The sequence below is a fragment of the Dermacentor silvarum genome, chromosome 1, assembly GCF_013339745.2.
Source record: "Dermacentor silvarum isolate Dsil-2018 chromosome 1, BIME_Dsil_1.4, whole genome shotgun sequence".
In the NCBI taxonomy this organism is placed as follows: Eukaryota; Metazoa; Arthropoda; class Arachnida; order Ixodida; family Ixodidae; genus Dermacentor; species Dermacentor silvarum.
The window spans coordinates 144,678,525-144,750,329 of record NC_051154.1 but is presented as its reverse complement, the minus strand read 5'-3'; the positions used below and the strand labels follow the sequence as shown (position 1 = coordinate 144,750,329).

At 45.9% G+C, this 71,805-nt stretch overlaps 1 protein-coding gene, 1 long non-coding RNA gene and 2 other non-coding genes across 5 annotated transcripts; all 4 read right to left on the bottom strand.

Moving 5' to 3' along the window:
- Positions 1 to 11,331: 11,331 nt before the first annotated feature.
- LOC119436194 (uncharacterized) lies at positions 11,332 to 31,498 on the bottom strand. Its single transcript, XM_037702970.2, has 5 exons — positions 31,379 to 31,498; positions 21,937 to 22,083; positions 20,910 to 21,071; positions 14,758 to 14,916; positions 11,332 to 14,185 (listed from the first exon to the last, which is right to left on the bottom strand). Exons 2-5 carry the CDS (start codon positions 22,072 to 22,074, stop codon positions 14,114 to 14,116), a joined length of 531 nt encoding a protein of 176 aa, XP_037558898.1. The 5' UTR covers positions 22,075 to 22,083; positions 31,379 to 31,498; the 3' UTR covers positions 11,332 to 14,113.
- Positions 31,499 to 35,464: 3,966 nt separating this feature from the next.
- On the bottom strand, positions 35,465 to 35,536 carry Trnat-cgu (transfer RNA threonine (anticodon CGU)). Its single transcript has one exon. It is a non-coding gene; the product is annotated as a tRNA-Thr (tRNA).
- Positions 35,537 to 52,609: 17,073 nt separating this feature from the next.
- Positions 52,610 to 52,681, bottom strand: Trnat-cgu (transfer RNA threonine (anticodon CGU)). The gene has a single exon. It is a non-coding gene; the product is annotated as a tRNA-Thr (tRNA).
- Positions 52,682 to 64,003: 11,322 nt separating this feature from the next.
- Positions 64,004 to 69,271, bottom strand: LOC119436193 (uncharacterized). Of its 2 annotated transcripts, none has more exons than XR_007465309.1 (3): positions 68,633 to 69,271; positions 68,135 to 68,323; positions 64,004 to 66,886 (listed from the first exon to the last, which is right to left on the bottom strand). It is a non-coding gene; the product is annotated as an uncharacterized LOC119436193 (long non-coding RNA). The 2 variants fall into 2 exon arrangements; XR_007465310.1 differs by having other exon boundaries at positions 64,004 to 66,883.
- Between the last annotated feature and the right edge of the window lie 2,534 nt (positions 69,272 to 71,805).

The window sequence follows — 71,805 nt, the reverse complement described above, 5'->3', positions numbered from 1 at the left end:
TTACTGTATTACTAAACACCGTATCAAAATCAATCAATCAAGTTGTTTATTTGTTGTTTATTGTTTATTTTTTGCAGTACATGGTGCATAGTGTATATACAGAAGGAGGCCCAAAAGTCTAAACTGCAATTAGGGCCTCCTACAGCAACATGAACAGAGTATATCAAAGAAGGGCATACACAGCAATCCGAGCTGCAAAAATAAAAAAGTTGAAAAAAAAGAAACAAAGAAAACAAGAAATATAAAAAATAAAAAGCAACAGAAAAGACAAATATACAGCGATAGGTTCTATACAGAATGGCTAAGGATTCAAGGATTCAAACACATGCTGCTTTAACATTTTTTTTTTTAATTTGTACAACGACATCGGTGATTTAAGCGGTGGAGATAGGTTATTCCTAATGGATATGGCAAGGAAAGTAGTCGTTTGCTTGCCGTAATTGGTCCGTGCATTTGGTAACAATATATTGTTTGACAGAGCAAAACGCGTCATATTATTGTTAGTAATTATGTCTTCAGGAAGGAAATTAACATATCCATATCTATTAATGGTGTGGCGGCCTCACGGTCGCACAGCAACACCCAGACACCCTTTCCCATCTTCGACTCGGTGAAATCTTATCGCGTTGTGTTCTGGAAAGGGAAGTGGTGCGAGGGTGCGCAACCGAGCCGTAGAGGCTGTACGATTACAAAATAAAGTTAGTTTTTGCTTGTTCTTCAGGGACGCACTACTCCGCTTCAATCTGCTGATTTCCAGCCACGCTCGCGTCCCACACAACAATGGCTTTAAAGAGGAAAACCAGGATTTTAAACTTATATAGTCTCAAAGGGCAGGATATACAGTGACTGGAACAATGGCGCAAATGGTTGGGTAAAAGTAACGGTACTGAGCATATACTAACTAGAAAAGATGCTAGCCGTAACTAGTATGGTTCAGTTGCCAACTTCGAAACGTATTAACCGATACTAGTGCAGCTGCAATGCTATGATCAACAATTAGTGTAGCCTATGTCCGATATACATAAGCGCCGCTTCCATCTCCAGGATTAGGTCGCTTTTATTCTATAAGAGAAAGCAAATAATGACAAGCAATAATTACAGTTTGTTTGTCATATTCATTAGACTATAATATTCATGGCGGGCCATGGTCATAGCAAGCATAATTAAACATCGGGTGCCTACTCTGCACCGATAGGAACATACGATAAAGGTTAACAAAGCATCGCACAATACAATGAACAACCTATGCATAGGCTTGTATTGTATGTATACAACTATTAACCTGAGCGGAGCGCAGGTGGTACTGCAGTCAGCACCTAAGTATCTTGATAAATATCGCTAAAAAGTGAAATGTAAAGAAAATGAAAAAAAGTTTTCGGAAATAAATTGAAACATCAAATTTACAACGCCACAAACAGATTTGATATAAAAACATTAAGTAAATATGTATCTTAGACTGTGAATATAACACGAAAACTTTACGCAGGGTGCCACGATAGAACAACAAGGGAAGTGTCGGAGCATCCGAGGTGACACGTCGCGACACCAAATGCGTCAACGTATACCTTCGATTGCTTTATGTGAAAAGCAATTGAAGTATTTAAACTTGTAACATGGAAGCTCCATAGCATGACATGTGTATGATGTTCGCATTGCCTTTTAGTGCCTTTCGTGTAGATTTCATTCACATCGCTTTTTTTGTTCGTTTTTTCTTTTATAGCTGTCCGTGAATCGAACAAAAGCGTCTGTTTCGAAAAAATAAACCAGTTTGCTGTGAGCGCCGTAGTTTCGTCCATTCTCTTCTCTTGTGTCCAAATTGTGTACTCTCGCGCTCTTAGTTTATAAATATAACTTTATTCACTTTAAACGCTCTATCCGGCCGTAACCTCCGCGGACGGTTGCGCAGGCCACGATCAGGCTAACTTAACAAAATTGCGATTAGTGTTCTTGTAGCGGGATTGCGGAGTTGTAAACTTGATGCTTTTTTTTATTGCGATAGCAATGATATGGACACTTCAACCGGATTTCTGCCGTCGGCGTCGCCGTCGCCGTTGCCGTGAGGTTCCCTATAGATAAAATCTTCGCCGCGCGCCGTATGCCCGAGCGGAAGCGTGCGGGGACGCGCGCTATCACGGAGAGCGAACGCACTCTATCTCCCACGCGCAAGCAAGGAAGCGGGAAGCCAGCGCCGGAGGAAGCGGGGGGGGAGGCGCACTTCTACTCTGCCAACAACCGCGCTCGTCGCTCGCCCGCACCGTCTCTTATCTCCCCACGGCTCTGACCTTTGTGCGCCGTGCATTCGCCGCTCAATTTCCGTTGAAGCGATAGACCGCACGTACCTTCGCCCGCTGCGGCGTATGGGCTCGCTGCCAGCGTTTTCACAGTCGTTGTCTGCAGTCATTCAGTGTGATCTATTCATGTTTGTTTGTGCGCGCTCACACCACGCTTGTTCATTTAGTTAGTAATAGTCGGGCCACATTTTCCAATGCACGCTACACATGCAATGCTGCCCGGATCGCCAGTGCAGAGCTACAGGTGTGTCCCTTCGCACGCGCTGCCCACGGGAAGCGCTTCTCATCAACACCACCGTTTCACACGCGCCTTCTCTTCGTCATCGAGTCTCTCTTCATGTCGGTCTACTTACGCCGCAGCACACCTGCTTACTTAATCAGCTCATGTTTACTACAATTCATATTGCTACCAAAGCCGCTCACCTTGCTTCGTATGACATTGTTGTGTTGCTATCGCATTCATTGCTTCGCCCTTAGGGCGAAACTGTGAAATTTTTTTTCTGAATATATTCAATTTCACGCCATAATTGAAAAGCAATTATTGCTTTAATAAAAAAATACTGCTCCGAACCGCCACCAGAGTGTTTCTTGGTAATATTAATGTTAAAAATGAAACGGTAAAATAAAGTAACTGGTGAAGATTGGCTCCCCCAAGAAAAGACGTGGTAAGACGGAAAGAACGACACAACAGGAGCGTCCGTGTTGTATCCGCATCCTTCCGCACTGTTTCCACCTTTCTTCAACGATGTAGCCCTGACTAGAGCACTGCATGGGCGTGGGCTGGCCTGAAAGCCCCCAGGTCGGGCCCGGCATGGGAGCGTCAGGCTCGCGTCGGCCCTCAGTCCGTCCCGTAATAGTCCCGGGGATGTTATTTGCAACTCGACAAAATTAAACTATCTATAAAAAATGACCAACCCTTCCCCTACAGGAAAATGGGGGTAAGCGAAGCTTGTCGTGCGTTTCTTCGTTGTTCCTCGGAACGAATTGCACTGACGAGTACCACGTTGTGCTCCCACCACAACCGGTCACATTTATTCAGCGGAAACACGTAGGAATATATAGACAAATATGACATGCGCAGAACGCAGCACCAAGTCCACTCGTTAGCCTAGCGGGGCAACCACTTATCAAAAAGCCTGTCTCTGATTCAAATAGCCTATAATGGAGGTATCGCTAACAGCAGTCTTCGGCTTTTCTTCCTTATATGATATTGTCACGGGTATATAAACTATATTTACAAAATGTATTTATAGGAGATAGTTAGACAGCAGATGAGAACACATAGAGGCTGTTGCCACTTCGTTCTCTTCTCCGTCGTCGACATTGTCTGCTTTCCTCACCGTAACACCACCCCCGGCGGAAAAAGCACTGTCCCGGTGCTTCAGACGGGTCCATCGGGAAGGTCATAATAGGGCTTAAGCCGAGAGGCGTGTACGACGTCGGGTGATGTGGAACCGGTTGGCACGACGGATGTCACTGGGATGATCTCATAGGTGGCATTGGTCACTTGACGTAGAACGCAGTAAGGACCTTTGTAGCACGGAAGGAGTGTTTCGGAGAGCCCCACACGTCGGCAAGGGGACCAAAGGAGTACGAGAGAGCCTGGTGCAAACTATGTCTCACGATGGCGGCAACTGTAAGTGTGATTTTGAGTCTCCTGCGATGCCAACAAACGAGTACGGGCAAGCTGGCGCGCATGGTCAGCGTGGGCGATGGCGTCGCGGGCATACTCGGTCCGTGAATTCCGTACCAAGGGGAGCGAAGCGTCCAATGGTAATACAGGGTCACGACCGAAGAGCAAGTAAAAGGGGGAATACCCAGCAGTATCGTGGCGTGACGAATTATAGGCGAACGTGACATAGGGTAGCGCAATATCCCAGTCCTTGTGGTCGGGTGAAACGTATTTCGATAGCATGTCAGTGATGGTCCGATTAAGTCGCTCAGTAAGGCCGTTGGTCCATGGGGATGATAGGAGGTAGCGAGTTTGTGCTTGGTAGAACAGGAGCGTAGGATATCGGCGATGACTTTGGAGAGGAAAGTGCGACCACGGTCGGTAAGGAACTGTCGCGGGGCGCCATGGACTAAAATGATATCCCGGAGTAGGAAATCGGCGACGTCAGTCGCACAGCTGGTGGGAAGCGCTCGAGTGATGGCGTAGTGCGGCGCGTAATCAGTAGCCACAGCGATCCACCTGTTGCCGGAGCTGGACTCAGGAAAAGGGCCAAGGAGATCCAAACCCACGCGGAAGAATGGCTCAGTTGGAATCTCGATCGGCTGTAAGTACCCGGCAGGAAGCATTGCTGGCTTTTTCCGTTGTTGGCAGGACTTGCAAGCAGCTACGTATCGCCTTACGGAGCGCGGGAGGCCGGGCCAGTAGAAGCGGCGGCGCACGCGGTCGTAAGTCCGAGCAACCCCAAGGTGTCCGGCAGTAGGTGCATCATGAAGCTCCTGAAGCACGGTTAGGCGGAGGTGTAGGGGAATGACAAATAGAAGGGGAGGATCGCCGGGGTGAAAATTGCAGCGGTACAATATCCCGTCGTTGATAACGAACCACTGTAACGATGGATCAGTGGGAGCAGATTCCAATCGGTCAATGAGGGTCCTCAAGGTAGCGTCATGGCGTTGCTCATGGGCCATGTCCAAAAGCTGGCAAATGGAAAGAACACTTGCGGAAGCATTCGTGTCGGCGTTGGCGGCCGTGGGTACAGGGTAACGGGACAAGCAGTCAGCGTCATTGTGTAGGCGACCAGACTTATACACCATAGAATAGGAATACTCCTGTAGCCGCAAAGCCCATCGTCCAAGCCTCCCTGTGGGATCCTTTAAGGAGGAAAGCCAACAGAAGGCGTGGTGGTCCGTTACAATAGAAAAGGGCCTGCCGTATAAATAGGGGCGGAATTTTGCTACTGGCCACACAAGTGCCAAATATTCGCGCTCGGTAATAGAGTAATTCCGCTCCGCAGGTGACAAAAGACGGCTAGCATACGCGATAACACGTTCACGGCCGTGCTGAACTTGTCCCAAGACGGCACCGATGCCGTGGCCACTGGCATCGGTGCGTACCTCTGTAGGGGCTGACGTATTGAAGTGTCCTAGAATCGGCGGGGTGGTGAGTATGGTGGTAAGGCGACACAAGGCGGCGGCCTGAGAGTCTCCCCATGAAAACGGCACACTTTTCTTCAGAAGATCTGTCAGACGGCGTGCCATGATGGCAAAATCTTTAACAAAGCGACGGAAGTAAGAGCAAAGGCCCACGAAACTGCGGACATCTTTCTCGGACTGTGGGACAGGAAAATCTTTCACGGCGCGAATTTTCTCCGGGTCCGGTCGGATGCCAGACGCATTGACGACATGCCCAAGGACTGTAATTTCACGGTGGCCGAAGTTACATTTCTTCGAGTTGAGCTGCAAACCGGCCTTGCGAAAAACAGCAAGTACAGCTGAAAGGCGCTCAAGGTGTGTGCTGAATGTGGGCGACAACACAATAACATCATCTAGGTAGCAGAGGCAAGTCGACCACTTGAATCCTTGGAGTAATGAGTCCATCATACGCTCAAAGGTAGCTGGAGCGTTGCAGAGCCCACAAGGCATAACTTTGAAGTGGTAAGACCCTCAGGCGTTATAAAGGCGGTCTTTTCATGATCGAGATCATCCACAGCGATTTGCCAATATCCGGACCATAGGTCGATGGATGAAAAATACTGTGCCCCGTATAGGCAATCAAGGGCGTCATCTATACGAGGTAGTGTGTAGACGTCTTTCTTCGTGATGCGGTTGAGGTGCCGGTAGTCGACGCAGAATCTCCATGTGCCGTCCTTCTTCTTTACTAGCACAACAGGTGACGCCCAGGGACTTGACAATGGCTCAATGGCGTCTTTCGCGAGCATCTTGTCCACTTCCGTTTTGATGACTTGGCGCTCCGAAGCTGAAACTCGGTAGGGTCGCCGATGGATGGGAGGATTATCGCCTGTATGTATACGGTGTTTGACAAGAGACGTCTGGCCTAAGGGACGGTTGTTCAGGTCGAATATGTCCTTGAACGAAAGCAATAAACTGCAGAGCTGTTCAGCCTCCACAGGTGTGAGACTCGGGACGATCATTTTCTTAATGTCGTGGTCAGTACAATTGGTAAACCGGAAAGGTTCACAGGACGTGTCGACGGCAAGTTTCAACGCAGTGGACATCTAAAGCAGTGATCGTAGCCAGGGTAATATTTTTAGGCGGAATTTGCTTTGTGAGCCCGAAATTCACCACAGGGAGATACGTGCGATTGTCTATAATCCTCAGTATTGTATGCGGGACAGTAACGTTGTGGCTGAGAACGATGGCAGTTATAGGAGCGGAGATGTAATCACCATCGGTAACTGGCATAGATGGCGCCATTTCGATGTATTTCAAGGCCTGAGGTGGAACAGGAACAAAATCAGTCGGTCTCAGGCGAATTTCGTGAGGTGTTGTAGGATCGTCCAGCAGAGGCAGGTCAAGACGCACAGTACTTGAGGAACAATCGATGAGCGCTGAATGGGCAGAGAGGAAGTCGAGGCCTAGTATGAGGTCATGGGGGCATTGGTCAAGCAAAGTGAAAAGGACGACAGTATGGCGGCCGGAAATGCTCACACGTGCAGTACACAATCCGACCACGGCCACCATGCTGCCGTCGGCGATTCGTACGACCCGAGTAACGGCAGGCGTAACAATTTTCCTTAAATGGCGGCGAAGGCGGCTGGTCATAATCGATATGTGCGCTCCGGTATCTATGAGTGCTGTGACGGGTGTGCCATCAACGTGGACGTCGAGAAGGTTACGTTTCGTAAACAGCGTCAAAGGAGGATTTTGCGGCGAATTCGACATTGCAGCACTACCCCGAGGTGCCGCATTGCCTATAGTTTTCCGGCTGGGATGGTCCTGGGTAGGTCGGCGAGGGCGAGCGGTGAAGCTGGGGCGGACGTGGCTGGGGACGTTGAGGCGAGGGCGAGCGAGTATAGCGGCGAGGAGAGGTAGCGGCGTCGGAAGCGTCGTAGAAGCGACGGAGTGAAGAACTGCGGGGCGAATTTGAATTCCAGAAAGTGTTTCGAGGCGGGGACGATCAACGGCTACGGCAGTGACGGGAAACGTGACCAATTCGGCCGCAGCAGAAACAGATCGGCCTGTCATCAGGTGTACGCAAGTCCGATGGATTCCGGGCACTGTAGGGATAACGGTCACTGTACGGTGGACTGCGATAGGACCGAGGCATAGGAGCAGGGCCGGTGTTAGGACCACTCAAGGAGCAGGCGCTGGGGAGACCCATATTAGCGATTTCCTGGTGAACCACGGACTGGATCAACGACATCGTCTCAGCAGTGTTGGTCCAAGACGTCTGTTGAGGCGAGACAGGAAACGCTGCTTCGAGTTCGCGGCGCAAAATGCGGGTCACGTTTTCACTAGGTGGTGGCAAGCTAGATTGGTCGGTTGGTCGGTGCAAGAAGAGGTCGCTGCAGTATTTGGAAGCCATGTAAACTGATTATGTATAAGGCGGCTCTTCGCCTGCTCGAAACGGCGTCATTCCTTCATGATGGCGTCGACAGTCGATAGGTTTCTAAAGACCAGAAGGTTGAATGCGTCGTCCGCGATACCTTTGATAATGTGCCCAACCTTGTCCGCCTCTGGCATGGACGTGTCGGTTTTATTACAGAGGGCGAGGACGTCCTGAATGTAGGAAACATACGACTCGGTAGCAGTTTGCGCACGCATGGCGAGTTGTTGCTTGGCGGCTAGCTGTGGACCGGTCGGATTGCCGAAAACGTCGGACAGCTTCTCTTTAAACAATTCTCAGCTGGTGAGCTCTTCCTCGTGTGTATAATACCACGTTCGCGGTGTTCCGTCGAGATAGAACACGACATTGGCCAGCATTATGGTCGGATCCCACCTGCTCACCTTGCTGACGCGCTCGTACATCTTCAACCATTCTTCTACGTCAACACCATTGAGGCCGTTGAACTTTCCGGGGTCTTGCGGCTGAGCTGAGCAACGTACTGGGTCTGCGTAGTCGGCGATGCAGCTGCCGACGCGGTGCCTGCCGCACGATGCATGTTCCCAGGCTGGGCGAGACGTCCGCTACGGAGCTCCGTGGCGAACACGCGTACCCCGCACCTCTCACCAAAATGTCACGGGTATAAACTATTTACAAAATGTATTTACAGGAGATAGACAGCAGCTGAGAACACAGAGATGATGATGATGATGATGATGATGATGATGATGATGATGATGATGATGATGATGATGATGATGATCCTATCTATTGGCGCATACCCACTCACGGGGATCGGCCAAGAGTTGGGCAGATTTTATATACGTGCTGAGTGAATAAATTTAGCAAATGTCTAATTTTGGTAAATGTAATAAAGCGAATAAATTGTAATACGATTCAGTGGACAATAAATATATAAAAAGTAGGCATACTAGTACAAGAGGCAATGAGGTAATTATAAATGGCTTAATATGATTAACAATGGAACCAGTTTGATTCAACAATGAATTTCTCTATGGCGATGCATACATTCCTGTGTGAGTGTCCAAGCACAGAAGCTCCGAAAGACAGCAGTTCCGGAGAGTTCAATGGCAGGCCGAGCTGTCGCATTGCAATTTGCAATGTTCTTTTTCTTAGGGAGGAAAAACGCCGGCAGTCCAGTAAGTAATGGTCGATCGTTTCGAATTCGTTACAGAACTGGCACAAAGGGGAGATCGCCAGACCAGATCGGTGCATGTAGAAATTTAGGCGGGGGACTCGACATCGCAGTCTTGTTAATGCCACTTCTGTTTGTCTGGATTTGCAAAAGTTCCTGCTCCAAGGGAATTGTAAGTGGTGCAGTTCGGTGGATGATGTTAGATCTGATTTTGATGCCATAAGGGTGTATCTTCTAAACCTGGCAGACGTTATGAAACCCGTCGTTGGAAGAAGGGAACACACAGGGCCTGTAATAGAAGCCTTTGCCAGGCTATCTGCCGCTTCATTCATAAATATGCCTTTGTGACCAGGTACCCATACTAATCGCAAGTTCCGCAAATGACTTGGAACCAATGAGTGCAAATTTTTTACTATATGCGACTCGCCAGGAGCAGTAAGTGAGGTGCACAAGGATAGAGAGTCTGTTAATACTACCGCGGTTGTTGTGGGAGGCTGTAGCTTACGCAAAGCTAGGACAACAGCTAGGAATTCCGCTAGGAATATTGGAGTATAGTCGGGGAGTCGAACAGGAAAAGACCAATCTAATTCAGATGAAAAAATTCCAACCCCGGCCTTTTCCTCACTCTGCGAAGCATCTGTAGTTATAATTACGTTTGTTTGGAGCTAGTGCAAGTGATCTTGGAGTAAGCCGTTAAGAATATGCCAGGGAAGTTGCTTCGCATGGTTGGGGTATATGTTATCATAAGTAATATCCAATGAATTTTGGATACTGCTTACCGTGATTATATCATTTAATCGTACATTTAACGGACTTGATAACGATTCTGTTTTATTCACCTGTGGCATGTGAAACCGAGGCCACGAGACTCAAAAAAATTAAGCGGGTTGACTAATAAATATCGACGGGGATCTTATTATTGGTGATTCATAGAGCCTTATGAATTTTTGAACAGTGAGTATTTTAAATCTCATTTCTAGGGAAGGAAGTCGTGATTCCTTGAAGAGCACTGCGTTTGCTACAAACTTTGGCAGCCCCAGACATAAGCGAAGTGCTTCCCTTTCCAGCAAAAGTAGTAGGCGTAGTTTATAAGCAGGGGAGCCGGAGAATAACACACAGCCGAACTCTAGTATTGGCCGAATATACATGCGGTAAATCATTATAAGTGTGTCTCTGTGCAGGCCCCATCGATTATTGCTAATCCTTTTCAATATCCCCATTGCACGGGAAGCTTTTGAGGTTATATTTTCAATATGTAGACGCCAGTTAAGGTTTCCATCATAAACAATTCCTAGGTATCTGACTTTTTCCACTTGTAGAATAGTGGAATAGTGGAATAGTGAACACAGAGAGGCTGTTGACACTTCGTTCTCTTCTCCGTCGTCGACATTGTCTGCTTTCCTCACCGTAACAATATGCCTCCATCAGTTCGCGTGCCATCTGGTCCTGGCTTCTTCCCAGAATCTTTATCTTCTTGAAACGTGGTTGATGACGTAAATCAGCAAGTGCGCCTATGTACGTCTATGCTGTGACGTCGCTCGTAGTGACACGTGACACTTCGAGAATTATTCAAGGCAGCATCTGTTATTTGTCTAATCTGCTGCTTCAATAGACGAATTAAAGTTTAGAGAAGTAATAAAGCACACAAACCGAATGCCTGTGTGTTTTTGTTTTACTTCGCACCGCACCGCAGGATGTACTTCCATTTCATCTGCTTGTTCCCACCTCGTGCAGTCGCGCGCACTGAGAGCGAAACTATGTCATTTTCTACCGTGTTCCAGCGCGCGATCATGCTCTGTGATCTGTTTGCGTCTGCCTCAGTGTTCGTGTAACACTGATTTATACCGCTAGTCATGTTTTCCTGGGTCTATTTATACCTAGGTCTCAGTTGCAATATGAACAAACGCCTCATGGACATATGCTCTCTAAAATGAGGTTTCTCAGCCATATAGAGAGCACCAGTAGACGGGAGAACTGGCTCCAGTATACGATGCGTTCTGCGAGCCCCTTCCCACTACGCATGCGCATAGCGCTGAGGCAACTTGGCCTGTGCGCCTGTGCTGGACAGTTGGTGCTGGACAGTGTGCCCGTGACCCCGTCAGCTAAAACTCTCTCTTGTATGTGGAAACACGGCCGCCGTATAATTTTATCCGGCGGCCGTGGCGGGGACTTGAATATAGTAGCGTAACATTGCCGGAAACATGAACGGCAATTGCGTTCTCGTGTCTATACTGCTCATTGCATTGTTCAAGGAGTGCAAGTGTACTGCAAACGTATATATAGCGTTTGAGATAATTCTACTGGCCTGCGAGTAAAACACTTTGTTATATATACCGGCACAACGAAATATGATTTACTGACTGCTAAAATATATGCCCATCATCCCGCCCTTCTTCCTTCTGATTTCACCAACTTTGATGCTTCAGGCAGAGGGGGAAATATGCAAAAGAAATAAAGTCCATTGTCTCGGCACTGTCCTTCAAGGTATTGTCGCAGAAAACACAGTACACGTACTGTAGCTGGTTATGACTCTTTAATGACAGCTACACAGCAGTTCAAGTTGCTGACGATCTCTAGTGCACGTGGGTGCCACACGATGCTAATGGACTCCAGTGAATATTTCATGACGTAAGTATTCGTGCGTTTTAAATCTCAGTGAACATGATCGAGTACTCATTCACATGTACGGGATATCTCAAAGCACGGAATGTCCATGCTAAAGTTCTAATTCTGAATTCCATTTCGTTTCTCTTCTTTTCCTGGCAGGAGTTCTTCCCGTCGTACAATTTTATTGCATGCTAGTTCACAAGCAAACACTTTCGAGTTTGCGATCCTGGCACTTTTAACACGCCACTCGAAAAAAAAAAGAAAACGACAGCATGGGCGTGCACAACAGCTTTTTCACGGGATAGAATTATTACTGTTGCAGGATCGACTCAACCACGGATACTTTTTTTGTCGCATATCATATGTGAACGATGTTTATGCATAATAAGTAGCACTGACCCAAGGAGATGCTTGTATACACTATTTTATTTATACTCTCATGTTAAATTACGGCATCAATTTTTTTTAAAGATATGTACGTTCTTTTTCTTGCGAGTATCATGTACGTTGTCCAAACGACAAAACTTAACTTTTATTCGCATAATATGTCATATGCCTGTGGATCAAATCATGCTGTTAATATGAACTTGGCTGGCGAGAACTCACTGCGCAGTTCATGACATTTCAATTTACTGTTATTCTTTGTTTCATGCGCATAAGATCACTTTGTAATAAAACGTAGAAAAGTGTAGAAAAGCGTAACATATGCATTTCTGCGAAAGCTAATGCAGGTTTCTTAGGGGTACGCAGGTAGGTAACTACAATAGGATATCAGAAACTGATCAAGTTATTAACTTATTCTATCGAAGAATAAATTTGAGTTTGCTTAGGTGCTTTCTCTTGTTTACACTCAAGCCTCAGATAACCGCCCGGGTAGTGTCTGTGCCGCGAATGAAAAGTAGTCAGAATGAATGGAGAAAGTGGGGCACACATGTGATCAAGTTAAGATCACAGTGTTTACTATTCCATAATCTGATACCAAAGGAAAGCATTAAATTAAGCTAGACAGATAGGAGCTGGAATAGCAAGCAGTCGGCAAAGGTTTGTTCGTAAAAACAGGCAGCGGCCAGTCGTTAGCGCCAAATAACATTAGCGACAGCCGTCGGCCAATTACAATGTCCTCAAAAACGAGAAGCTTTACGATTTGGCCTCAGCTTTCTACCACTAGTCAGGTTGCGGCAACGCTGGCTGACTCCACTTATTCGCTGCCTGTTGAGTAAAAGAAGTAAAAGATTTCGTTGTATCACCAACGTCTGGCAGAGGCTAAGTGATTGTTGCTTGTAAAAATAAACAAAAAAAAACAAAAAAACGAGAGAGCGAGAGAGAGACAGAGAACAAGGGCATTGCACTAAAAACGAACTCAACCTGGCACTTTTCGTACGCTTTCCTAATGCAAATGAGGCCCAAATGCACCGGCAGAGCACGAAAATTGGGACGTAACGCGACTCCTTCAGCGCCACGCTTTGGCGCGAACTTCCAGAAAACAATGCCCAAGCTCGGCCTTCACTGCTCAATCTCCCTGAATCCCAAGTGCTATCCGATTCGCCCTGCACTTCGTTCACTGCAGTTCAGTGCCAGTTCTGTTCAGAATCGGCCCGGCACATCCCTGAACGAGCCCTGCACTGACTCTCCCGCAAGCGCAGGGATCGAATTCTGTCAACTCGTCTTACACAAACTTGCACATTGCGACATGCCGAATACACAGATGCCGCAGCTTCTGAAATTACAGTTAGTTCACCAAGTGCAGGTGAATCAAATGGACTTACATTTTGCACTACCTTGTGCCACGTTTTCGGTCTACTACTCCCCGTATAGGGGAGCGTATACAGAAATAATACGTCCATGCTACAGGGACACTACGTGCACGCCGCCGACGGAATCACCCATGCGGGAATCACCTATAAATTACACAGCGCACGCTAACAGCGCACAATTAACAGCGCACGTGGGCGCGAACTCCATCGGCGTAAGAGGAAGAGAACGTCCTGTACGCAAGCAAAGCTAGAGAGCCTACATACGGGACTTCCGTATGCAGCGGGCCGCGTATGTAGGCTCCCTAAGCAAAGCGGACGATTCGCGACATCTGTTGCTAGATGCACGACACGCATCAAGGACGTCGGGCCCTCCGAGACGGGCGTTTCGCTCCAGCCGCAGGGACACTTTTTCTGGCGCGTGGCTGCTTTTAATGGCTACAGCAGACAACATGTCGAAGCGTGACGCTGTGCAGTTTTCACCCGCCAATATCAGAATAGGACTTTGCACAGCCTGAAAACCTGTGTTTCCGGGTGTATGCGCACAGGCCGTTTTAAGCAAGGGAGAAGAAGAAAATTAATATCGTCTTCCCTAATGTTGTTTTTACGACCAAGAGTTGCTCCAACAGCTCACCACACAAACGTCCATCTCCGTTGGTTAAACAAGTACGGCTATAAAGGCGTGGAACCGACGTCACAACCACAAAGCCGTCCCCTTGGCAAGGCCTGCAAGCAAAAACTGGCTTATATGTTGCGGTGACAAGAATTCCAAGTGCTCTTAGAGTATAGTCCATGCCTACGAAATCATTTTCCTGACTATTAATGCAACGTGGAAGAGGTGCGCAGCTCCTGCGATAAGTCCCATTGCCTGCGAGAAAGAAACAGAAAAGATGCACGCCATTGAAGTACGCTGCGCAGGGGGCAACAACAACATTTTCAGCACTCAGTGCGCTTACTAAAAAAAAAAAAAAAAGTGTCTCATTCGCTAAGCAGGGGTGGCCCCTCCCAGTCTCTCAATCTAGCTAAACAGGGACTTTAAAGAAGAATGCTAAATCAGTTGATTATTCTGGAGAAAATGAACGTTAAGATAACATCTCTTTAATTTCGCGTGAAATTTCAGCGCCGGTACGTCAGTACGACGTCACAGATTTCAAAGATTTTCTCAAACTTGAGCCATTTTGGCGCGGGTATATTTATCCAAGATTGCTAGTTTCAGTCTTCCGTTCTATTAGAATGCAATGCAGTCTTTCTTTATCGATAAAAATTTCTTGAATTCTATCCCAAGTATTTTAATCAAGTTTGCGCGGCCGACGTTTGATCAATGCCGGTCGATCAGTAAAATTGCGACGCCTTCGCCCGCATAAGCTCGACGTTCACGCTGTGGCGCATATGCGAACAGTTCGTATACAGAGGGAGTACGGATTAAAGCTCATATCTCACCCCAGCTGCGTTCACCACGTCGGCGTTGGAAACAGGAATGGCAAAAACCTGTCCCGCTATCGAAACTGCGGCGATGGTACCAGAAGAGTTGAAGCTGGCCAGGTGGGCGATGGAAACGAAGATGTAGAGAAGAGATCCGAGGGCGTGGAATGTAAGAAACTGCAAATAACACGTGCACAGGGAAACAACGCGATTAAAGGTATACGAACAACTTCAAATCAATGTTTGCGTTATTACACAACACCGAGTGCAGACCCCACCACCACATGCGGAGAGGCTCCCTCTATAATTTATTCAAATTAACGTCTACGACTGTACTTCTTCTTTCTGGGGTTTTACGTGCCAAAACCAGTTCTGATTATGAGGCACGCCATAGTGGAGGGCTCCGGATTAATTTTGACCACCTGGGGTTCTTTAACGTGCACTACAACGCAAGCACACGGGCGTTTTTGCATTTCGCCTCCATCGAATCCCGGCCGCCGCGGCCGGGATTCGATCCCGCTACCTCGTGCTCAGCAGCGCAACGCCTTAGCTGACTGAGCCACCCCGGCGGGTCTACGACTGTACTACATGGAACATTAAAGGTTATGCCGTCAACCTTCTTTAATATTTGCACTGCCATTTGTCGAGCCACGGCCGCCATGGCTCGGCAAACGGCGGCCGTGGCGTTCGCCGCAAACAGCGAACGCTCAAACCTTGCCGAAGTTTTGCGCGTTCAGGCCGCAACATTCGTTCGAAACAGCCGCGTATAGACTGATATGTCAGGCTCAATGTCTAGGGGTTCAGTGACGTTGTGCCAGCCGTGCTATATACGACACGGCTTCCCTGACTTCGTCCTGCCGCACCGCTCACGGAGAAAACGGGCGACTTTGCTTGCGACAATGTGAGTTCACGAGGTCCTCGCGGCGCTTACTGAAAAGGTACATCTGGCGAACGTGATGATGACCATGCAGGGTTTCACAGCACGCGTTTTGTCACAGCGCTCCCAGCCACCATTCAGGGTTACATTGAAAGCATTGAGCTAATACGCATTACAATTATGTACAGTATGTGCAAAGTTCTCACGGAAGCGATTTCTAAACTATGCGCAAAACCGACGAGGAAAGTTACACTTTCCAAACCATCTGTTTGCCTATTGGACGGTTACGCAAGCTGCAAACCTGGTCCCGGCAAAGCAAATGCTACCAGCAAGAAAGCCCGTTCGTCATGCGCAGATGAGTAAGTGCCAGTTGTCCGCCGCGTTAGTAACGTGTTGGGGACTAAATTCCCGATATGCAATTAACCTCCAATCTTCCGTTGCCAGGGGCATTGACACTGCCATTCTAGCGGGACACGTAGTTTCAAAAACATTACGGCAGAACTCATCTCACGATGACGGTCAACAGTAATGCGAATAGCAAGCGAGCAATGTAGCGACAGACCATATTCCTGCATGCAGTCACGTTTATACTTAAGACTTGTAGGGGTAATTCTGAGACTTTCGTTGCTTCGGCTATATGCCACATTGTAGAATATCGTCCTGCTTTGCTATGACACCGCTTACCAAGGTCGCCCATTATATCATGGAGGCATGGCGACGACTGCATGACGACAACGTAGTGACGATGGAATGACGAAGAATGATATCGCTCTAACGACAAAGGCGTATAACGACAAGATTTCGATTCTTAAATTATGACGATCGTATAACAACGACAACGTGGCGACAACGTCATGAGGACAATGAGCTGACGACGATGCAACGACCACGATGGCATCGCGAGCCCGAACCTAGTGGCTTAAGCTATTAAACAACATTGACCACTGGGTCAGAGCAGTAGGCGTGACGACGACAGAATTACGAGAGTCATACCAGGAAGCCAGAATGACGACGATTGAACGACCACGATGGCATCACTATGGGAATGTAACAACGAATGCATGACGACTATGGCGTGACGAGTGTCGGATGACAAAGCTGGAATAACGGCGATGTAATGACCACGACGTCATCTCTACCACGAGCCTAGGGGCCAAGACGATTAGACAACTTGGGACGCTGGGTCGGGGCAGAAGGCGTGAGGACGATGTCATGACGAGGAGAGTAATATATCCGAAGCAGATAGATAGATAGATAGATAGATAGATAGATAGATAGATAGATAGATAGATAGATAGATAGATAGATAGATAGATAGATAGATAGATAGATAGATAGATAGATAGATAGATAGATAGATAGATAGATAGATAGATAGATAGATAGATAGATAGATAGATAGATAGATAGATAGATAGATAGATAGATAGGATAGATAGATAGATAGATAGATAGATAGATAGATAGATAGATAGATAGATAGATAGATAGATAGATAGATAGATAGATAGATAGATAGATAGATAGATTCAATACGGATGAAGTAGGCAAAGAGTGCTATTCGCTTTAAAAACTATGTATATACAGCGTGTCCCAGCTCAATAAATAGAACGTCCTGCACTGAGCACCTCGGCTCCCTTATTCTCAGTGCACTATAGTATACAGGTTGTCCCAGCTATCATGCACAAATATAAAACGAAAAGCCGTCTATGCGGATGAAACCAGCTGTGTGTTGTTAGCAGAAGCCTGAAAAAACGTCCAGTGCTTTTGTAGTGCACATAATTAATTATTTGTAATGATTATTTAACTCGTTTTCATTATTACGCTTATAGCAGATATGTCAACACTGTTTTTTATAACACTTTCGGAAACATCAATCTCAGCGGTTTGCGGCGTTCTATGTCTTGCGTGACAATGTATTCCACATTGTAAAGAAATCCCGCGATATATATATATATATATATTGCAGTGCAATGCATAAAACGACTTTTTTTAAAGATAGTAACTGGAGCGCCAATGCATTTCTGCGCAAAGCTCGGGAATTAACATGTCGAAACTGGTGTCATCCTGAGACTTCATTCCAAGTGGATCCTCCTTGCGAAATTCACGGCTAGAATTTGGAAATTGCAAAATGGGCCATAAGTTAATTAGTTAAAAATTGAATTAGTGGATTTTTGTTAATTAGTCAATTATGTATTTCAATTTATTGTGAAATGTCCGCCTCTTCCAGTAGACCAGCTAATGAACTAGAATTGTGCTATCTGCAACAGGCAACCTTTAAAATTTTTGAAAGTGTTCGCTGAAACACCCTGTATATTTTCTTTTTTTTATTTATTTACAATACCCCTACTCTCATTCGAGAGCGTGGTAGTTGAGCGATACAGTATATATTCATGCATATCAGTACGCATTATTTAAGCATAAAACATGGTTAAAGAAAATCTAGGCAGAACAGTTAACTGAAAAAAGGGAAATAAAAGGAAAACAATTGCCCAAGGATGGTAATATAAGAAGGAAGCGGAGTTTGGGAATGCGTGTATTCACATGACAGTTAACTAACACGATACTAGCAGTGAAGAACACGCAGGTAACCAGTTATACATGTAATAGGAACCAACGGAAAGATAACACTTAACGCGTTAAGAAATTTTAGAGTTGTGTGAACAGATGCACTTAAAATATATACACTTTGAGGGAAAGAAGAAATGAATTGAGCAAAAGAATAAAAATCTAATCAAGCAATTACCAGGAAAATGTCAGTTACGACAATCCTCTTAGGACTAGAAGTAATGCAGTAATAAATATTTATTTTTGGAACAAGAGCGTAACATATGTCCACATAACGGCAACCAACGAAAAAAAATGAAAAAGAAAAAGGGGACGTCGAAAGCAACACAATGCCAAATTTGTGACGATGATTCATGCGATGATGAATGGTTTTATTTATCTACTGCAGTTTCTACTTGTGAGGTAAATTCGGATAACGATTCGATAGCGGTTATAGCAGGATCAAGTCGGTTCCATTCAGCTACTGTGAGGGGGAAGAAGGAATACTTAAACGTGTCGTTGTTGCAAGTGTATTCTGTTAAAGCGTACGCATGTTTGTTACGTGTTTTTCAAGCCTCAGAAAATGAAATGTACCTGCACACATTTATCTTATAGTTATTTTTTAGAAGCTGAAACAAGAACTTCAGGCGAGCGTGTTTTGCTCTTGTAGATAGCGTTTGCAATCCAGACTGCGTTAGAAGATTAGTCGGTGAGTCAGGGTGTTTATATTCGTTGTGAATGAACCTTATGGGCTTTCTTTGTAATGCCTCCAATTTTGTTATGCTAGTCATTGAATGAGGAAATCAGACTGTGTTTGCGTTTTCGAGAACTGGTCTAACGAACGTTGTATATAGGCCAGTAGCTTCGTTGATGTGGTAGGGAGCGCAAGGCTTCTTTTGAGGAAGAACAATTTGTGTAACGCTCCTGCAGCGCTATTCGTAATATGTTTATCCCACCTGAGTTCTGAGGTTAATGTCACTCCTAGGTATTTATGTTGCTTAACTTTAGTTAGCGGTATGCCGTTAATCTCATATGTAAAGTTAGATGGTCTTATTTTCCTTGTTACGGTCATGGCCACATACTTTTTTACTTTAATTGACATCTGCCATTTAGAGGACCCAATAGCTAGAGTGTTGAGGGATGTATTGTGGGGTCTCACCCGCGCTCTTGGGACAAAGGAACGACAACGCAGTTGTGCAAACAAACACAAGGGCATTTATTGCGCCTTTCATACACGGATACATGCTAGCCGAATTACTATGCATAGAGCATTCACATGGGCGCGCCACAAATCAAGGAAGTCCGACTCACCACGACCCGATAGCGAGCGAATACGTTCGCCCCATGCTGTGACACCATCGCCTAGTCGTTCACGTGTACGGTCACGCGAACGGTGGCGCGTTCGAACGATCCGTGTTCGTCCACACCGGTGTCCTGCTCTTTGCCTCGCGAGACGGTCCCGCGAAGCGGGCCGGCGCACGCGCGAAGCGTTCGTGCGTGTTGGTCGCCGATCCCAAGCCAAAGAGGAAGCGCCTTCGACCTTTTTCTCCCAAGTCACCCCGCCGTTCAGTGGCGTTAGCATCGCGACACTCGCGCCATCTCTCGCAATGCGCCGCCAAAACCACGATCGCCGCCGGCGCTTAGCCACGCGGTGAAGCCGGATTAGAGGAGACGCGTGAGAGTCACGCATCCCCACAGGATTAAGTGCGATGTGGTCGCTATAAACAACGCAATCGTCGGCGAACAGTTTTATATTGCAACCAGTACTAGCTGTGATGTCATTAATATAGATGAGGAAGAGTAATGACCCAAGAACTGAGCCTTGGGGAACTCCGGAAGTAACTGCGACAGTGTTAGATAGCATTTTTTTTCGTAGATTACAAATTGTGAACGATTGGCTAGAAATTATTTTACCGGACCGATTAAAGTTGTTTCACTCACTCACCCAGGCTGAAAGGGGCCCTTTCCAAACAACACTTTCAATTTTAGCAATTAATTTGTTATATCATGCAAAATTAAATCAAATGCCTTAGATGTGTATAGTCATATCATAAAAAGTCAACAATGACACCAAGGACAGCATAGGGGAAATTATATGCAGTTCTTAATCGAATTGAAGAAATGATAAAATAAATGGCAATGAAAGTGGATGAAAAACAATTGGCCGCAGATGGAATACGAACCCACGTTTTCGCATTATGCGTGCGATGTTCTTACCAATTGAGCTACCGCGGTGCAATTTTGCCAGTCCACTTTCTGGGTATTTATGTTTACAAACGAGGACTAACCCTGGGAGTGTTATCCAGCGCCACCACTCACATACCTTGACGGCGGATGTGGAAGATCCTTCTGCCGCAGACGTCACGCCTACTTGGGGTGAAGGCAACTGGTCAATAAACCCACACATGCTACCTGAAGACATTAAAGCTACCGGAGTGAAAGGCTGAAACACGGTTACGTAACTTCCACGCTGTTCTTTCGGCTCAAGTAGTTCACTACTCTGCATCGTCTGTAAAAACAGTGGACGCTTGTAGTCAAAGGCTAAATCTATCAAATCCAACCAGAGGAGAGGGGCCGTCAGTTTTTCGCCTGGCGCTCTCAAAGTGTATAGTCAGACAATCTAGCACGTAGGTACGGGTTAAAAATGTACATAATTACCACAATTCCACACTGAAAGCAATAAATATATGCATAGTGAGCAAAATGGAGGTGAACCGAATGTAGGAAAAGAATATGCAAAACTTACATAGGTCGTCGCGGGCAGGACAGGCTTCGTCGACGTACTCTCCGACAGTAGGAAGAAAAAACACTGCAACCAGTAGCTGAAGCTAAGCGCCATCAGGAGATGCAGAGAGGAAATGCCTCCAGCCGAAGACACGGACAAGGCGTAGACGATGATCGACAGTATCTGAGTGAAAGACATAAAGTTATTAAGACGCCACGCACTGTGGGAAGCGGTGCTATGAGAAGAATTTTGCAGGTAGCCATATATATATATATATATATATATATTGTGAGTACTATTCGCACGCTTAATCTTCTATCTGTACATACTCATCAAGTGGCGCGCAATGCAGAGACGTGCTCGACGAAAATAGTGGCGTCGGCATCTTTATGTTTTGTTTCCACACTTGTACACAACGTCAAAATCATACTCTTGCAATTGAAGAACCCAGAGACCAATGCGTCCAGACAAATTTTTCAGTGACGACAACCAGCATAAGGCGTGAAGGTCGGTGATGACAGTGAAGGGGCGTCCATAAAGATATGGTAGAAATTGTTGGATGGTACAAACTACTGCGAGGCATTCCTGCTCTGTTATCGAGTAGTTCTTATCGGCAGCCGTTAAACAACTCTCTCTCGTGTATAGTGGTATCACGCTGTAGAAGGACAGCGGCGACGCCATGACACCAAAATGACTGATGAAGCGGCGGAAGTAGGATGCTACGCCCAAGAAACTTCTTGATTGTTTTTTTTTTTTTATTTTCGGGCTGAGGGAACCGAATCACGGCAGCAACCTCTGTCAGAATACAGTGGCTAGTCAGGATCTGGTCGAACGTCATCTTTACTGAGAAGATGGCCCAACACTATGATGTTCTTTCTGGGAAAATGGCATTTTTTTGTGTTGAGTTGGAGTCCAGCGTTAGAAATGCATGTCAAAACTTCGTCCAAACGCTCAAGGTGCTGATGAAAAGTTGTAGGAATAATAACGATGTCGGGCAAGCGTGGCAGCCCTAATAGATCTGATTATCGGCCACGCCACTGTGACTCACCATTTCGGACGCGGTAAGAATGCCAGTCAGGCTGGTGACAAAAGCAGTGTTGAAGTGAAACCGTAGGGCTGGAGAAGACGCAGGGACGTTTGGCCCGGCGGTGATGGTCACCGGCGTGGGGCTCAGAGCCATGGACATCTTCTGGCACTGCGAAAAAAAATTGGAATGCTCACAAGGTACCGTTATATGGAGTGTTTAATTATAAGTTTATATATATATATATATATATATATATATATATATATATATACGCACTAGGTTTGCTTCGCGTAACGCCATTCCTCTTTTTTAAAATCGTGCTGCGTGATATATATATATATATATATATATATATATATATATATATATATATATATATATATAGGGTGTCCCAGCTATCACGCAGCACGATTTTAAAAAAGAGGAATGGCGTTACGCGAAGCAAACCTAGTGCGTACTGTTTCCAGTACAGTGTAGTAGCCGCCAGTAATTTATTCGTTACTGAGATTTAATTAGTTAATTGTAATTAATTATTTAACTCGTTAAGTACTGTCCTAATTATCAGTGGCAATGAGAAAGTTGTAGAGCAACATGCAAAATTCCCGATACAGCTTTTCTTTTGTTGCTCAATACGTGCTACATAAAAGTGTTTTTTCGAGCGTGACAGAAGCCCGCGAATATATATATATATATATATATATATATATATATATATATATATATTAGATCACCCGTGGCATGCAGAAAAAATTTCGCTCCTTGAGCTGGATTACTCAAGACGCGGACATTAATTGCGCGGGAAAGCGTCATGTGCAATTGACTAATTAAGATGATGTCGCTAAATAATTTTAAACCTAATTACTTTACTGTACGTGATGCAATTTACAACTTGTAGCCGGTGAGTTCGCGATACATATCAACTTGGAACGAATTTTGAGGATGATATATAGTTTTGAGATATTCGTTCCTGAAGTGTGGGCCGAGATGCATTAGCGTTCCAGTTATTTTTTTTCTACCGGTGCTAACATATCGGGCAGAAACTTGGCGGTTAACAGAGAAGCTCGAGAACAAGTTAAGGACCACACAAAGAGCGATGGAACGAAAAATGTTAGGCTTAACGTTAAGAGACAGGAAGAGAGCGGTGTGGATCAGAGAACAAACGGGGATAGCCGATATTCTAGTTGACATTAAGCGGAAGAAATGGAGCTGGGCAGGCCATATAATGCGTAGGATGGATAACCGGTGGACCATTAGAGTTACAGAATCGATACCAAGAGAAGGGAAGCGCAGTCGAGGATGGCAGAAGACTAGGTGAGGTGATGAAATTAGAAAATTTGCAGGCGCAAGTTGGAATCGGCTAGCGCAAGACAGGTGTAATCGGAGATCACAGGGACAGGCCTTCGTCCTGCAGTGGACAGAAATATAGGCTGATGATGATGATGGATGATGATGATGATGATGATTATGATGATGATATTTTTGTCCTTCAATCCAAAGAACGTGTTTTATTTCAATAAATGGGTGGACCAGCCGTGCATTTTCACCTCAAGTTTGAGGACGCTTGTCGAAGAACTGGTGCCGCAAATCGACACCGCGACCTAAAATTAAATTTAAATCCTGGGGTTTTACGTGCCAAAACCACGATACGATTAGGAGGCACGCCGTAGTCGGGAACTAGGGATTAATTTTGATCACCTGAGGTTCTTCAATGCGAACCCAATGCGCGGTAAACGGGTGTTCGAAATGCGGCCGGGATTTGATGCCGCGCACTCGTGCTTCGCAGCGCAGCACCAAAGCCACTACGCCACCACGGTGGGTTCCCGCGACCTTGTGTCCTAGCCTAAAAACGCCGTAACTGCAATATTTTCCTCGTGCTTCGTTGCATATATTTTTCTTTATTTCGTACCCACCTGGGTTATTGTTGTGAAATATGGGGCCTAACATATAAAACTTACTTAACACCTATACTGCAGTTGCAAAAGTGCGCCCTAAGAGAGAGAGAGAGAGAGACGTTTATTAAATAAAATATAAAATTGTACATGTATTAAAAGGCAATCCCAGTGGTTTTTCCGGTGAGGTGCCTAGCTTAGGTTAATGGTTTCGCTTCTTATAAGGTAGATGAGAAAGCTGTCATATATAGCTTTGCGCTGCTAAGGGGTCCCTCTAGGAAGGATCCAGTCAGTGAGTGTGACGACTGAGCTCTGCAGCCCAGCAAGGCAGATTCTTCGCAGTGAGGATAGGCCAGGACATGTCCATAGCAAGTGGTGTGCTATGACTGGCACACCCGTGGTGCAAGTTCCACAGGTGGGGTCAAGCGACTTGTCAATGTATTGGGCTTTGAACGCAGGCATGACTGCATAGCATTTTCTTATGTTCATCGCCCTAGTAGCATACTGTTTATGGACCTTCGTATATATCCTTTCTTTTACGGCTTTAAGAAATTATAAGATCACTTGTTTAATTCATAAAATACTAAACACCAACTTTCCCTTACCCAACACCATATTTAACTTCCCACGTGCAAATACCAGGCAAGCAACTAATGGCGAATTCCATTGGGAGAACAGGAGCAGGGCGCCGCGCAGTGCGGAGGCGGGCGACAGCACAGTGAGAGCAGGCACACTCGACCCGCCACTGGAATACGGCGTGCATTCGGAGAGCAGGTGGGAGGGGGACGTGTGAGGAGAAATGCACCATGTGACTAAAGCAATCGACGTCCCATTCTCTGCAGGAGAGCGGCAAAACACGCGTGATCGTCTTGTAATCTGTCGGGCGTAATCATGTCACCGTTTGCGGCCACGTACTACATACTTTTGTGCAGCGCCGACGCATCCCACAAAGCGTCCGCCTGCGAAGATCATCTGAAACTGCAACTTGAATCTGAAGTTGAGCTCCAGCAGCTTTCGCTGCTGTCACCGTCGAGCGTCTCAAGCACTTCAGCAAGGCGACGACGCTTTGCTGCCGCTGTCCCCCGCGCATCCAACGAGAAGCAAGGCGGACTATAAATGCCAGGATCTGTCGCTAAATCGCTGCGAAGCTCGCTCGTATCACCGACGTCAAAAACAGCGGTACCAAAACACCATCAACTACACATGCCCAAACCAAGGCAAAAACTAACTAAACTTAAGGCGGCGGTCCCACCCGGCGGCACGCGCCCCCCCCCCCCCCCTTCCCCCGTGTTCAGTACTTTGGAGCTAACCGTGGTGGCTCTTCTACTGAACGATATGAAAATTGTCGTATATCCCATAAATAAGCTTAATTCTTGTAGATTCCAACTATATATAATATAAAAACTTGATTAATGTGATTTAGAAATAAATGGTCAAGAACAAGCATGAGATACATGGTTTTTGCGAACTGTGTCTCAGTTGTGACCATATTTAGAAGAAACAAATGCACTTACTGCATTGCGGCTTGCTCTGTAGCTTTAGGACATATTTATCTATTTCCTAGACGCACCAAAATAATGTTCAATTTTTACTTTTTGGATAACTTGCTTTTGAAGATTGCCAAAATATCGCAACTTCTGTTGTAAACAGCCCAGCAACTAAACGCTCAAGGAAGATAAATTTTGGATAAATTGGAGTTCAAGGAATTTCCATTTAGGATGCAAAATTTCATTCATGTACCTTTATTAGTTTTAAACCGCAGCTTTGTAGCTTTAGTACCTTCCCGCAAAAATGGGCAAAAGTAAAACCAGAATTCTAAATATTGCTTAACTTTGGTCGTATTATTAGGAAAACTAATAAAGGTACATGAATGAAATTTTGCATCCTAAATGGAAATTCCTTGAACTCTAATTTATCCAAAATTTAGCTTCCTTGAGCGTGTAGTTGCCGGGCTCGTGCCCCCGGAGTGGGACCGCCGCCTCAAACCTTCCTTATTGCAGCAATGTCTACGGTGAACGATTATTGGAGTTTATTGGCCCTATAACATGGAACACTGTGCCTGTGGAATAAAGGTAACCAGAAACTTTGACCTTGCATGTGAACGCTTCTTCGTGTCTAATCAAACGTATTAACTCCTCCTTTAGAAATTAATACTTGTTCATGTAAGCAATGTTATTACTCACTGAGAAACTATGTACGTGGTTCACCTATATATATTATTTCTGTATTGTACCAGGTACTAGCCACATAGGCTATTGGTCCAACTATTTCTGTACGCATTGCTTGAATTGTATAAATAAAGATCATTTTGATTTATTTATTTATTTATTTATTGATTGATTGATTGATTGATTGATTGATTGATTGATTGATTGATTGATTGATTGATTGATTGATTGATTGATTGAGTGAGTGAGTGAGTGAGTGAGTGAGTGAGTGAGTGAGTGAGTGAGTGAGTGAGTGAGTGAGTGAGTGAAATGAAACCTGGACGGGTTAAGTGGAAGCATTGTAATCAACCCCTACCAAGCGGATCTCGCTTAATAAACTACTCTTGTGGTGAAAAATCGCTAAAAAAAAGTGTGTTATAAGCGCAAAAAAATAAGAAAAAAAGAAAAGCCAGATGCTTAGTTACTGACTTTACACTTAAGCTTTTTTAAATTCCGAGAGATCTCAAATAAGTGGCAGCAACACTTGCCTCGGCGGCTGTGTGGCTGCGGCCTTCTGCGGCTGAGAGCACGTTTCGCGGCCGCGGCATTCCGATGGGGGCGGAATGCAAAGAACGCTCGTCTACCGCGCAATGGGTGCACCAGGTGGTTAAAGCTAATGCGGAGCCCTCCATTATACGGCGTCCATCATAATCCTCTCTGCACTTTCGGGACGTTAAACCCGATAAAGTTTAAATTGTACGCTGTAAATCGATTTACGATTTAAGAGAGGGAGAGTGTTTTCTGTCTATAACTCACGCCCTTACACCCGTGAAGGGTGTAAGGGTGCGAATTATAGACCAATGTGGACCCTTAAGGACCCTTAGGGGCGTAAAACTGTTACAATGTATATCAACCTCACAGTGCAGCATTCAGTAGCAGCTCAGAAAATGGGTCATCAAGGGCAGTTTCATGCCTACCCGGTTACTGTAACGCCGCTTGCAGTTGAAGAATAAATCGCGGCATTCTCGTTGGCTTCTCGGAAACCGTGAATGGCTTGCACTAAACGATAGACAAGAATGACAGCACACTGCAGATAAGAGTCTGCATAAGAACTGCAGATAGTTAAAAAGAAGCAAAAATCATCGCGCGAACTGAAGTGCCAACGGCGAAGAGAGTCTCGTCGCAGTTGGATCAGTGAGCGGAGATACTGTCAAACTTTTCGAGGGATCCAACTATCGGAATCTTAGAGATTATGCAACAAGTGAACGTTGATAGAACGTTTCGGTATACTGCTGCCGGCCTTTCGGCTATCATTGTCGCTACGGCCACGTGGTAACCGACTTGAGAATTTAAAGGCGTCCTCTTCAATCGGACGTCTTTCGTATGCGCGATTTTCGCACGAACCAGACACGTCAACGTACGAGAGGCCGTTGCCACCGCAAGTTGCTGCGGCAGTAAAATTGACGTGGGCAACGAGAAGGCAGAAAGCTTCCCGTGTACTTGTTCTCCTTTATTAGCTGCGAAGCTTGCGTACCGGTTCTACCCATTCATTTTATCTTTTTTTTAATTATTGCATAGGATGCACTCTTACTGTATATCAACGTCTTGTAGCAGCTGACTGTAATTATTATTGTAATAGTTTTAATTTTAGTTATATCTTTATTTTTATTTGTCGTGGTTGTTGTTTCTTTGTTTTGTTTTTGCGGAGAAGTTCTCCCTCTCATTATTATTATTATTATTATTATTATTATTATTATTATTATTATTATTATTATTATTATTATTATTATTATTATTATTATTATTATTATTATTATTATTATTATTATTATTACACGTTAATGCTCGAACGTCCCTGTATACCTGCCCGCGTTCATAAATAATATATGGGCTGATCATCCCGAGATATGCGTAACATTATTGTGCTATTCAGCCGTTCGCGCACAAAACCTCAGAGGCAGCAAGCACCTCACGCACGCAAGCAAGCAAGCGCTTCTGGCTTCAAGGCTTCAAAACGGTTTCTCCAAGTTCTGAATAGCATGCAGTAAGCAAAAGAACCGTGGGTACTACACCCGCTCAATATTTTGACCGACTGCACTTCCGTAAAATACGGCGAACGCATACACGCGACCGTAAAATAGCAGCAGCCAACAACAGGTGCGGCCTATAGAAAGCAGTATTAAAACCGCGCGTCAAATTAGTACGTGTTCTACCTCATTTAAATATATACGTTACTCGAAAAGCTTCTGCAGCAGTAAAATTATTCTGCATGGGCCAACGTACCGTCAGCCATTTAAAAAAGTACATATTCTGATAATTTCCGTTTCATAAGATTTACTAATTTCTGTAGACTGAATATCAACACTTTTGCTTGACCATTTTATTTTAATCGTAAAATCGTTAGTGAGAGATACGCAATCATCTGTGGATCACATAAATAACAATTAGTGGGGGGGGGGGGGGGGGGGGAGACCAGCCTGAATGCTGTAAATGCGCAGCAGATAAAAAAGCACGACATATATGTAAAAAAAAAAGCGCGAGAAGATGTACTATAGTATTCGAAGATGTACCGCGTAAGTATGAAGTATATGTTCCACGCTTTTGTCGAGGTAACAACTTTCAAGCACCAATAAAAAGCATACAAACGAAGATTTCGTATATACAGAATACAGAGGCCCAAAAGTTAGTAACTATCAGACGTGACAATAGAAAGCTGCACATAATATAAAATTAAGGACTAGCCAACAAAAGAGCAGTGACAGTGGCAAGAGATACGCAGTAGGAGCAAAATCCCAAACATTGTAGAAGAAACATGTGATCTGTCTACTACACAGAGGCGTAGTAACGGAGGAAGACCCCCCTCTTTCCACCGGCTTGACTGGGCGTAAATGGTCAAGAATGCTCCGGTAACCAGCAGCCCGAGCTCGTGTACCCGATGTACCAGATGTGTAGTGCCGCAGAATTGTCGGCTGCAGCTTTATCAACCTCCTACGTAATAATTGCACGAATGTGCGGGCTAAAAAAAAAAATTCATGCGCTAAGTGGTCGCTAAACTAGGCACGTATTCTGCAACGATCCACATCGGCGACAATATCGCTGTCAGGCGCGCGTTGATTGGCTGTTTGAGCAAAATTGGATGACGCCGTGCTCAACCAGATAATGAGCTCACCCAATTTTTCTAAAACAGCCAATCAGTGAGCGCCGTTGGCGGAGGTGTGGCCAAGGCGATAGTATTGAGCGGGCGTCGCTAAACATACATTCTGGCGATGTGGCCTCTTGGGTCCCTCTTCCGTTCAGTCCGCGCTGAGAAGACGAACAACTTACAGCAATGAGAAGATCCCCCGTGTGGGCGCTGAACGAGCGCGCCTGGCGCTCGCGTTTACGGCTAAGCGCGCCTCGAGAGCGACGGTGAAAAGTTCACCGTCGACAGGCGCGAACGGGATTCTCTGGATCGTCTTCAGACTCGGTGCGGCCGAAGAGTTTGGCGACATATGACGCTAAACTCTTCGCCAAAAACCACTTCTCTAAACAAAATCGTGTTGGGTGCTAGAGCCTGCAGTACTTTGGCACTGCGGGCGGTCCAATATGGCAGTACCGAAAGAAATATGAAACAGTCCAGTGAAACAGGGAAGCAGGTGGCGTTTACTAATAGGGTGGGGAGATCAGCATCACTGACACGCTATGTAACTTTCGTATCCAAGGCGGCTGTGCTGTTGCTGATTATAGGAAATAATAGCGTGTTCTAGAATAAAAATGCTAGGAAATGAACCCATTTTACCGCAACTTGGGCTACCTTCAGATGAATATACTTACTGCCTTCTGCAAATCTTGTAGTGTGATCATTAAGAAGACACACGTTAATCGTTAAAAAGTAATTTAATTATGGGGTTTTACGTGCCAAAACCAGTTCTGATTATGAGGCACGCCGTAGAGGGGGACTCCGGAAATCTGGACCACCTGGGGTTCTTTAACGTGCACCTAATTCTAAGTGCACGGGTGTTTTCGCATTTCGCCCCCATCGAAATGCGGCCGCCGTGGCCGGGATTCGATCCCGCGACCTTGTGCTCAGTAGCCCAACACCATAGCCACTGAGCAACCACGGCGGGTGATGGTTAAAAAGGAGCATGACGAACAAGTCATGAATTCATGAATAGACACGATGACAGCTGAGCACCAGGAAATAACAAATTACAAAATTTAAAGCTTTCATCCACCTGAAACGAAGTGCTTCTGTCTGAAGGAGCATTTTGCAACGAGAAAATGGCAATGATATTAAGACAAGTGCCGTCGCCCCGCCGAGTGCCAGCCGGTTTAACATGCACCGCTGTTCTTATTTTCTGTTTCCTTCAATATCAATAAATCATGTTCGTAATAGCGAGAACAATTCATTTGGTTGATTTACACTTAATTCACTCAAGTGAATTAAGTGTACATCGTTCAGCAGCTCGGCAACTTCACTGCTCAACAGCTGTCATAGTGCAGCCAAATTTAGACTTGTGAAAACCTTTTCTCGCAAGTAACAACGCCATGCATCGTGAAACTATAGCGAACACTGTACAACATAAGAGGTGAATCAGTAAATGTCTGTGGAGCGCTCAACTAAAATACCGTCTAGAAACACACCCTAACCGACCGCCTCTGCGACAGATTCAAACAGCCGTTTTTCAGTTCAGTAAAGCGCTTCACGCTCCGTTATTGTTCCAGTACCTTGGTTGGCTGCGCATACCACTTTCTTCGGATCTATTGTTACCCAACATGCTTGTCCATATCGATGCGTTTATGGCTGTGACATTCACTTCTGCAAGAACAATTCCCGTATCTAGCAGTGATATGAAGCGAATGGGGTCTTCGTTTCTTCTGGAGAAATCTGTAGCGCAGTGCCATGAACAAAAACGCTACAAAGTGAGCAAATGTGGCCAATGTCAAACTCCCACTGTCTCCAAGCTGTTTTCACGGTTGAATCAAGAGGACACTTCTCTGTCTAGCTCAGCGGCGGTAACATTTCCATATTTTCATGACCCGTTACGCCGACTTATCACAACAGTATCGCCTGCCTGCCTACGACACACTTTTTTCTTTTCGTAGAAGCTTATCTGGCGAACGTTGAAGCCGCTAGTACGCAGCGCAAAGCCAACTGTTCACAGCGTCACATACTCCATAGACTCCCTAGCCACGGTATCTACTTCAGTTAACTTGTGCCTACACCGGAAGCATGTCCTGATTCTTTCCTTTGGGGATTGTGCAGCCAACGCCCACTTGACACGCTTCACAGGTGGAGGGGCATAGCAAGAGCACATCGCCGCAAACAGCTTAATTCGTTGCCTTTAGTGCGTTGAATTTAAGAAAATTAGATCGCATAAACTACACCTGTTCATATGGGAAAAAATGTAGCACGTGCGGAAGAAGGAAGCAAATAAGAAGAGTTACCTTTGTTTAGGACGGCACAAGAGCCTACTTTGCTGGTATGCTGTTCACAAAGAAGCAGTGCTATTCGCGGGGAACAAATCCGTGCCGCAAGCTTGGAGAGAGCAAGAAGCCCAATATGCCGATCGAAGGACTGAACAGATAACAAAGAAGGTTACGCTTCGGCGCGAGAGATAGTTGCCAGGACGACGGATATACATCTAACAAGAGGCGCGCGTACCGAACATGTGCTCGCAGCGAAGGGCGAGACAAGGGAAATGCTGTGAGCATGTGTGTGGGGGGCTTCGTGCACCTCCTCTGAAGCCTGTCCTGCAATATGGCGAGTCCACAGGTATATTGACGAGAACATAGACGCATCGAATCCACATTGTATGCATTCGACTGTATACGTGGAGGCAACAGTTGTGTTGACAAAAAAATCACTAGGGGTTCCTAATGCAACGCCTAAGACTACTTGAAGGCGAAAGCACGAGCGCCGCTAACTCAATGACACGACGACCACTTTTTACGCTTTGTGAAATTTCTTTATTTACATTTTTTCACACTCTTTGACATTTTCTTTTGAACCCATATGTTGCAGCCATTTTTGCAAGTCATCCTTTAATCACCAAACTCGGACCGTGACTCAGCACTTTTTTTGCTAAATTATCATCACTTCGAAACCACAATTTACAGTCATTTTTGCAAGTCATCAGGTTTTTTTTTTTTTGCAAGTCACCCTTCCTATGATTCACCGAACTCGAACCGTGACTCAGCACTTTTTTTGCTTACTCACTCTCACTTGGACCCTCATATCTCTATATTTTTGCAAGTCACTCCCCCACTCCTTAACCCCTTGATTCACTCTTAATTCCCACTTGATTCACTCTTTGTTCACCCTATCACCACTTGATTCACCTTCATTCACTCTCATTTAATCTTCATTATTTTAGCTCACACTCACTCTATCTCATCATTACATTTCGTTTGACTCCTATCACCCAACTAAACCCATCAATTCACTCTTAATTCACCTCATCCATCAATTCACTCTTAATTCACCTCAACCATCAATTCACCCTTAATTCACCTGTCTTTATACCCATTATCACTTCAGTTCACTTGCTTAATCATTCTTCCACCCTTAATCGCGGTTTTGTGCGCATTATCGCGGCTTATCCTAAGAGGACCATTTCGTGTCGACGACGCGGTTTTGAAATGACCTTGAAGCGGAGACCACACCATGAGACATGTAAGGCTTTCGCCTTAATAACTGTCCCACTGGTATCATCCTGGCCAAATCGGGTTCCGTCCTCATCTGGGCACTGAGGATGGCCTTGCGTACCTTTCTTCTACGATTCCCATCGGACTCATCGGAGGCCACTCCCGAAGAATTCGCACTATTCTGGCAATGGACATTCGCAAAGAGTATGATCATGTGAGTCACGAAGCAATTGTTCGAATTCTCCATTGGCTTCAGTTCCCTAGCCGTGTCTGCTCATTCATCCAAGTCTTCCTGCACGCTCGTACCTTCTCCATTCGCCTGGCTGGCCACGCAGCAGGTCAGTTTGTCGCACATCGGGGTGTCCCACAAGGATCTGTGCTCGCACCAACCTTTTCAACATCGCCCTCCTTCCTCTAGCTTGGAAGCTAGCTACGATACGTAACGCACAATACATAATGTATGCACGTGACATCACCGTTTGGTCAGTTCATCGTGAAATCTGCCGCCAAGAACACGCGCTTCAAGAGGCCCTGAACTTAACAGACAACTGGTGTGCTCAGATAGGGCTTGAAATTTCCAAGGACAAGACAACGTACATGTCAGTAGCGAACAAGTATGGGCGCCGTCTACTGGCAGTCCGGCCTCTTCAGTTAAATCTGGATCAGCAGCCACTACACTAGGCTTCAACTCTCCGTGTACTCGGCTATGAAATGGATGCCTCCGGATCTTCGGGACCATGGGTCAAGAAGACAAAGCAACAAGCCGCAGAAATGATACAGTTGATACGTCGGATTGCGAAGAAATCTGGCGGAGTGCGCACCGACATGGCTCGCCTTCTTGTCCGTTCCATACTGCAACCACGACTCGTCTACAGAGCCCAGTTTCAACACTTCACAAAGACAGAATCGGCTCGCCTTGAGGTCATTAATCACAAAGCCATGTGGGCCATAACGGGACTACCACGTCTCACTCCGCTGCCTACCCTACCGGCCGAGTCCCAACTCAACACTCTCGACGAACTGGTGCACCAATGTCGATGCGCGTGCGCCCTTCGAACATCGAGGTTATGCTCGGCTACTGCACTGGTCCGGTACACGGGACATGGAATAGACAATCCAGCTTCTACGACACCCGATCTAGCTCCGTGGAACAGGGTACAATACGTGACAATAAGCCTCTTGGTCGTCTGCATAGCCCAGTTCCTCGCCAGGCGAACGCTCAAGTTTCCCGACTTCGTCGCACCAATGATAACCAAGACGATGCGACTCTCGTAGCATACACTGACGCCAGTATTAATGGTACCACGATTCACACATCTCTCGTATGCCCACTGATACCAGAGGCAGGCCAGACGTGCTCGTATGTTGCCGCTTCTACGACACCCGATCTAGCTCCGTGGAACAGGGTACAATACGTGACAATAAGCCTCTTGGTCGTCTGCATAGCCCAGTTCCTCGCCAGGCGAACGCTCAAGTTTCCCGACTTCGTCGCACCAATGATAACCAAGACGATGCGACTCTCGTAGCATACACTGACGCCAGTATTAATGGTACCACGATTCACACACCTCTCGTATGCCCACTGATACCAGAGGCAGGCCAGACGTGCTCGTATGTTGCCGATCCTGCACCACCGGCCTATCTCGCCGACCTTGCTGCCATACGAGACGGCTTGGCCGCGTTGCTCCCTTTTGTTCAAACTGGTCCATATTCTCAGCTCATCATTCGCACGGACTCGACCCAAGCCAGCCACGACATGCGTAGGGTATCTCGGTCCTCTCTACTCTCGGATAGCATTCACCCTCTTGCTGCCACTACGAATATCGTAATACGCGTCCAATGGGTGCCTCGAGCAGCCCTGCCGGGTCTACTAGAAGCAGATTTGGCAACCCACCCAGAGAACATAACATACCCACTTCCGCATTTTCCTGAAGACGCCTGCGGACAACTGCTCCGGGAAAAAGAAAACCTCCGAGCTACCACACAAAGCTCTTATAGAGAGTTTTAGATTAGGGGGACGCAAGCGTAGGGGCCCGCTAGCGCTTGGGGCCGCGGTACTGCGCACGCGCAGACCGGTCTGCGCGTGCGCAGACCCTCGAGAGGAGGTTACGTTACGGAGGCTGCGTGTCGGGGTCGCGTTCACCCCGTCTGTGACCGCTCTCTGGCCACAACAGTACCACGGTCCCTACGATACATGGTGCCCATTTTGTGACACAATTCAAAATGTGACAGTGACACACCTATTATGGACGTGTCCAGGACTTTACCTAAGCCGTCTCCGCCACCTTCGGCAACAGGCCTTCGGCCTGGCCGCCCACCCGACCTTGAACGTTGGATTCATGGACCATATCATCGTTCACTTCTAGATTTTTTGCATGAGTCAAGTCTATTCGTGTATTTTTGACATGCTTTGTATTATGCCTAAGGGCAAGCTTTCGAAATTTAAAAAAAAACTGTCCCACTGACAGGACCCTGCGCCGTCGCACTGTGAGGACATTGCGCACGAAGAGCGTTGCCGTAGCGCGTGACATAAGCGAAGAAACACTCACGTTAGTTGATGTGGACGTGTCGGCTTCATCGAAAGGTCAATGTGCAATTGGCCAGCCGATTGTAGCACATGAATTGCGTTGTATCCCCAGAGCCACAATGCACTTGAGGGGGCAGAGAAATGGCCGAACTGATCCAAGACACCTTCGGACCGCCAACACAACACGGCTCACCGGCAGCTCTGGATACGCGCGCACTGATCAGCAAGCTCCCAACAAAGGCATGCACATTAAACATTACATCGAAACTGCAGGTAACAAGGATTCGTAGCCGTATAAGCGACTACACATGAATACATTGAATACACATGAAAATAAAAAAGTCAGAAAAAAAAAACACTGCCGCCAGTGAGGTTTGAACTCACGACCCCTGGTTTACGAGACCAGTGCTCTACCACTGAGCTATAGCGGCGTACACGGCACGTGGCTTTCTGGTCGCCAGGAAAACAAGCCGGCTAGATTTCTCTCTTCATTATTTTTTTTTTGGGGGGGGGGGGGGGGGGGGGGGGGGGGGGGGGCTATGGTTACAGTGCGTTCCAGAAGGGCCCGCCTCTTCCTTCTTTCTACGTGGCCTTCTTTCTTTGGCGCTTCTTTCTACTGGAAGGATCGAATTCAGTTTTACTAGGTGATTTGGTCCTGTGAGTTCATTAGCACACGAAAAAAAAAAAATACAGGCAAACGGAGGCCTCAGGAGTGCACGCCAAAATATAATGTCATTTCGACCAGGCCGTGATAGAAGTGAGCATTTGCGCGAGCACTAAGATTTAAAAAGTTGTCATTATTTAGTTTAATCTGGCGGCGCCTCCAGGATACCAAAGGGGCAACGGGGACACCAAAGTTGGAACCCGGAGTGAGTCCGTGGGTTGGAGACTCGCCGAGGCCTCCACTTGCCGGGGTTGCATAAGACCGGCTCTATCGGGGACAGCCGCTCTTGCATTCAAACACCCCCGGCACGAGAAAAGTTGAAACAATAGCGATAATATGCGCTTTTCTTGGCCTTTTCTTTTTTTGATGACGCGGTCGGTGGCGTTGTGTCGCAGAGACGTCCTCCAGGTGCGTTCCATTACCTGGGCTAGAAGCTGTCTAATCAGTTGTCGGCGTAGACTCTCTCCAATGCTGGCTAGAGTTGGAACACACCCCGATTTGCTCTTCTTGAGTGCCTCGACTTTTGGGCACAACAACGGGAAGGTCTGCGCCGTCATCTAGTACTTTCGTGTGGGTTCAATGTGATTTATTCTCGAAATTATGACCTTACTATTTCCTTTTCCTTCTTCCAAATTTAGTTTGATTTGTTTTCTTTGTGTTTTTTTTTTCATCTATTCCTTTATTTTCGTTAATTCATACTCACCAATCTATTTTTTATATTCTAACGTACATATTTTCGACTTTCGTTTTCATTCTTTGACATTTCTCATTTTATTTTGAGCTATCCGGTTCTTTACAAATCCTACAGAGCGGGTGTGTGTCACTAACTCACGGCAGGAACTTCACACTTTGGTGCAGTCAGACAGTTAAGAATTATACTGGTGACCTTCAGCGCCTTTCGTCACGAAGATGGCCGCCTCCACCGCTGCAATGATGCAATGGGGATGCGGCGGAGAACCTCCAAGAAAAGATCAGCACCGCGGATGTTCTGCGCTTTCTTGTAGATAAACCGAAAGATGACTCTCGAAGAAAAAATTGAATCCAAAGGACCGGCGAAAGTGAACTCAAGGGCCACGGATTTTGAACAGTAGTTCCTATATACGGCCCTATGACCAAGGGGAAATATTCGAGATTATACGGCACCCCCGCTCCGTTGCTATCACAACTAAAGAACCCCATTTTATTGCGATAGCAATTATATGGACACTTCTATCGGATTTCTGCCGTCGCCGTCGCCGTCGCCGTGAGGTTCCCTATAGATAAAATCTTCGCCGCGCGCCGTATGCCCGAGCGGAAGCGTGCGGGGACGCGCGCTATCACGGAGAGCGAACGCACTCAATCACCCACGCGCAAGCAAGGAAGCGGGAAGCCTGCGCCGGAGGGAGCGCGCGGGGGGGGGGGGGGGCACTTCTACGCTGCCAACAACAGCGCTCGTCGTTCGTTCGACCGCACCGTCTCTTATCTCCACACGGCTCTGACCTTTATGCGCCGTGCATTCGCCGCTCAGTTTCCGTTGAAGCGATAGACCGCACGTACCTTCGCCCGCTGCTGCGGCGTATATATGCGCTTGCTGCCAGCGTTTTCACAGTCGTTGTCTGCAGTCATTCAGTGTGATCTATTCATGTTTGTTTGTGCGCGCTCACACCACGCTTGTTCAATCAGTTAGTAATAGTCGGGCCACATTTTCCAACGCACGCTACACATGCAATGCTGCCCGGGTCGGCAGTGCAGCGCTACAGGTGTGTCCCTTCGCACGCGCTGCCCACGGGAAGCGCTTCTCATCAACACCACCGTTTCACACGCGCCTTCTCGTGGTCATTGAGTCTCTCTTCATGTCGGTCTACTTACGCCGCAGCACACCTGCTTACTTAATCAGCTCATGTTTACTACAATTCATATTGCTACCAAAGCCGCTCACCTTACTTCGTATGACATTGCTGTGTTGCTATCGCATTCATTGCTTCGCCCTTAGGGCGAAACTGTGACATTTTTTATAAACATCTCCACTTCCCTCATCCTATACTCTATGCACCCGCTTATTCTCCTCCCTCATTGGGGAAGCAAGAGAGCTACTGAGCACGACATCGCGTGTTCGATTACCGCCGGCCACGTAGGTTGCATTTCAATGGAGGCAAAATTCAAAGAACGCTTTGTATTTAGATTTACGTAATGTTTTTAGATTTCACAAAAGCCTTCGATAAGGTTCCGCATGACAAATTAATATTCAAACTTAGAATTATTGGCATACCTGACATTTTCATAAACTGGATTATTGCTTACCTGACCAAACGCACCCAGTACTTTACAAATGGTGAACATAGCTCGGCCACTCTTCCAGTCCCGTCAGGGGTGCCCCAAGGTAGTGTCTTGGGGCCTTTACTGTTACTAATGTATATAAATGACATCGCTAAAACCATAACTGGCGGTGTGCAAATTAGACTGTTTGCCGATTATTGTATTTTGTACAGTGATATAACTTGTCAGAACGATCAGACTGTCCTCAAAAGGAATTTAAATAACATGTTGAAGTGGTGTAATGAATGGGGTATGTTTATTAACGCTGATAAATCCGTATTTCTTCGTATTACTCGTAAAAAAACCCAATAACTTTTTCTTATACGCTAGGTTCTTCAGCTGTGCGTGACACTAACAACAACAAATACTTAGGTGTTACTTTGACATCCATATTGTCGTAGAACATGCACATAATTGATATTTGTCCTTCTGCTTTATGCAAACTTTGTCTCCTAAGACACAAACTGAAAAATGCTCCTCCTAGTGTAAATTTACTGTGTTATTTTTCATTTATTAGACTAAAGTTAGAGTATGCATGTATATTATGCGATCCTTACACTAAGTCAAATATCGCGTGTCTTGAAAAATACAAAGGAAGGCAGTTAGGTTTATATTTCATAAATTCGCAAAACTGGACTTTCCCTCTAAAATTATAACAGAAAATTCTATACCCACTCTTGAATCACGCCGAAAGCAGCTAAGGCTTGAATTCCTTTCCCTCCTTCTCAACAACAGGCTTGAAATGAAACCATCGACTTACATAACGGCTGAAATAACGCGGCACACAAGACAGCATCGTCCGGACTCACTAACACGGTATTATGCTCGAACTGATATGTTTAAATTTTCTTTTTTTCCCGGAACAATATCAGACTGGAACGACCGTTTGCAGACACAGCGTGACTAAAAATTGTATAAATTTGTGCTTGATTGTTCCTAATTTGTTCTCTATTGTTCGTATGTATTCAATTGCCCCTCTGCTTGGACAGAAAGGTCTGCAGTATGTAGTAAATAAATAAATAAATAAATAAATAAATAAATAAATAAATAAATAAATAAATAAATAAATAAATAAATAAATAAATAAATAAATAAATAAAATGTCGGTGCAGTGAGTAATCAGATGAACCAACTAGCCCAGCAACAAGTATTGACACTGTGCAGTTTCGGGACCCCCATTAGAGGGACCGTCAACCAATTTTTCTGACTTTTTTTGACTGACTGACTGAATAAACTTTATTAAAACCAGCAAGAGGTGGTGGCTGGGCCTAGGCCTCCCACGTGGGGACGTCGAGGTGTTGCCTCTTCGCCGCCTCACAGGCTTGCTGGGTCGCCCAGAGTTGGTCGTCGAGGTTGGAGCTACGCAGGGCAGCGTGCCCCTCCGAAGTCACGCACAAGCCGGAGTAAAACTACCGAATGCTAACTAACATAATGTTGCGACTACACCTATGTATCTATTAGAGACTGTAGAGAGCACCTGAGGCATCTAGAAGGGATGTAAAACATGGTACCTGAAGATGGAAGATTACAAATACCAAGGACAAGTGCTTTTCGTATTCTTGAAGTTTATCGTGAGTCTCCTGATTTTAGAAAACATGATTGTTTCTGAAGAACGTATTGGAGTATATTCTACTGGAATGGCATAAAGAGAGATTAATCTTACAGTACGTCCTCAACTATGCTTAGAAGTATTCAAACTCTTAGAGTGTGAAGGCTTAAGAGTGAGGATTAACGGCAAATATCTCAGTAACCTTCGGTTTGCAGATGACATTGTCCTATTCAGCAATATTGGGGACGAATTAGAACAAATGATTGAGGACCTTAACCCAGAAAGTGTAAGAGTGGGATTGAAGATCAATGTGCAGAAGACAAAGATAATGTTCAATAGCCTGGCAAGGTAACAAGAATTCAGCATCGCCAGACAGCCTCTAGAGTCTGTAAACGAGTATGTTTATCTAGGTCAATTGCTCACAGGAGACCCTGACCATGAAAAGGAAGTTTACAGAAGAATAAAATTGGGTTGGAGTGCATACGGCAGGCATTTCCAAATCCTGACTCGGAGTTTACCACTGTCGTTGAAAAGAAAAGTGTAAAATCAGTGCATTCTACCGGTGCTAACATATGGGGCAAAAACTTGGAGGTTAACAAAGAACCTTGAGAACAAGTAAAGGACCGCACAAAGAGCGATGGAACGAAAAATATTAGGCCTAACGTTAAGAGACAGGAAGAGAGCGGCATGGATCAGAACAAACGGGGATAGCCGATATTCTAGTCGACATTAAGCGGAAGAAATGGAGCTGGGCAGGCCATGTAATGCGTAGGATGGATAACCGGTGGGCCATTAGGGTTACAGAATAGATACCAAGAAAAGGGATGCGCAGTCGAGGTCGGCAGAAAACCAGATGGGATGTTGAATTTAGGACATTTGCAGGCGCAAGTTGGAATCAGCTTGCGCAATACAGGGGTAATTGGAGATCGCATTGAGAGGCCTTCGTCCTGCAGTGGACATAAATATAGGCTGATGATGATGACGTCCTCACGTGGCACGTGTGTCAGCGCTGCAAAGCTGAAACCTAGTGGTAGCTTTCTGATCATAGCTTCAGTTGAGGTAGCTTCAGTTCCCCCCCCCCCCTAAATGTTTTCCCGGCGCCCACCAAAACAACCACCGGCGCCGGTAATCATTAGGGATTTTGTCTACAATGTATTTTTCACGCTCGAAAAGACATTTCGATCAATCAAGAGGACACTTCTCTGTCTAGCTCAGCGGCGGTAACATTTCCATATTTTCATGACCGGTTACGCCGACTTATCACAACAGTATCGCCTGCCTGCCTACGACACACTTTTTTCTTTTCGTAGGAGCTTATCTGGCAATGTCTTTTTCACGCTCGAAAAGACATTTCGGCATGAACATTGACAAATCGGGCTGGATTTCGTGGCAACGCTTCTGCGCTTGGAGTCACATAACGCAAGGAGCCCCATCCGAGCAAAAAGTTTCAAGGGCTTTTCGATAGCGAGCCGGCGCGTCGCGGCATCTCGCAGCGGCCGTGGAATCTACGGAGCGCATGGATTTCAATTCCAAACTTTGTGGGTATAAAATTCTCATAAACATTTAACGCGAAAAGTGCACTGACATTTCCAAAGCCGTGTTTTAGATTTTCAATTCTGGAACTTTACGGGTTTAATGTTCTTTTAAACTTGGGCCAACATGTGCGCACTGGAGCCCTCGTACTCACGCCGTTCCAGAGATGGAAGCACGCGCTCGCAATCTTCCATACACGAAAATACTAAATATCACCGTGACTGTGAGCTAGCGGCTGATAATTTTCTCCAAACATTTTCAGGAAGCGCACCCAATGTGATCGATCCGCTGGACCAGGGCAGGCAAAGTAAAATAAGAGAAAACAGAACAAAGTTAGCGGCCTATTATTGAGACAGTTATTTTTTGCGGGCGACGAAGTCTGGCTCTCCGTGGCCATAGGGACAGTGGTCCTATGGATTAAAGCAAAACCCCGGCTGGAAGTACTGGTATTTTCAAAGCGCTTCTTCACATGCGAGCTGATTGTGGAGATACATATCTGAATAACCATTTGGAAAGTTGCCCCAGTAATGCCTCGTATTTAAGCCCAGATGTACAAAACCAAATTATAGAAATTTTTGGTGAAATTATCAAAAAAAAGCCTAGAAGAAAAAGTAAACACTGCAGCTACTTCTCCGTACTTCCTGAAGAAACGACGCATATTGCTGGAGTCGAACAGCTTACTGTTTGTGCAAGATACCTAAACAAGGATGCCAACGACATCGAAGAAGTGTATTTAGGTTTTAGCACCGGAATAGATGCCCTCTCTCATTGCGACTGGAGGTTCTATGTAAATGTGTACAAACTGCTGAAGATTGTAGTCACCCTTCTCGTGACCACTGCCAGCGCAGAACAAATATTTTAAAACATGAGATTACTAAAAAAACTGCTTGCGCTCTGCAATGTCTGAGGAACGCATGGTTAGGCTGGATCTTTTATACGCCCACAGAGACATCGGCATCAACGTGTCCGAAGTCGTTGACCGCTTCGCTAAACTTCCCCGCCGAGTGAAGTTCGCCTTTAGACAGCGAAGCAACAAAGATCAATTCAAGTAAAAAGCTCTGTGTCTTCAGAACTCGTAATTATGAAAACGTATGACTGTTCATTAGCTTTTAAAACCGCAGAAATTTTCACCATTTATTGTAACAGTTAGCATCATTAGAAAATTACGAAAATTACGAGGACATCAATAACCAATTCTGACCGACCTTGCTCATCGAAAGACCGCGCCACGCAGCGTTTCGCAACAAACTCGGATATTGGGTAGTTCAACTTGTCGCATCATCTGTGGCTTTCGTTTGTCCTTTTCTTTCCTTTTTGGCTACCTGCTTTTACTTCTTTTTTGAAGCAAAGCAATTGCCTTCTTTGATTTTGGATGCATAAAAATTGTTGCCGCTGTGCAGGCAGCTAAAATGCACATTTTCGTACTGAGTTCTGCACCTTCCTGTATTATTCTACCTGTATGGTGCTGTCGCGACTGCAGCATGGCCCAAGTACATATCACAATTTCTGCGATCATAGCATTGTTCTTGCCTGGATCATCTGTCTTTCTATGCGTAAAGTTTACTATCTGTGACTGAGCAACATGTTTATTTGTCTTGTTTGGGGCATTATATAGAGTGACGTTTGTTTAGATACGTAGATTTATTGGAGACTTATACGTACATTTAAATATCTTGTTGCGAGGTTTTGTGTATGCAAGCAGTGAACTTTGTTTCCAGCGACACTTTTTTGCCCTTCATCAAGTTGTATCTTCGCATTTCTAATGTATATTTTGCAGAACTGCTTTTTATATGTACTCACTGTTGCGACAATAATTTCGGTGCAATCACTCACAATACACGACTGGTAACAGCTGCTCCTGCGCAATCCATTACAACGAAGGACAGCGTCATTGAGGTTTTTCCCTGGCCGTTGCATATGTACAAAAATGTAAACAAGGTTCGTGAATGACATAGATCATCAAAATATTTGTCCTCAACTTGTTCATTTCATGGCCTTTACATTTTTCATATCAGCTGCATGCACTGCATGCGTTGCTGGTTTTTAACTGATATAGTTCTAAAGTTCGAACGATATTTTCTGTACTTACTAAATAGACAAAACAATGCGGAAGCATTGATATCAGTTATTTCTGCCACAATTTTTGGGACATACGAATATATTCTTTTATGAGAAAATACATATTTTACTTGACAGTGCGTAGCGTTCTATAATTCGTTTGCAGCATCTAATATACAATGGAATTGGCAATGCAGTTATTATTCATGTATTTGATCCCTCGACAAATTCTATAAGGAGGAGGCCGCGCTGCAACCTGAGCCCCCCCCCCCCCCCCCCCCGAACAAAGTTTCTGGCTACGCCACTGACAGGAAGGGGATGTGTGGAGATAACTATATAGAGACCAGGGGCGCTATAACGTAAAACGATTCCAAACTGTTTTGATTCCAATTTCTGCAGTCAGCCTCCACGATTGGTCAAAACATTTTCGGGCCACTCCCAACTTCGCCTGTCTGTCAAGCGACGTCACGAAAACCGCGATAGCTCCCCATCTGATATAACGTGTACACACTGATTATGCATGATTAAACCGCAGAAAAGAAAAATGATCATTCCTGATTCGACGCCTTTTCACCATTAGCCCTCTGCTATTGGTCCAATGTTTTCTGGCTACGCCCACTTCGCCTGTCTGTCACGTGACCTCACAAAACCGCAAAAACTCACCACGTCAAAGTTAAGTGTAAGCGAAAAAATGCATTAATATGCCGAACAAAACTGAATTTTTTTCTGAATAGCCACAGACTGCCCCGTTCCGAAAGGAATAGAAGATGGCTACCCGGCGATCGCTCAGGCCCTCGCTACTCGCACCTGCCGGTGAGCATGTATTTATTTGCGCATGATAAACCTTTTTGCGTGGCAGTAAAACGTTATCGAGCTCTTTCGGCATGCATACGACATCGCTCTGCCAACTCTTCCTTGCTGAGGATCCGTTTTAGCGGCATTCTTATGGCACGTACACACTAGCAGCAAAACGCGCGCGGCGCGCCGCCGGCGGCAAGACGCGCGCCGCGAAAGCAGCCGCGAAACAAGTTTTTCTTGCCGCGGCAGGGATCGCTCCTGGACCGATTTTTCGCGGTTTGCCGCGTGCCGCGGATGAAGGAGTCCAATGAGAGCGGCCCGCTTCCGTGACGTGCGCGCGGGTTTCCCACCCTAGTGCGGGAAACTAGTTCATGCGGACCCGCCCGACCGCTCGTTTCGTACTCGCGTCCGGTATTAGCCGGAAACTCGTTTCGCAATATCATCTGCACGCGTCAGCTCCCGGACCGAGCTGACGGATAGTTCGAGAAGGGGGAGGAGTCTATGCTGTCACGTGACTGCCGCAGCGGCGCGCCGCCGGTTGGTGTGGCCGCCCTGCCGCAGCTTCGTCTTGCCGCCGGCGGCGCGCCGCGCGCGTTTTGCCGCTAGTATGGCCACCATACCGCTAGTGTGTACGTGCCATTATCCTTCCGTTGCACGCCGCCGCGATTTTCGACCAGCCACCGCAAGCTAAGTAAGGCGAAGCGGACCAATCGGAGAAGCCGGCACCATCCTCTTCATGCGGTTATCTATTTTCACTGTGCTGGCTCGGCCCCATAGAAACCCTCTCCACTAGAGCGTGCTCCTCGCCTCTTGTCAGCCAATTAGATAAGAAAAACCGCTGAGTGTAGACAATGTTATTGGTTTTGAAAGCGAACAGAGGTGACCTCCTATAGACGAGGAGAGTGTTTGATTGGGTTGTTCAGACAACTCTGCGAGTCACCGCCCGATGCTTGCGTCGGTGGTTACGTAAATTTGACGTCAGGAGTTTGGAATCAAAACAGTTTGGAATCATCTTACGTTATAGCGCCCCAGAATTTTAGCAAAATGCCTATATTGTTCTTTACGTCCTTATCGTGCCTATTTATCACATAAGCACAACCTATGGGTCTAGAAAATCTTAGTGACACCTTTATCGTGCCTATAGATGCATATTTCAATGTTAGTACCTATATTGGATTTTCAGGGCCTAAAAATGCCTTTTTCCGTGTTTTGCCATATATAGCCTCATCTTGTTTATAATGCTATCACCCGCTGGGGAACTGGACCTAAAGCAGCCGATTATTAAACACTTTGCTGGTGTAAAGACTGTTATTAAAATCTTGGCAGCAGACGAGAGTATATATCGCTGTGAGGACTCAAACTGCTCTAAGCGACGATACTCGTGAAGGTGGCGTATACTTGTGCACGCTCACTTCAATTTTTAGCGGATATCATCGATAAACTTGAATACTCGGGCGTAACTGACCTGGAATGTGGGGTTCAATTTGGACGTTCAGGAAAGATTCGCCACCATCCGCAATTGACCTGCTGCAAAGAGTAAGTTCTAAACTTCAATCTGTCTTGGACAAAAATACCGGGCTTTCGCTACTGAAAGAGCTGTCAAAGGTACTGACCGGCGAAGTACGAGTTTGTGTCACTAAATTCGGTGAATGTTGAGCGTGTTCCTTTTCTGCATATACAAACTAATATACTCAGTAAAAAAAAATAATACACAAGATGAAACCCGAAAATTGTAAGATGGAGCTTCTTTGTCATTGCTTTCACGGCTTTTCCCGTGGTGTCCTCACATTAGATTTCAGATAAATCTTGTAACCTACACAACTTGCCTCATTTCGTTTTACCCAGAAAATAAAACGAATTTCACAGAACCGAGGTGTAGTGAGCTGTGTTCCGTAAAAAATTATAATTTATCCTGAGATACATAGCGGAGAGAGAGAGAGAGAGAGAAACGAGAAGGGAAAGGTAGAGAGGTTAACCAAGGACGTGCCCGATTGGCTACCCTACGCTTGGGGAGAGGGAAGGGGGAAGAATAGATAAGAAGCGAGAATATAAAAAATCATAAAGAGTCAGTCATTCACACAGTCAGTCGCAGAGGAAGGTCCACTGTCACAAGCTTTCATACAGTCCAGTGTCCTTCAAGAAGTGAAGAGCTTTTGTGGCCTTTCGCATGCAAGAATGCGTAGGCCATGGTCCCAGAATATTTTCCTCTGACAGCACTCTGCTATCTAACATGCTGAGTTGAGCTTGAAGAATCCGTCGTTGGGTGTCAAAAGCTGGGCACTGACACAGAAGGTGCTCTAGCGTCTCATCGCACCCGCACGAATTGCATGCCGCACTGTTAGCCATTCCTATTAGGAATGAATAGGAATTTGTAAACGCGACGCCCAACCACATGCGACACAGGAAAGTTGCTTCGCTACGGGATAGTCCAGGTGGCAGGCGAAGTCGCAATTTAGGGTCGAGAGAATGCAAGCGTGAGTTGCTGAAACCTGGCGAATTCCATCTTAGAAGTGTAATGTGGCGAGCAAGTGATTGAAGTTGCCGCGCAGCGTCCGTCCTTGAGAGTGGTACAGGCACTCGCTGATGTTTTTGATGAGCCGAGCGAGCAGCTTCATCGGCGCTGTCGTTGCCAACAATTCCGCAGTGGCTCGGCAACCACTGAAATACGATGTCCTGTCCTTTCTCAATCGCATGGTGATGAGCTTGTCTTATTTCGTACATTTGCTGTTCGTGTAACCCGTGACGTAGGGCAAACTGCAGAATTTGTAGGGCTGCTTTCGAATCGCAGGAAATGGCCCAACGATTTGGTGGTTGCTGGAGCACGTAATGGATTGCACCTTGAAGAGCCGCAAGTTCTGCTGCTGTCGACGTGGTGTTGTGAGAGTATTTAAATTGCAAAGAGACGGCGTCCGATGGAACAACCACTGCTCCGGTAGAGCTGTTGGAATTGGTGGAACCGTCCGTGTAAATATGTATTCGGTCAAGATAAGACTCGTGTAGGCAAAGCAGGGACAACTGCTTCAGGGCTAAGGGTGACAGGTCTGATTTCTTAGCAATCCCAGGAACTGAGAGTCACACGTGAATTTGCCGGAGACACCACAATGCCGATGTTGGGCGTTTTGCAGGCTTGAAGCCAGAAGGTATCGACTCGTGTTGCCTCGTCACAATACTACAGTATGTAGCCTGTGGTCATCACGCTGGCAAACCGGCTAAATGGTGGGATGGCAGTCGTGAAAGGTGTCGAATGTGCGCTCTTAGCGTCTCTGCGACGATATGAGTGGTGATCGGGTGCTCCTGTGCAATGACAATCGTCGCAGCTGTCGAAGAACATCTCGGGAGGCCAAGACATGTCCGAAGTGCTTGGGCTTGTACGCTCTGTAGTGCAAGGAGATTATTCTTGCATGTGTTCGACAAGACTGGAAGACTGTAGCGAAGAAATCCGAGAAATAGTGCCGTGTATAGCTGTAACATAGATCGCACGGATGGTCCCCACGATTTTCCAGCTATGAACTTAAACATATTCTCAATACAAATGAGTTTTTTCTTCATGTAGGAGACATGGGGACTCCAGGTGAGGTTTTGATCCACAATAACGCCTAAAAATCTGTGAGTTTTCTTATATGCAATTCAGTGGCCCTCGATGCACACCGGGTAGAAATACATCGGTTTTCGTGTAAATGCACATTTTTCCGTAGATATTGTCAGACCTTGTCGGCGAAGGTATGCCACTGTCAGGGTTGCTGCTTTCTGTATTCTAGCGCGCACTTGTGGCCCTGTCACGCCGGACGCCCAGATGCAAATATCATCTGCGTAGAGCGAGACATTTGCGGTCTGTGGTAGCGTTTCGGTAAGCCCCACTAGAACGAGGTTGAAGAGTCAGACTCAACACTCCGCCTTGTGGGACACCACGACTGGAAATATATCTATTTGTCGGGCCATCTTCTGTAAGAACAAACACCGATCTCCTTGAGAGATAGCTCCTAATCCATCTGAAAACGTGGCCTCCAAGTTCTGCAGCCTCAAGAGCTTCGAGAATGACTTCGTGGGTTACGTTGTCGTAAGCACTTTTTACGTCTAAGAAGGGTGCCACATAGAGACGCTTCATAGCTTTTTGTTGCTGCACGGAGGTCACAAGATCAATGACGTTGTCTATTGAAGACCGTCCACGTCGAAAACCAGCCATAGCATCAGGGTAGATGTTGTAGTATTCAAGGTACCATTCCAGGCGTGTCAGCAACATCCTCTCCATGACCTTACCCATGCAACTCGCAAGTGCAATCGGTCGGTACGATGTAAGGTTCAGCGGAGACTTTCCAGGCTTCAGTAGAGGCACCAGTCGGCTGCACTTCCACTCGTCGGGGACTATGCCGTCATGCCAAGATTTATTGAAGATATCCAGCAAACAGCATTACGCTGTTGAACCCAAGTGTCTTAAGGAAGCGTAGGTCACCCCATCGGGACCGGGTGATGACGACCACCTGCACATAGCCAAAGCAGCTTGCAATTCTTTCATAGTAAAAGGCACTTCCATACTTTCATCTCTCGCGGCAGGGACGTCATGTAGCGAAAGGTCCATCATTAGAACGATGTCACCAGTAACCTTTGCACAAAAATCACCAGCGACTTCAAGTTCTGGTCGACTTTGATGTAGAGCGAGTGCTGTGAAGGGACGACGTTGTTGTGGAAGTGATCGAAGACCCTGAAGAGTTCTCCACACTGGGGATAGCGGCTTGCGAGGATCCAGGGAATCGCAAAAGCTCTTCCATCGTCGGTCCTGAAGTTTGTTCATCTCACGCTGAATTTTCTTCTCAATGCGTCGGGCTTCCCTCAAGTCATAAATGGACTTAGTACGCCTATATCGTCTCTCGGCCCGCCGGCGGATCGCACGAAGCCTCTCCAGTTCTTGGTCGAAATCTGTGCGTCTTGTCGATGGTGTATACGTCCGCGTAGAAGCCAGCAGCGCTTGTATGATAATGTCTTCAAGGGGCTCGGGATGTTCATGTCGGAACTTGTTATCGATCGAAAGTCGGTACGCTTGCCAGTCAGTCTACCTTGACAGCATAGGCGAAATAGAACTGTCAAAGCCTCTGACATTAATGTAAGTAGGCATATGGTCGCTGCCATGAGTTTCAATGTCTGTGAACCATTGAACTTTAAAATGTAAACTATGAGACACTGATGGCAAGTCCAAACAGCTACTGTAAGTCGCTCCTCGGAGATAAGTCGGGCTGCCATCGTTCAAAACTCTCAGTCCGTGCTCGGCAGCGAGATCAACTAGAATCGTGCCTCGTTGATTAGTCCTGAAGCTTCCCCAAAGTGTATGATGGGCGTTAAAGTCACCCATGATTATCCAAGGACCTGGAGTTTTCGTGAATATGTCATTTAGTCTCTGTCGATCAAATCGACGTGATGGTGATAGGTAGGCGCCTATTAGTGTGAATGAAACCTTCTTCTTCTTGACACGGAGACATACGTAATGATTGTCGTCGTGAGGCTGCACTTTTTGCTGAACATATGTGAGCTCCTTGCGAATATACACAACAACTTGACTTCGTTCAACGCATGATGAAGAAACAAATGACTCGTAATCCGACAGTCGAATTGTTTTTTGAAAAATGAGGTTCACAAATGATGATAATCGGGAACTTCGTCTCAAAAACATAGTGCCCAAATTCTGTCATCCGTGACTGCAGACCTCTGGCATTCCATTGAAGTATGGAAGCGCACTTGACTTGTTCCTGGAAAGGTCGCAGTGGTTGTGGATGGCCAGCCATCTTGTTACTGTAGACCCGCAAGTACTGGTTCAAGGGAGTCCAGGACTTGCAGTGCGCATTTAGCGGATGGTGTTTGCATGGTATTCAGAAGGGAGCGGATAACACTCACCAGGGACCTCAGAACAGCAACGACCTGGACATCTTGGGCAGCTTGATTATCTGCTGCCGAATTAGCGCTCGGCGGTAGTCGATGCTGTCGATCCTCTGAGAAGTGTACCTGGGGTAGCGCAGGCCAAGCAGCTTCAGATTTTTGCTGAGCTTCGGTATTCGTCTGACCATGTAGGTGTAGGGTGCTTGGCGGTGGCGGCGGTGGCGGAGGCGTGAAGGAGCGCTCTGGGGGCAAAACAGTACTTTTTTCTTTCTTGGAAGTGCGCCGTCGACGGGAACGTCGTCTTTTAACAGTCGTTATCGCTTCCTTTCGTGACGAGCCGTCCTTCACCATTTGCCTCAAGATTATCTTCTCCTTCTTGATTAGTGGACAGTCGTTTGATGAGGCATCATGATCTCCATTGCATCATGATCTCCATTGCATCATGATCTCCATTGCATAGCGGAAGTTATTATTAATTGAGCCTTTGGGACAGTTTTTGGCGCCTATATATGTGTTCAATGACAGCTTTATTGCCTGTTATAGCCGCCTAAAACAGCAAGTTTTCGTCCCTAAACATCCGGTCTCTAGTTAACACACTCCTAAGCCTAAAGATGTTCAAATATGTCGAAGTAAAACTGCCCCACTTCCAGAAGCGAGCGTCTGAGACGGTGGACAGAAGAAATCAAGATTGACATGCGATTTGCCGCACCGTACCAGAAGCAATTAAATGAACTCGCTTATATAGCTATATGTGACATTAAGCATGTGTCCAGGGAAAACACGGGGAATGCGGGAGATGGAAATTCAAGACGTTGAGCAACACGAGAACAAGGTGAGAGCAGGAGCCAACGTTTCGACAAGTGGACTTGTCTTCTTCAAGGCGACATATGCTCTCTTCGGCACAGTATACGTATAGGTAGGGTTCTTCTAAAGGGGAGAGAAGGTAAGGCATGTATGTTTGTCACATTTTACCCCAAGCTTCTGGGCGTCTAGATGTGTGCGCTAGACGCTTCGGTTAATCACGTTCAGTGACACCGCCTTACCACCGCCTTTTATACCGTCAGGCTGTTGCCCGACGTTGACCTCGCTAGGCTCCAGGCATCGGAGCGCAAGCTCTCAGCTGCGTGCAGATCGCCGTCTTAGCCATCTGATAAATTTGTTTCGCTGTCTTTTTATTCCGATAGTAATTAGAGGGACGAGGAGGAGCCTTTGCGCCGTCGCCGTTGGCGTTGTGGTGCTGTCACGGTATCGACGCATGTGCTTTGCCCGCGCATGGATGGAGAGTTAGAAGGTCTCCAGAGACGCTCGGTGCATTTCGCTGCAAAAGCAACGAAGCCAAGTGGACGCACCATCCCGCTGCGCTCAGTCTGCTCAGCCGGAGCCGAAACAGCGTTCTGGCTTTCGCTGATAGCGTGAGCGTTGCGCGCGCACGTGACCATATCTACTGAGCAGATGCACGCATTTTCTACATCGCGGTGCATGCACTGGTCTGAGCAGAACGGACCGTTAAGGGCCAAGGTCCTCTCTTTTGGTGCTAGAAGATTTTTTTTTAAAGCGAAGCTTTATATGCCTACGCGAAATCGTATATGACTAGGCGAAATCGCCTGTGTGCAGAAAACTATCAGCAGCAGCACTGGCTCGAGCGTCGTCGTCTTCTTCTGCAGCTGGCTCGTTGGCACCCCTCGGGTTGCGCTCGTGCTCGTGCTCGGCACGCCCTCGTGCCACTGCTCCCGCGTTCGTCGTCTTCTTCCACAGCTGGCTGCCTTGCCGCTCATCATTCCAGCGTAGAATTTCACTTCTTTTCTGTCATCGTAATGGGAAGGCCGCGTTTACGGGGGTATGAGCCATTCATTGTCTTATCGTGACGGACAGATTTAATTTTGAAGCAGTTTAATTTCGAAGAATCGCAACGGCAATGGCAGACTGCGGGCATACCGTCAGTGACGTCGTTCTCTCCGTCGCAGCCGAACGTGTGTGTAACCTGATAATTGAGAAATACTTTAATGAACCCTCGGGATTAACCCAGTGATAAACACCGTGGCCGCACGTTTCAGTTTCGCTGTTTAACCATCTTCACGGAGTGGAAGAGCCAACGAATTTTTTTTCTTCGGTCTCATCTCGCGCATCATCGAGGTGCGACGCCTGCAACGCCACTGGCGGTGCTGCCCAACATGCCAGTTTTCTGAGACGCCTTCAGCACAGCGCTAAACCTTGATCTCGCTTTCAATGCCTTGCCATAGAGCGAAACTGCCAAATTTGTTCGGTGAGAACCGAATTCACGAAAAAACATTTCACCATACTTTTCTTAGTTTTTTGGTTGTTTGTGTGTTTGTTTGGTTGAACCGAAAACGCTTAACCCTATAGCTGTAATAAACGACGTACAGCGCGAAAGAACAAGGACTGATGGATAAACAGGACGCTTCAGTTTCCTTGCTCACTCCAGTATCCGCTTTCATCGCGCGGCACATTCTATGCGAACTAGAAAACAAAAATTGCTCAATAAATTCACGTTTATGTGGCTAGAAGAGAAACTTGGGCGAGTTGGTGGGAATTCATGTTTAGGAAAAAAAAACAGCGCTGGGTAGACAAGGACACAAAGAAGAACACGACACTGGCGCTGACGTGCCAGCGCTAGTGCATGTCGTGTTCTTATGTCCTCGTCTACCCAGCGCCGTTTTTTTTTTTTTTTTTTTTTGCTAAATTATGTGGCGCTGAAATTCTTAAAAATCAGGAAAAAAAAACTGCCGCCAGTGAGGTTTGAACTCACGACCCCTGGTTTACGAGACCAGTGCTCTACCACTGAGCTATAGCGGCGCACGTGGCACGGTCGTTCTCCGATCGGCATGCAATCACGCGGGCGTTTTTCTCTTTTTTTTTTTCTTTTTTTTTCTTCATTGTCTTATTAAGGCGAAAACCTTATATGTCTCATCGTTCAGTCGATCTTCAAAGTCCTTGATCTAAAACGCGGCGACGACAAGAAACGTACAAAAACTATCATCATCAATGGCTCATACCCTCGTAAGCAAGGAAGATGGGTGATAAAGCGAATTAAGTGGATGACTCAGGCGAGTTAGAGGCAATATAATTAAGATTTTCCGTTTAAATAAGAATTAAGATTGATGACTAAGCGATTTAAGAGGATGACTAAGCGAATTAGACTAATCGAGTGAAGAGGATGAGTAAGCGAATAAACAGAATGATTAAGCGAATTAAGAGGATGAGTGCCCGGTGTACACCCCCCACGTAGCTAAAGCCATGGTTGCTACATTTAAACGTTCACAAAACAGAATAGAAAGGTAACCATGAATGCAAGAAACCAAACCTTTCCCATGACTCTTATACCTTGATCGCAGTACACTTATAAATGAAATGAGCGCAAATGCACTTTCTTAGACTTCATGCATGTAGACAAGTACCAACTTTGTGCCAGGTCTGTACACTCAAAGCCTTTTAGTTATTCTTCATCTGGAAAACTGTATATTGCGCAGAGTTTTGAACCGATACTTTTTTTCGAGCAAACGATTCACTTGCGGTCGAACTCTGGAGCCAAAAAATGACGGATCAAATCGACTTGAACTGGTTTATGTTCGTTTATATAACCTAAGAATAATTACAGAAAAACAACGAACATTTTGTTTTGTACTAACACTCTACAGAGCGTCTGATCTGTACGGTAAAACGGGGGGGAGAGAGAGAGAAAAGATGCAGGCGCGCTGTTCGTGCCGCAAGTAGTTCAATACATCCATTTCAGTTACATCCAAGTGTGATCAAAAGCGTCCGCCTAGGTTCGAAGCGCTTCTTTATTTCAGCATTTAGGGGCTCTATTCTGGACACGCATGGCGGCTGCACGGCCGCCATTATCCGCCATCTTGGCTGTCTCATTGGCTGTCCAGACGTCACGTATTTCGAAATTTGTGCCGGGAAACGGAAGTTTTGCAAAATGCAATTTTGCGTTTTCGTCAGAATGACGAAGCCTGACGTGAACTGCAAATTTTATCGACTAATACTTTTTTGTGGTCCTTGGCACCTATATTGCGACTTTAGCGCTTTAAAAAGAAAGTGGACGGTAGCGTGCAGAAGGCCGTGCAGTGCATCTACAATTTCGCGAATATGTGGTGGCGTTCCAAGATAGCCGGCATGTCAGCTTGTTAATTGGCTGAAGGAATATCCCGCGAGGAGCGTCACAGGAAGGGCTGTTTCGTAAAAGTCAATTTGACGTTGCGTGACATTGCGCTGGGCCGCCATTGCAGAGATTTTCCGCCATAATTTGTGGTGCGACGAGCCGCGCGAATTATGGTAATGAGCGGCCATATGCAACGGCGGTCGAGAGGCATGCGTATCGCCGCATTTTCCCTGTCATTTGGGGCCATGAAAATCTTTTGTTCACAACGCGTGCTCATAGCATTTGCATCGCTCTCGGGTGGTGTTGGCATTTGTGTTTTGAACCATCATTTTTATTAAAAGCACGTTTATTTGAAATAATATTGGTTGAAACTAGCAAACTTCTTGCGACTTTTTGCACTTTTCGCCACTGCGTTTGTATTGTAATCAATATTAATGTCTTTTCGCGTCATCAAAGGCTATGACAATGGCGACCTTTTAATTTATAAAAATAAATGTACGCAAGGCGGCGTCTTGAAGTTTCCTCTCGTAAAACCCCTATATATAAAAAGTAGCGCCATCCCCTTCTCTCCTCCTCCGTTCCACTATCGCGCTCGGCGCGACCAGCGCGATCGAGGCGCGATATCGACAGTGGCGCCGCCTGCGTCGGGCCTGCTGTGGCAGCCGACAGCTAACGCGCTACCAGAGGAAATCCGAGGAAAACTTCGATCGCGCCCTGCGGAGACGTTTTTGAGGCGCGATTTTGCTTCGTCAGTCAGTAACTGGTCTTAATAATGCCGTTTTGGAAGTAGCAACGCGACGATGCGAAACGGCGCAAATATCAAGTGTGCAGCAAGCGTTTGCGCACGCCGGATGGTAAACAAAAAAAGCCTTTTGCCCTCGCCTTGACGGTTGCGGCAACTTACGGCGCAGCAGCATGCCATCACAACGAAGTTCTTGTCCCTAACACGTTTGATCCGTTTGTGCGTACAGCACTTTCGTCGCACAGGCTCGACAATGGCAGTCGGAGCGCGCTGGAAAGAAAAAAATATACAAAAGCGCAACGCGTGCTTCCACGTGACACGGATTGGCCAATGGGGGAGCGGAGGAGGCTGGGGCGACAGGCGGCGGCAAAGAGGAAACGCCGGGGTGAGCGCGGTGGCGGCAAGATCTAAGAATGGCGCTACTTTTTATATATAGGGGTTTTATCCTCTCGCGGTGCGAGTAAGCAGCGAAGTGAACAAGAGATGGCAGTGCCGGCGCTTGCGTCGCGCAAGCGGATACCTGTGGCGCGCGCAACGCTATCGATGATATTCGGCCGCTTCTCAGCCAGACGAGTCGGGCTGAGTCACTTGCGGATCACGAGATAGCGATAACGCGGCCTAGAGCGTGCGCTGATCATCACTGACAGGTCGCGTATGTTGTCTCAAGGTAGAAAGCAAGCGCGTGGGCGCCAATATACGATGACTCATTCCGTTTCCCGAGGACACGCATCCTACCTAATGAAGCAGACGACAGCCTGCGCGCATGCAGACGACGGAAGCGAGAAACGATTTTGATGGAATAATCGTACACTTTGAGCTAGCTGCTTTATTTTTACTGGGGAGGAAAACTGTTTTGCTTTATCAGCCACGCTATGTTCAATGCCTACATTACAGTTTCTTAGGCGAAACGTCAAATTTGCGTTACGTTACGAAAGCAAATCGGGGCTATCGGCGCCATTTTGTAAGCGTCGCGCGTACGTCACGCTTCGAAGAAAATGGCGGAATGTCCAGAATAGCGGCTTAGATACGTATATCTACCACCAGATAACTTATCTGACGGTCACCAACTTCAAACGTTCACGAGTGTATGCCTGCCTCACGACAGAGCCACGTCGAAAACCGCAATATCGGCCGGCGCTCTGGCACTTCTAAAATTACAGCAAGTACGTGGTACGTGGGAATTTACATATGAGGCAAATACAGTTGAGTCACATGTGCAGGCAATGCGTGAATGAAAAGCTCCATAGGAGGTGGCCAACCTGATTCAAAAACCGTATTTTTTTCCATTGTTCGAATAGCGAGATTTTCGAATCTAATGAAATACGAATATTCGAGAAAAATGACGTTTTATAACATCGAACCGAAGAACCGATATTGTCTCATTTCTAAACAAAGTTAAAGATAAAAATTGTGTGGAGTCCGTTTGGTAATATATATATATATATATATATATATATATATATATATATACTAAGACTTTTTTACATCATATGATACATGTATATAATGCCGTTAAGAACTGGAGATCCGCTCACTTGAGGAGGTTGTAAATTAGAAGAAAGACAAAATTATGCAGAAACCATTAACAATTATTGTCAATGCAAGCGAATAGCTCGACGCTTCTAGAAAGCTATTCGCTTTATTAAAGAAATGATGCGCTTGCAGGCGTATATTTGTTTACAGTTAGAATATTTTGGTAGCGTTTGTTGTAAGTGGCATTCATTATTATTCATTTTTCTGAGGATACCTTGGAACAACTTTGAGATTTAGGAACGTTCTGTTAGGAAGAGGGCAGTGTTGGTCTCTTCTGATCGTGGTAGAGGCAGATAAATTGTCGAGTTGATTTGATGCTTGCTTTCAGGAAAGCGTGACAGCTGAACGCTCGAGAAAGGATAGCGTCAGTGTTTTTTTTTTTTTTTTTTTTTTTTTTTTCGCAGAGATATGTAAAAAGTTCGCGTGAGTCTCCGTTAAACTAAGACTGTTCTCGGATTTCGCGAGTTCTGAAACTAACGCTGTATCAGATTACATACTGGTTATTCTGCAGTCTACTTCAGCTGATTTTAGAAATCGCCGGAGGGTTGTTCGTGCACGCACGTAGAGCGTACCGCGCATTAGAAACGGACTGCGCGGATAGCTTTTAGTAATGGTGTACTCTACAGATTTATTTCCTCTTCGACGTATTATGTAAGGGTATGTCTAAGGCTGTGCGTGTCTCGCACGTGTATTTAGAAGACGGCCGCATTTGCGTTTCGTTTAATGCGTGGAAATACTTATAAATAAGCGCGAATCTTCTTGTAGTCTTCAACGCGTAATTTGCGGAAGTTTTTTTTTTTTCTTCTTCTTTAATGCGTGAGTCACACGCAACAGTTTTGACCGCAAAATGAAAGCGAGTCTGATAGTACATCCATGAAGTCAACGAGGCTCTCAGTGGCACTATTACGTGCGTTAATAACGGATGCAGAGTACGAACATATGACATTTCAATTCTCAATGATTTAGGGTCATTCTGCAGTTAAGTTGGAGGATTTTGGTGTTGTATGCATAGACGTGTAGTGTTCTGTTCGATTTTTTTTTTTTCCAGTCCACTACATTTTCAGGCATGGATCGAGTGGCGCCTGACACCGAGGGGAAAAAAATATCGCCGAGAGGCTAGTGGGGATATACTAGTCAAGGTGCAACCAAATTACGAAGGCCCACTAAGCTTCAACAAAGTCACTCCCTCACCAGAACAGGAATTGGCCTCCCTGGTGCAGTATTAGGCCGCTACCTCCCTAATGACTCCTACAATTTACCCATGGCCCTCAGTCCCCAGCGGCTGTGGAGCACCTGACCAAGGCGGCGGTCAGACCTGCGACGCGGCAGAGGGTGCTAAGAATCTCTGGGTCAACGCAGGCCGCCACTGGAAACTGAACCTGGCATCGTTCAACACGTGCACCCTATCGAGTGAGGCTAGCTTAGCAGGGCTATTTGAAGAATTGTCAGGTATTACCTGGGTTATTATTGGCCTTGGTGAAGTTAGAAGTACTGGTGAGGCTTATACAGTGCTGACTAACGGCCACGTCCTCTGCTACAGAGGTCTTCCAGGTAAGAGAGAATTCGGAGTAGGATTTCTAGTCCACAAGGACATAGTGGGATTGATGAATTCTAGGGCATTAATGAGAGGGTAGGAGTCGTCGTAATAAAGCTGAATAGGAGGTATAGAATGAGGGTAGTACAAGCCTACGCCCCAACCTCTAGTCACGATGATGAAGAAATAGAACAGTTTTATGAAGATGTTGAATTAGCAATAAAAAAGGTGCAAACTCAGTATACTGTAGTCATGGACGACTTCAATGTAAAAGTGGGGGAATAGCAGACTGGCGAGCAAGCAATTCGCAACTACGGCATCGATTCTAGGAACACTAGAGGTGAGATGCTGGTAGAATTCGCGGAAAGGAATAGGCTCCGAATAATGAATACCTTCTTCAGGAAGCGCAGCAACAGGAAGTGGACCTAGAAAAGCCCTAATGGAAAAACAAGGAATGAAATTGATTTCATACTCTCTGCCAATCCCAGCATAGTGCAGGATGCAGAAGTGTTAGGCAGGGTAAAGTGCAGTGACCATAGGTTAGTGAGGTGTAGGATTTCTCTCAATTTGAAGAAAAAAAGAATAAAATTAGTCAAGAAGAAACAGGCCAACCTAGACGCAGTAAGGGTAAAAGTAGGCCAATTCAAGATGGTGCTCGCAAACAACTATGCAGCTTTAGAACAGGAAGATAAAGACAACATAGAGGTAATCGATAAAACCGTAGCTATGTTGATCTCAGAAGCAGCAATTGAAGTGGGAGGTAAGGCACAAAGACACCACGTAGGTAAGCTCTCCCAAGAAACAAATGACCTAATAAAGAAACGGCAAAACATGAAAGTGTCCAACTCGAGAGATCAGATAGAATTCGCTGAACTGTCGAAACTGATCAACAAGAAGAAAGTAAGAGATATCCGAAATTATAACGTGGAAAAGATTGAGGAAGCAGTAAAAAATGGACGCAGCATAAAATCAGTGAGAAGAAAACTAGGCATAGGACAAGGCAAAATGTATGCACTGAAAGATAAGCAATTTCGATGACTTGGTAAAAGCAGCGGAAGAATTCTCTACTGACCTGTACAGTTCCCAGAGCATCCAAGCTACTTTCATTCGAAGTAGTCATGAACAGGATACAGAGGCCCCTTCTAAAACTAGCGATGAAGTTAGAAGGGCCTTGAAAGACATGACCAGGGGAAGAGCTCCATCTATGGGGAAGAGCACCATCTATGTGCTCCATCTAAGGAGCACCTCTTGTTCGTGCAATCCCAACTTTTTGGCTTCTCGATGAGCCCAAGACGCCTGCTTACGCTCTTCTATAGCTTGCTCTATTTCCTTGTTACACCACTTACGTGGTTTCCTCTTTCCAATCCAACAATTGTTTTGCCGTGTCTGCGTTATTTCCTGCTGCATAACGTCTACCAGTTCCTTATATTCCCAGACTGCTGTAGGAAAAGCCTCAATTTTCTTGTTTTTTTTTTTTTTTTTTTGCGATCTCTGTTATTTGCTCTTCATTCATTTTTAAAAATTCTGAGGCTATTGGTTCGTGTTCTGCGTTGGTATCTCTCCCAAACTTTAATGCTAAGCGTCTGTGATCGCTACCCAGGTTATTTTTCTATTTTCGTCTATTATCATTTGGTCTAGTTGTTCGTAGACCATTTCTGAGACTAAGGCGTAGTCGATACATGACTGCCTGTTTCCGCATTGCCACGTTACCTGTCCATGACACCTATTCTCCCTGTTAACTACTATCAGGTTCTGTTCATCACACGGATCCAGAACTATAGAGAACCATTGTAATCAGTATTGACCTCTTTCGCGGCGATCCCGTGGGCGCTGCCATATTTGATCACGTGGTGACGCGTCAATTGCTTGCCTCAACTGCCTCCGTTGCCTCCTTGTTTACAATGGAAGTGTATGACGCCGGCGCGGCTTAGAAAACCTCTGTTTTCGGAGATATCGTAGACGGTGACTAGGTGGACGACACGAAGCTTTGATCACAGCTTCAGAGAGCATGCAAAAGCGCTTTCGGAGCCGATTAAGCTATGTCCAAACGGCACAAGCAGCGTATATGTTGCTTGTTCTAAAAGCGCGGCTAAATTTGTATTCCAAGCTATCCAAGCTTTCCAATTATGAATTCAGGATTAGTGTGTTTTGCTCTTGGTTCTTTATTCGGCAAATATTTTGAAGCAGTGGCTTGTCAGTTTCTGACTCAGTGAAGTTCCTCGGTGCGGCCACTATCTGATTATTTTCTGCCTAATCGCTCGCGGGTGTTCTCAGTTCCGATAGATTTGTTATTGCTGCGCACAAGGCTTGAAACGTAGCTGTTTTGTACATTGTAGTACCTTGTAGCAAATATATATTACAGCTAGTAACTCGCTTACTCTTGTGCACCCTCACGAAACATTCAGCTTTGACCACTCGTGCGCTATCGATGTAGTACCATCACTTATTGTGCGTATATTCAAGTGTGCGCCCATTCACTTATTCTTGATACGTCGGCGATAGAGTGGGCGTAAGATTTCCTGCCATTTGGGACAGATGTGTATAGATAATGTGCGCGAAACTTACTATGACAGGAAGCGGCGCTACTCCCACTCTCATTGTTTAACGAGTGGTACTCACTCTTGCCGACGTTCTGGGGATGAAGCCCTTTCTTTGAAGGTTATGCGATACAAGGCTGGCGGATGAGCATATTTCTGTATCCTCCAGGAAAGCCGCACATCACGAAGTGCCGTACATCACGAAGTGCCGGTAACATGTTCGGACAGTTGCAGCAGCGGTCCGCGAACTTGGCCACACAGATTCATTCTATTCTTTAACATGCCAGTCACTATTTTTGCAGCTAACTACTGCACACGTCTTCAATCCGCATGATTCAGTTTAGCATGATTGGAGCACAGTGCACATGTGTTAGCGAAAACTCAGTTGCACTTCCGACAGCTGATCGCACAGAAGCAAGGTACCAGCGGTAATGGTTTCGTATTCGTGCGCGGTCGCTGAGGAGAGGTATGGCGCGTAGAGTCACTGGAAAAAAATTTCAGAGTACCGCAAAGGTACGCGGCATGCCGGCAACATTGGGTGGCGGCGGCCATATCCCTTCCGGACCGCCGACGCGCTGTAGCGGTGCTAGCGTGCATTGAGTAGCGTTGAGTTAACTGACGGATTTCCCCCCCCCCCCCCTAGATTTCGCGTTCCGTTTTGCAAAACTGGATTATTTTTGTGTTTTTCTTCAAGTGGATGTCACAAGTGACACCGAGATATCGACGGTAATGAACGTATTGCGCGGTAAGCGACGGAACGTATAAAATGTGCGGCGATGGTTCCGATGCTCGCGAACCGATGCTCTACGTGTCGCTTTATGGACTTCGTCTTGCGGCAAGTGCTATGTGCAGAGCTGCTGCAAACATACTTGTATGCACCCAGTGAAGTCGCTTGAAACGTCTTTTACGTGAAAACTGGGCCTTGAGGTTGTGTTTGCGCTAAAAACGCAGCTTGACAGCCGATGGAATGTGCAGCGCGGTGTCATGGAGGAAAGAAACAAAACAGGGGAGGCCCTGACGTCACGTTTTTGAAGCCGGAAGTGCAGCCATGTTGGTGTGCCATGTTTCTATAGCTCGCTGGAGCAGATGGACGCGAACTTTGAACTTGCATTGTTACGAGCCGCCGGAAGTGTGTGCTGTTGTCGCGCGTCAAAACAATGCCTACGAAACTTCTGTAGCAGTTTTAGTGAAGCAGACGCGCTCCTGTGTTTTTCCGTGGCACGTTGAAGATGACGAGGAAGACCCCTCGCCGTGATTGCTTGAGTGTATCTGTTGGTGGCGGACACTCACACTCACAGACCTCAAACGCAACTTTCAAGCTTAAACACCACACTCCTAAGTCAGCTTTTCTCGCGAACAAAAGGTGCTGCGAAAAAGACACCGGTGGAAAAATCTTATCTCACTTTTCAGAGACCGAGAGCAGCAGCGAAAGCTTCAGGAGCGCGGTTGCTATGGCAACGTTCACGTTTGGGGTACCCGTCCCAGAGCTCCTTTGCGAATAACAGCACGTGATTTCCGCCACACCTTCCTTTTCGCGGCGATCCCGTGGGCGCTGTCATGTTTGATCACGTGGTGACGGGTCCATTGCTTGCCTCAACTGCCTCCGTTGCCTCCTTGTTTACAATAGAAGTGTATGACGCCGGCGTGGCATAGAAAACCTCTGTTTTCGGAGCTATCGTAGACGGTGGCTAGGTGGACGACACGAAGCTTTGATCACAGCTTCAGAGAACATGCAAAAGCGCTTTCGGAGCTGATTAAGCTATGTCCAAACGGCGCAAGCAGCGTATATGGTGCTTGTTCTAAAAGCGGGGTTAAATATGTATTCCAAGCTATCCCAGCTTTCCGATTATGAATTCTGTGAGGATTAGTGCGTTTTGCTCTTTGTTGTTTATTCGGCACTGAATATCTTGAAGCAGTGGCTTGTCAGTTTCTGACTCAGTGAAGTTCCTCGGTGCGGCCACTAATTATTTTCTGCTTAATCGCTCGCGGGTGTGTTCAGTTCCGATAGATTCGTTCTTGCTGCGCACAATGCTTGAAAACGCGTAGCTGTTTTGTACATTGTAATACCTTGTAGCAAATATATATTACAGCTAGTAACTCGCTTACTCTTGTGGACCGTCACGAAAAATTCAGCTTCGACCATTCGTGCGCCATAGGTGTAGTCCGTCATTTATTGTGCGTATACAGTGCGCATATATTCAAGTGTGCGCCCATTCACTTATTCTTGATACGTCGGCGATAGAGTGGGTGTAAGCTTTCCTGCCATTTGGAACAGATGTGTACACATAACGTGCGCGAAACTTACTATGACAGGAAGCGGCGCTACTCCCTTTGTCATTGTTTAACGAGTGGTACTCACTCTTGCCGACGTTCTGGGGATGAAGCCCTTTCTTTGAAGGTTAGCGATACAAGGCTGGCGGATGAGCAAATTTCTGTATCCTCGAGGAAAGCCGTACATCACGAAGTGCCGGTAACACGTTCGGACAGTTGCAGCAGTGGTTCGCGAACTTGGCCACACAGGTTCATTCTATTCCTTAACATGCCAGTGACTATTTTTCCAGCCAACTACTGCACACGTCTTCAATCCACGTGATTGAATCTAGCATGATTGGAGCACAGTGTGTTGGCGAAAGCCTCAGCTGCATTTCCGGCAGCTGATCGCACAGAAGCATAGAGTTTCATATTACTATGTTTTTTATTTATAAACTCTATGCACAGAAGCATGGTAGAAGCAGTAATGGTTTCGTATTCGTGCGCGGTCGCTGAGGAGAGGTATGGCGCGCCGCCGTGAGCGCTACCTCGTTTCTCTAAAACACTCCTCCGCGAAAAGGGTCAATACGTCCGTGCTGACCGGGGCCTCTCCTGGGTTTCCTTCCTCCATGAGCGGGTGTTCAGGTTGCCTTCATAGTGCTCGTTCGCGTCCTTTCGAAGTACAGAGGCAAGCAATTGTAAACAGCTTACTGCTGCGCTGGTTTATCTGTATAATCGGAGTGAAGTGTGAGTAGTAATTTTTATGTAGATTTATAAAGTTGCCTGTCACGTACCTGTGATAAAATGCCAGTAGCCGCTGCAAGCAAACTTCGCGTCTTGCGGCTACTGGCGTGTTTCTGAATGCGTGCTTGTAATGTTCTCATCGATTTGTCAAATAAGCTCTGTGAAGGTAACGTTGTAAACGACTGGTTAACAGCTTTTAATTCACGCGAAACTCAAGCAGGTATCCGCATACGAATGTGTACGAATGTTTTTTTGTACCTTTGATAACGTGAATCTTTTACTGCACTTATTTCCAATCTGTTACTGTGTTCTGGAGTATCGTGTTGACATTGCGATCGAGTACTAAACAGTGGTGCGGTTTTCCTATATTTATTTTCGATCGTGCTCCTTTTATTGTATACCCTTTATGTGAATCGGAACACAGATATTTTCGAAAGAAAAGTTGCGAAGACATGGTAAAATCTAGGTTTCTGAAACGGAATTGTAACATTGAGCACTTCTATTTTTTAAATGATGCTGTTATCACTGCACTCACGGCATAAAAAGATGTGAGGCTGTTTATAGAGGTGCTGTACCTGTTGACAAGCATTCATAATCATGCTGTAGCAGGTTTGCAATAACTATCTTACAGCCTCCCTGTATAAGGGACACCATACCATTTGTCCCTGAATTGCTTCATGCTGTCAGCAAAATCTGCATTTTCAGAACAGCATGCAGTCACAAAGTAAGATGTGGAGGCAAGCAACATATTTATTTCACAACAGCAATATACGCCACTGAAGAAAGTCTTTTTTGCAACACCAAGTTTTCACACAATAGCAGGCATTCGACAGTGAAGCATCTAGCCCGACGGCTGTGTTTAGCATTACAACTGCAGAGTTAATTGTGGACAAACAAAGGAAGCCTCATCCTAGAGTCAATGTTTCTACAAGGGGACTTGACCTTACTCAGGGTCCCGACAAAAACACATGCTCTTGTCGAAATGTTTGCTCTGGATTGAGGCTTCCATTATTCATCCACTGTTATGCAAGTCTCCATTTTTTGTTACCCTTTTCATCTTGCCTGAACTGCAGAATTATGCTTTTGAGAAACACTGGCACAATGGGAGTCTAGAAGCTCTATTGACACACTAATTAAAGAACACGCCGTTAAGATTTTGTACCATGAATATCACCCATGTTTCAGTGATCATGCACACTAACAAACATTGGACATGTGAAAAAAAAAAACTTTATACATTTTCTTCTTTCTGGGGTTTAACGTGCCAAAACCAGTCCTGATTATGAGGCACACACTTTATACATTTTGCACTCTGCCATGTAACAAGTGGGTACTAAATAACCTGGAGGTACACCCTCCAGGTTATTACTTATTTTATGGTACTGAAATAAAATTGCTAGGAAAGCTACTGTAACTAGGTCAAATACACATGTTTGAAAATGAGATTTTAAAATATCACAGAGTGATCATATAGTGATCATGGACACGCACAATAACAAACATTTGACATGTTAAAAACCTTATACATTTTGCACTCTGCCACGTCACAAGCAGGCACTTAATAACTTGGACGTACAATACAGAAATGAACTTGCCAGGAAAGCGACTGTGACTAGGACAAATACATGTAACTTGGTCTATAAATGGGATTTAAAAGTATGACACAGTGAGATGTATTGATTATGGACTTGCACAATAACTGCAAATGTGTTATGAAAATGAATTTATACATTTCAATCTCTGCCATGTCACGAGCAGGGACTAAAGAGTTAGTACACCCTCCAGGTTATATGTATTTCTACAGTACACAAATAAAATTGCCAGGAAAGCTGCTATGACTAGTACAAATAGACATACTCATCTATCAATAGAAATTTAAGATATCACAGAGTAAGAGATAGTCAATTGTACACAACTGTAATTTGTAAACAAGCGTCCTGTTTACCATTTCACGACTGACACAGAAATTAAAATAAATAGGCAGTAATAAACAATAATAAAATAGTAATAAAAACTCAATAAATCAGCAAAATACGGTGATATTGCTTTTTCACTTGCTAGGAATGAGATGTCCATTGCTCTGGGTAAGCAGCATCATATGTTGAATTCCAATGGCGGAGTCGGAGCAAGTTTTTCTGCTCGTTTCGGAGCAAGTTTGTTCGAATGACAGAGTGAGGGCGGGAGTAAAATGGTCCAATGAAAGAGTCTGAGTGGATTCAGAGCGGGAGCGACTCCATGGAGCAGCAAAGATGCTCCGCCAAAATCGGCGGAGTGGACCGGAACTCTGCGTGACGCATTTCCTTTACGTTTGTCTGCTGGGGGGCGCAGCCGGTCGCGACTCACGATGGTAATGGCGGACGACATGAACGGCTCGGTACGGATAGGCTCAGCTAGTTTGGCAGAGCGTGGGGCATTGCTTCTGCTACTCGATAGTGACAGCTCCGAGTCGGAAAGCTCAAGTTCCGACATGAGCGATTTCTCGGATAGTGCCAACGACGCTGAAACTGCCACTTATGAGCGGGAATTCGACAGGATGTTCCGCATTCCCGCGAAGAGGCCCGAAGTAGTGAGCTTCGTCGAGGACGTCCTTCAAGTTGCGAAGACGCCTACCATGTTTGTGAGCATCCTGTGTGCTCACCATAGTAAACAAAAGCTGTTGTATGCTTAATTGGCAAGATATCCATTTTGCAGTTTTAAGCAGCGGGTGAACGGCGCTGAAAAGACAAGTGATCGGTGCGGCGGTGCTGGGAGCATAGAGTTAATATACTGGCTGGGAGCAAACAGCGGAAGAGAATGACAACACGCAAGGTATCCTGGGTAACTTGGCGCCCGAAGGATAGAACTTCCGCTTCCGCCTTGCTCCGGCAGCACAGGTTGTGTTCCATTCGCGTATTTGGAGGCGTTGCTCTACGCCAGAGTCGAGTGCTCGCTCACAGAGTCCATCGGCTGCTCCGGCTCCACCATTGGAATTCAACAATAGTTAATACATAAAACTATACAGTATTCACTTTAAAATTTTGTCACATTCTACTCTAGGAAATGAAAGTCCACTACCGAGTTCGCACTTTGCTTCTGAAAACTTAAGCTACATTCACATTTGTTTCACATAGTAAGCTCTAGCTGATAAACCACAATGATACCACAGTATTCGTTATGACCAGAGGTTCTCAAGAACAAACAATTATATAAACCCTCTAAAAATAAACTTTTTGCAATAGCAGGAAGACCTACAGGGACACTAACTGACCTTTTACTAATATTCTGTCCAAACAATTTTCTTTTGGAGAGTTCTCTCTGCAGGCAGTGGCCATCCATTGTAGTGGAGGTACTCATAACCTCTTGATCCGCAGGCAAGTCGCACTTTTAATGACTCCTGTATTGTTTTGTCAGTCCACGCAGATCCCCTCATGGTCCCTTTTTGCAGATAACTGCCAAAAATCTTGTTGAAGGACTGCCGCAGGTTTCTGCATTCTTCTTCAGCCTTGGCTCGTTTTTTTCTGTTCCAAGTTGAGTTGCCGTTTTAAAACTAGAACGTCATCCGTTGGGTCATCTTCTGCTGCAAAATAATTTAATGCGTTATTTAGCAAATAATTCCAACAATAAAATCTCCCGAGAATCTGAAATAAGGATTTAAAATGAATGTGTGGAACTATGATAATAGGTGGTGTTCGAAGTAGCATTTAAGATAAGGTTGAAGCTGTAGGCGATTTGGTCAATGCTTAAAATACGCAATTTGGCTCTATAACACTGAAGGAAAAAGAGCATCAAGAAACATATTGAGTTGGGCTTGTTGGTATGTTTTGGAACGTGACAGAAACACTGCAAATGAGACGATGTCAGGATGGATTGGCACAAGAAGCAAAGATTGTGTAAAGACAGGCTACAAGATATTGTGCAAAATCTTGGAAGTTGACGGTGAAGTGGTAAATTAACGGCATAATTAAGAGCTCTGCTGAATGCAGTGATCGAGATAAAAAACATGACACACCTGCTAGAAGACATAAGTGAACACGTGAATGTAAAGCACGTGTGAATTTTTTCATCTGGAAAGCCTAAAATTGGCTTTGCAGCAGATGATTTGTGGCTGATGGAAGTGGCGCCTTTCTACATAAATGTGCTGTTTGCTGCTTTTGCTTGTTGGGTGAGTCTATGCAACTACATTTACCTATGTGTTTTACTCACGCAGAATATTTTTTGCGAGTAAATAACATATAAATAGAAAACACTCAGATATGCACAAACCAATAACATTGAAAGTGCCACCCAAAAAACCGCTAGACACAATAGAAAACACTAAAAACAAGAACGTTTTTCGATCTGGTATGCCTCCTCTATGATGTGGGCTTTTTAGTTTTTGTTCCTCAAAAGCAGATGTAACAAAAAACAGGAGTACATGAGCAATGTAAAACCAAATTGGTTCTTCAACCTAGAAAAAATGTTCCCGCAATTTCTTGTTGATACATCAACCAGTCAGTCGAAGTGCACAATTCGCATGACAGCGAAATTTCGCAAACATGGTCACCGCACGGCACTAATCTCTACCTGTGTCTGTTCTTGCAAGCACTGAGTACTACTGAACTTTGGTAAACATGCGACAGATTTAATTGCCACCTGTAGCTAAAATGCCAGTAAAGTGAAGACAGCACATACGAGTGTTCACTTTAACAGTGTACTGCACTTTACATCAGGCAATACTCATTATCACTTTGCTTGGTCACGGTTCAATAGAATACAGCTCAGAGGATTTCAGTCTACAATTGATGTTTGCAAATATGCTGCGAATTAGCGCTTAACTGCACGGTACCTGTATCTGCTGTAGAGCATTCCATTGGTGAGTTTCCAGTCGCAGAAGAGCTGTCAGTCCCTCCTAGGCTCTCAGATGCTCCCTGGATACCTTGAGTTTCCTCTGGGCCTTCAGGTGCTCCTTGGCTCCCTGTTCCTTGTAGTGTGTCACCTGAACATACCAGGTTATCAGCTGTCGGCTGGTGGCAACCTGCTTGGTAGACGTTTGCTTGCCATCAGTCAATGTTTACACACAATGCATTTTTACTCATGCTGCAAGTTTATTGCTAGTGTATTTCTTTTTGGTGAAGCGCTACTGATGCCTCGGTTGTGCATTTGTCACCACTTTTTCAAATCTAATATGCCTCCACTGTGAGGCAGAGGCAAATTTCTCATCTTTGTTCCTCCAAAGAATGCACACAGAATAAAAAATAAGCATAGATGCCCAATACAAAGAGAGAGAGACAGACGGAAAAGCAATATACTGTGAATTTGCTTAACTGCATAATACACACAGTACCTGCTGTTGTGCATTCCATTGCTGGATTTCCAATCACAGCAGAGCTGTCAGTCCCTCCTAGGAAGTCAGGTGCTCCCTGGGAGTGTCTTCTGGGACCTCAGGTGCTCCTTGGCTCCCTGTGGGTTGTGGTGCCTCAACTGCATCTGGCTGGCGGCAGTCTGGTTGCAAGACAGTGCTTGCTTGCAGGAAGTATTGGAGTCTAGGAAACGGTGGCTTTCTGGGATTTTTCTGCGGCCGATGCGCAAAAATGCTTGGTATTGCCTTCCACTTCAACTTCTTTTTACCATCGACTCTTGGTTTCTCAAAATCATCAGGGATGAAATGGTCCTATAGCTTGGTCCATGGAGAAAACAAAGAAAAATAGGAATGTTAATAAACCTACCCGGTGACAGTGCTTAAAATATCTAAAGTATAAGTAGTCGCAAAGAACAGAGTCAGGAAATCTATAGAAGGCATTTTGAAGCAACATTTTCTGTATAGACCTGGTGCTTGTTTAACACACGTTATTCATGGGAACCGTCTCCTTTTACTCTGTAGCTATTTGATGAGATTGAGTAAGAGGGCTACAAGACGTGGATAAAATAAAAACACCAGCGCTTTTCGTTCGCGCCTTGTTTTCATTCGAAGTATGCAGTTATGCCAATCGCCCAATAGCTCAGACGACTGTACTGTCGCGAGCATTGTTTATCGCTTTACAGTGACCGTTTCTCACCAGCTTGAGATGTCCATTGCTCTGGGTAAGCAGCATCATATGTTGAATTCCAATGGCGGAGTCGGAGCAAGTTTTTCTGCTCGTTTCGGAGCAAGTTTGTTCGAATGACAGAGTGAGGGCGGGAGTAAAGATTTTGCACTGCAGTGGCACGGCTATCGCTCAGCGCACTACAACGCAGCGGTATTTTTTTTTTTTTTTTAGAAAACGTACACACGCTAACGTCGCGTAAGAAACAAAACAGTATTTTATGGGCAATCTAAGCCGCATTTCAGTTACGAATATTTGGCAGATCTTGTCGTACCTGCCCTGAAGTTATCTAATGGATAAACACTCAGTAATCCGCTAAATGCGTTAACAACTTCGCACTGAGCTTGAGTTAAGTGAGTTAACAACTGAGCACAACACGCTCACTTGAAATGTACGTTTGTTGTTTCCAACGAGCTTACTTGGATAGGTACTGGGCGATTTTCAATAGCGCGAAGCAAAGCGAGCCGTGCGAACCGAACAGGGGCCGTATTCTGTAACGCTTCGGTTTTCGAAGGATTCGGTTTGCGTGCAGCGATTGGTCGCCGCCTGGGTGACGCCATCGCCTCAGGGCGCGAACGCATTTTTTGATGACGTCACGCACATGTCAATCACGCGGAAACCGAATTTGTCGTCTGCTACGAAGCAAAGCCGCGCGCGCTGCTTCGGTCTGATCCGAAGCGCGGTGTGCCGTGTGCAGAGCCTGTGCGTGCCATGTGCACGGGCGAAATCGCGGCACTCGGAACAAAATGACGGCGTGTGCGGTGCCTGTGGCGCCTGTTATCGTGCTTTTAGCGAGCCTCCGTGATAGACAGCGACAACCTCGACGTCGACAAGACGCCTTTGAGATGACAGACGAGGGATTCCAGCGACAATTCAGATTCTCAAAAGAGACAGCGCTCCGACTGTGCGAGGAACTTGAGTGTGTACTTTGGCCGAAACGCGAAGTTAGCGTACGACGTCCCACCTAGCGGCATAAATGGGTCAACCGAAGTATACAAAATTCGTTAAGTCACTCACCGCCAGTACAACTCACACACATTTCATGATGAAAAACGTAAACCTCATCAATACCATGAACAAATTACTTTTATTTACCAAGAAACGCTCGTAAATTGCTATATTTTTACTCGGTTTGTGACGTTCACTGCCACAAAAAGAAACCTTCGCGCCGATTGGTCTCTGTCCTTTCACTTGTTTTCATTACGTCAACGGACCGCCCCAATGTGACGCCACCGCCAAACCGAATCCTTCGAAAACCGAAGCGTTACAGAATACGGCCCCAGTTTACTGGAAACCACGTGTGCTAGCTACATAGTGTTCAATAGCCGCACGCAGAGCGATGAGCGTTAACCGGACGGGTAAAGTTTAGCGGTCACACGCAAGTACAGTCGCTTGAAAGCAATAACTGTCCAGCAAACTAGTTATTCAAGAAACTTACCTCGCACAAGCGGGTGTTCTTCGAAGGCGCGAAGTTTTTGCGGCCAATTCTGTGGAGCCACGCAGAACGTCGTTCACCGTCGTCCTTCCCGCACGGAATACAGAAAAATGCCTTCCCGGACTCCGTTCGGTTGCTACACCCGAAGGCGCAGCAACCACCCAATGGGCCACAAAAATCCGGTGGACGTCCGAATTATATCCGAACGTCCACGTCCAGAGCCGGTTATCCCCAGGATTACCCAGGGACGTTGTGTTCCGGATGTTTTGAACGTCCGTTTTGTTTTTAATCTCGAACGTCCTAAGGACATCTGCACTGGATTTTACGCGGACGTCATGCTTCAGACGACAGAGGGACATCCATGGGACATCATCTATTTGATTATTTCTCAACAGTTTCTGCACTGCGTATAGTTCAAGCGACATCTGCAATGGACATCGCATAAATTCTCGATCGTGAATTCGCAACAGAGTTTTTCGTGGCAAAATTGCACGCTTCCACAAAAAAAAAAAAAAAAAAAAGCAAAATAACAATACACACAGTTCAAGCGCCCCGAATTTGCAACTACGCCGCTGCAGGAGTGGAAAATGTGAATAAGTTCCACCTGCCCGAGCACGCTTAAATCGTGGACTTCGCTAAATGTGCCGTTTCTATGTACGTGTCGTAAGCGTGACGGCCATGGCCCAAACGCTGACGTATTCCTCACCACGCGATCCACCGACGGAATTATCTTTTACACCATCAACTTGCGCACATATGTCCGCAACACCAGCCATGAAAGTTCTACAAAGGTGTACTACTGTACATCGCAGCACATTTTTCGCCAACGCATAAAAAATATGTTTCGCACCGATCAACCGTTCGTTTGTTTACAAAACGCCGGCGCCGCCAAAAACAAGCTACATTGACGCACCATAGTTGCCAGCATTACAACAAGAGTCTACCAAAAACCAATACAAACTCAGTAATTTACGAAAACATATATCGTTACATAAGTAA

Bases quoted from the DNA above. Each gene is read 5' to 3' on its own strand.
- LOC119436194 (XM_037702970.2), bottom strand. From the start codon at position 22,074: ATGTCCATGGCTCTGAGCCCCACGCCGGTGACCATCACCGCCGGGCCA. The intron at 14,917-20,909 runs GTAAGTTTTGCA...TGTTATTTGCAG, and splicing joins TCCTGCCCGCGACGACCTAT to TTTCTTACATTCCACGCCCT. The intron at 14,186-14,757 runs GTGAGATATGAG...TCTTTCTCGCAG, and splicing joins ACGTGGTGAACGCAGCTGGG to GCAATGGGACTTATCGCAGG.